Here is a 72,089-nt window from a genome sequence, read left to right as displayed (position 1 = left end):
GATCACCTGACCACCTTCCCCCAACCTTCTTGAAGAAGCTGGAGTTCCTCGTCACTGAAGCATTTCCATCAGAAGCCATTACCATGGACACTTTTACTTCCACCACGTCCATGGGCTGAGGTTAAAACATCAGTGATAGTTTCCCCCTGCGGATGCCTGTTCCTCACTAGGACTTCATCAGCAGGCACCAACTGAGGTTGCAGACCCCTCCGATGATTGTCACTGTCATTTCTGGCCTTCCTTTCTTCCGCCACCCTCTCATTATCAATTTCTGCCATTACTCTTTCTACCAAGTCTGGCAGCTGGCCCCAGGGAAACCTTTTGAACAGCGCCTCTGCTGGTGCAACTCAAGTAGTGTGGGGTCACTCGGTATTCCCTTAAGAACTGGTACAGGCCCTTCTCAGACACTTACCATGCCCATGGGCAATGTGGAACACTGAGTTTGCATAAAATGTCCAGCTTCCCCATTGGGCCTTGGCCACACCGCTGAGATCTTCCTTTGGTGAATGCTGCACTCCAGCATCAATTGCGCAAAACTCTCCCCTTGAAATGGCTGTCCAGGCCCAAGGATTTTATCCGTTCCAGTGTCTTGACCAGCCGCCACATGTGCTCCACCTCCGAGCTTGCAAACACAAGGATGCTGTCACTTACATTCAGAATGCCTTCCAGATCTGCAAGTGTGTCTCGAAATATGTTCTGAAAGACCTCTGCCGCAGATGACACCCTAAAGCTGAGACGTCTATAGCAATACAGCACCCTATGCATGGTGAAGGTAGTGATGTACCTTGATTCACGGTGGAGCAGGACCTAATGATATCGGCCCTTAAGTCAGAGAAGAACTTGGCCCCTTGAAGTTCTGCCACAATGTCATCAATGGTGGGTGTTAGGTGTCGTTCCCTCTTAATTGATTTGTTTGGCAAACTCATGTCTATACAAATTCAGACTGATTCAGGCTGTTTGAGTTTTCTCGCCACCACGATTGGAGACACCCATGCTGCCGGGCCTTCCACCTTCTCTATGATGTCCAATTGGACCAGTTGGTCCAGCTTCTTGTCCACCAACTCCCTCGAATGGAATGAGACGCTCCTAGGTTTTAAGGGTACTTGGTGGATCGAGTTGTCTATATGGAGCCTGAAAGGGTCACCACCCAGCTTCCCAATGCCGTCAAAGAACTCAGCAAATTTTTCAATATCGGCTGAATATCCTCCACATAAACTGCATAGGCAAAGCTCATGGTCTTCAACGCCTGCACTGTAGCACAGCTCAATAGGGTGTTCTCACTGACATCCATGACAATAAATCTGGCCGTTATCGAGTTAGCACCATCCACAACTTCTCCCTTCAGTGGAATGGGTCTGTCCCCTCCGAACGTGAAGATGAGTGCCTTGGGCGGATTAACATCAGGGGATTGGACAGGGCCTCATAGTGTTTCAGCACCATGACATTGACAGAGGCTCACGTGTGAACCAGCACAGGCACTCTGGAGCCATTGACACTGATCACACATCTGGGCTGCTGTCGCACCTTCGCCCAAATCTCACACACATTGGAGATGAAAAAAATGCTTTCTTCATCTTCCTCCTCCACCTCTTGTCTGCTCTAATCTTCCTGCTGATTCATCAAGCCCACATTCTGGGGGCCTCTTTGGCCTAACACGTGCATCTTGATCAGGTGCCCGGCACATGCATGCAAAATGGTTGGGATTTCCACATCATATCACACGGCGGGCCTCTGGCAGGACATTCTGCTGCATGTGGAAGTTCATAACCAAACTGTGGGCATGGTGTGGGCATCAATGACTCCATGCGTCTCTCTTTCTGCGGTGTCATGTTTCTTTGAGCACCTCTTGCACCTTGTGTGCGCCCCACAGCACATTCTTCATCAATCTTCAATGTTCAAATGGCCACATCGATTTTGGATGCATGTGTGTCCGCAGCTCATGTGAACAAACAAGCTCCACAATGCGTGCCAGGGTCAACCCATGCTCTTGGAGTCGCAGTTTCCCAGAGGCACAACCTAGAATAAGTTGTTGCAATATCATGATCTCTTGATTGTCCCATGCACAGGTGGATGCCATATGTATCAACCTGCCATGAAAAGTGTCCAATGCCTCATCATCCTTTTGCTTGGCATTGCACATGACAAACGTCTCATAGTCCAGGTTGATGAGCGGCATGAAATGTTCTCTCAGCAGTTCTTTCACTGCTACATAGGAGTTATTTACTAGTTGTAAGGTCTTGAAAATCTTGTGGACAGCTGGACCTGTTCCATAAATGAGGGTCAAAACTTTTGCCGCAACATTCACCTCCCCTGTGGCCTTAAAATACATCTCCAAAAATTCGATCTTCAGGTTCAATCTTGGGCCCAGGCTGGATGGCAAACTGGAGACATCAAACTCAGGCATTGCTGCAAGAGACCCCTGTTTGTGGCATATGTGTAACACCACAGGGGCCACTGCAGCATCCTCAGCAGCATTTCCTTGAGCCCCATCCATGACATCACGACAGATGACAGAAAGTTAACACTAGGCACACAGAGCCCTTCACCAAGGGCTGCAACCAAGTGTTATGTGCTACTGGGTCTAGGATAGCAGGTAGGCCAACCAGAATTGGGCCTGCCTTCTTTGGGCTGATCCCAGCTAAGTCACAGTCTGTAAAAATGATGTCCCGAAATTCCCCTCAGAAGCCAAGGCCTCTACCATCTGGCTGGCAGTTATGACAAAAGTGCACTCCTCTCCTTGATGCCACTCTGAAATTACCATATGGCATCCAACACGGGATGTGTGATGACAAACTTAGCACCTTTCAGTGCTATATGGAACCTTTTATCCCTCTTAACTTTTTTTTCTTTGAAAAAAAAGCAGGAAAAAAATGATTGCAACTTTAGATGCTCCAAAAATTTCAGCTGGGAGACATTTCTGTTGGCTCCACGGCCAGCAAATGTCTTGTGATGTTGCTCTGCCCCCGGCGAGCTTATTTGGGATTGCCTCCGCAGATCGTTACAGTGACCTCATTGCCATTGTTATCAAGCCCGGTAGTATAAAAAACAGTGGGGGGGGGGTTCTGGGAGTGTCTCTACTGGCCTCAGTTACGGGAGAGTCTCAACCAGACTGTTTGCTCATTATCCCTTTCACAGAAGACAAATATCCACAACATCTCAGTCTCAGTTCAGCACCGAAATGCTTGGCAATTCTGTTTTTTTGAATTTTTTATTCTTTATTTATTCAGGCAATTCTCTTCTGAACAAGAGTACCAACAGCAACCCCAGACACGTAGTTCAGCCTGGCTTGACCTCATCAGTGAGGTGGAGCTGTGTTTCTCTAAGGACCCCAAGTTATTTGTTAATAGGCAAAACAGCAGGGCACAGGGGTTGTGGGAGTCTCTCTACTGGCCAGAGCCGTGGGAGAGTCGCAACCAGATTTTATTAGCTCACTATCCCTTTCACAGAAGAGAAACATCCACAACATATCAGTTTTTGTCCTGCCCAAGGGCAGTCCAGCACTGAAATGCTAGGCAATTCTCTTCTGAATAAGAGTACCAACAGTAACCCCATACATGTGTTTCAGCCTGGCTGGGCCTCATCAGTGAGGTGGAGCTATGCCTCCCTAAGAACAGTGACCAAGGGGTCGATGTGTGGATTACCCTAGTAATTTAGGGTGAGGCCCAAAGTTACTGGTAGTTACTGGTAGTCTTGGTGTATCGGTATCCCCGAGACCCCACAGAGGTCTCAGGAGACACAGTTGCTCATCCAGGCTTCGCTCATGCACTCCCATGCCATAGAAGGAATTCCCTGTTTAATCACGCAACAGAGATGCATCACTCTGTCGCATGCTTCTTAAAGCAGCAGCACCACAGCGGGAGGATAATGTGGAAATATAAGCCATACCTATGTTTTGGTATGGTAGCTGATAGCTTTCAGAATTATAAAAAGCAAAATCTGACTTGTAGCATACCAGTGTCAATCCTGTGAGCTCTGACCATTTATGAGAGAGAATGTGCCTTCCAGCACTTGACTATCTGTATTCCAGTAAAATAGATAAAAGACAGTATGGCTGATTCTTGACACTCTGAGAGGATGAGTAATTCCTCTCCATAAATTAGAGTAGCTCACAACTGGAGATATTCTTGCATCCTGGTTTCAAAGAGGCAATTTCATATTAAAGGCCTACGTCATACTAGGGGTCTGCACATCACATAGCATTTGCAGCGGAAAGCTGAGAAAGAAGCAGAGTTAGGGCAGTCATGGAGCACTAGTGGGATTGAGGAAGGGTTCGTCCATCTTGATTTTCTGTGGGCTTTTCTCTCCTCGCTGTCCCCTGCACTTCCAAGAAAAACAAGGTAATCTGGGTATGACATCAGGAGACAATGGTCACATATCTCAGGGACAGAGATTGGACCAATCAAAGAGGGCTTGCTTTCATCCAATCCTCTGTGACACTGTACCTATAAACTAGGTGTCTCCAACTCCTTATTTGATTCACCTTTGGACCTTCAAGGACATCAGGAAGAATTCATCTGGATCCTGTTGGGAGAACAGTTATTTCCAAAGCCTTTTGCAAAATGTGAAGAGGGGTGTTGCAAAGCAGAGAACACTAAGCTCCCTACCCATCCCCAGGGCACAATGAGGGTGAATGTCCTGAGGTCCAAGACTTAACCACTCTGTTATCAAACCTCCGTAGGCTGGCACAGCAGAGACAGAAAAGAAGTTACCCTGCCCTAGAGCCCACTTCAGTGGACTCACAGTACACAGAGAGCACAAGCAGACAGATCTCCACTTTTCATCACTCCAACTACTTCAAACATCATTCAAATCGTGCTTGTCCCTATGGAACGACCAAGACCCATGGTGCTGCCTTTGGCACTCACCTCTCAACTTCAAACCACTGCTTGTATCCAATAAACCAGCGCAGCAGCCCATTACCCCAGTAGATCCTCGTCACCTGTTTGGCTTGAGCACCACTGCTACATTCAGCAGAAGACTTTGAACTGCTGCATTATCAAACCATTCATCGAGCTGTCAGGACATTGCAGCTCGATTCGTACAGCTGGAGCAACATGTCACTCATTGACCCCCTATCTTCAAAACTCTCCTGGTGATGTATCAATCTGCATCATCCAAAGCTGCCTTCCAACCGTGCAGCGCACCCCTCAAACCTGACTTGACACTGAATTGCTGCCGTTGGACCTTGTTCAACCAGCAAGCATTGCATCTCAAAACCTGGTTCAACCCCATCAAACTGCCTAAGAACTAGAATCAGGTATTTCTAAAAGCCCCTGTCCTCCTGGACCATTTTGGGGACAGAGGCAGAGGTTAAGGAACATGTGTGCAATGGAACATTTTCACTATTGCTGTTTGGGTTGCTACTGTCTCACAATTACACCCCATCTAAAAGAATAGCCTTCCCTTGGCCCAAACTAACACACAAGGCAAAGGAGGTATATCCCTTGGCTGTGCCTCTTGATTTGTAGAAGGGTGAGGATGAGTAGGCGGTCTAGCCACTACTCATCCTTGTACTACTGTTAAACAGAAGTAATTTCACCAAAATAACCGAGTTTGTAAATTCTTTGTTTAGTGCACACTCAGAAATGTCTTATGTCAAACATAAAGGGCTTCATTACATGCAACATGCCTGTTCACATATATATTCATAATATTAAATTACACCACGCTGTGCCCAGAAAATGTGTTAGGTCGAAACCATCTATGTGCTAAGTTTGTGCCAAATTGCAGTTTGTTACTTAATTTAATTTTAAAATGTATGACCTTTATGGTGGGTGAAAATATTACATATTGGGAAGGAGCAGGGGAGCTCATAGACAGTGTTGCACTACTGAGGAAAGCAGATATGTTCTAACAGTGAAGAACACTTGCATGCCCCTACCGCCCCAGGATTACTACAAAGCCAGCAGAGGTAACTGCATTTTTAATCTTGGAAAGTATTGTGCATTTACCTTCATTTATTGATTTCTCACGTAGCCTTTGGTTTCAATTTGTATATTGTGTTTAACCAATTAATTACCACAGTTTTCTTCTGGTCACATGCATTTGTATCTTGTATTTTTAATTGTTTTTACTGGGGCTCAGAACCCCTCCATTTTAACTTTTCCTTACCTTTTACCCTTTTCTACATCTGATCTGTGCTTGAGAAATGAGCAAAACCATTGTAGATGCACAAATGCACAGGCCATGTGATACAATTCCATTATTGGGTAATTGCAATTTCCACAAGCAGTAAAACAAATGTTCTTCTGGTGAAACTGACGTGTACTGAATTGTACCAGGGTATGCTGGCAGTGATGCACCCAGAGTTGTTTTATTATAGCATGGCTCGAAAATATATATGCTGCTTTAATGACATGAGGCCCCATTTCCTCATAGCATCTATCGACAAAACCTTTAGAAAATAATATAGTCATGAATGAAAAACTGTTAAGATTGATCAGTTGTTTAATCTGCCTGCTGATAAGACCTGTCAATGACATGTAGGTAGTAGAATATTGGAAAAGACAATACGTATTGGTGTGTGTGTGTACTCATGTTACATTGAAAATTAATTTTAGTTAGAGAAATGTACATCCCATCAAACAAAATTGCACACACTGTTTTGACAAAATGGAAACACAAGTAAAAACATGAAAAGAAGACTACTATCTTCATATGTTCTTCTCTGACCTCCCTAACTGTAGGTGTTGCTCTACTGCCAAACACTGACCCTCATCTATTAAGTTGACAGTTCATATCCTCCTCATGCCTAAATTCCTAAGTGACTCGATATCCTTCATTTGCCCTCTTCTGCCTCTGTTTGTGCATTGCTAATTCCTTGCTGCATTTTTCGTAGCTCCAGCTCTCCTCCACTCACTCTTTGTATCATTTTGAGTCACCTGTGACTCTTCCTTACATTCTAGCCTCCTTATTCCCTCTTTTATTCTTCTCTATCCCACTCTCTGTTGGATTTATCTGTACTGTGACAACCTTGCCACCTGCCTCCTGGATGTCTTCTCCAACCTCCTCCTCAATATTCCCGTCCACCTCCATAATATGCTCCTCCATCTTTTCGGTGCTGTTGCCTTCTTTCCTTAATATCCACTGTCTGCTCTCCATTGGTGTCACCTACAATATATCACACCTGTCCCCAAATATTACCTCCAAATTCATTATATTGTCCTCTCGCCTGATGTCACCTCAAAGGTCCATAAAATACTTACTCCCTTCTTCAGTGATTGTCCGTTATGCCTCCGTAATATCATTCTTCTGCTCTTCCCCTCTCTGTCCCTTCCTAGCAAGCACTCTCCAGTCTCCCACTCCAACCTGTCACCTTGTCCACCTCTAAGTCTCTCTACTCCCACCTCTTTCAATTCACAAACCACCAACTTAAATGTTATTATCCACTGTGTCCAAGAAACTTTGCCAACTCCAACCTTCCATACCTTGACAAAATCTGCCCTCACTGGGCCTGTTCGCCTTATTGCAGGTCCCAGTTGACAATTAATAGGTGTTTCATGTGGCTCATTGGTAGTAGTTGGGTCATAGTGTCACGGCAGCGCTTGGCATTATGGGCTGAGCCTTTATGTCACAATTTTGGATTTATAACACTCTGGCTTTCAAGCATGGAGCAGACTACCCATGAACAAATTCCCCTGACTCTCGTGATCTCCTACTGGGAAAGCTGCAGGGAACCTCAGTACATGCATAGGTTCATCTGTAAATCAAGTGTATGGATTATATAATTTGCATTATGGGTTCACTGCCAAACATGTCAAGGGTTTATTTATCAAAACTGCACCTTCTTAGAGAAGAAGTTATGGTGGGTCTCATGTGATGGTCCGTGCTAAATGTCTGCAACATTATACTGTCTCCCAGGAGATCACTGCCACCCTGCACCTTGGGCCCACAATCACATAATGAGTGGCAGCAATTGGCACCATGGACAAAATGCCCATATCTCAAGACAAAGGCAGGGAGTTTCCTCATACCACTTGAATGCTGCCCCCCAGTGTCATCTATACTCTGAGGTAATGCATGTGTCAGCATTCTCCACACCACGCTTCCTCTAAAGATAGACATGGTCACATCAGTAACCCAGATTCCTCCTTGCAAACCCTGCCCCTGGTTGCTTCCTGTGGTTGTAATGGTCTCTCCAACTTTGCCCTATGATTCAAAGGAAGAGCCCAGGGGCCATGCGGAATGACTACACATTGCAAGCCTTTACCCTGCAGGATGACCAGGTCATATGTAGCATCTGAAATAACTCACTGTGAGAGATGGTGTGTACTCTGTTCGAATATGTAGTCACCATTTGAACAGTATGGAAAATGGTTTATAAGAAATACACTTTGATGAATTAGACAACAAGGCATCTGTACCTCTAAATCTGAAGACAACAATGATGTCCTTTGACTATAGAAGATGCATATGGGATCACATCCAACACTGAACAACAAGATACACACATTGTTGAGGATGTTCCAACGACATGCATGGACTCCTTTATGCCTCTCCCTAGCTGCATGAGCACTACTCTCCAATCCACTTTGATCAAAAACACAACATTCCACTGACTTCCTTCAAGTAACCCAAACACATTAATAAACTATGTATTGACTCACACCGCTAATGAATGTGGACTTATTTATTTAAGTGTATTTAAGTATTAATTTTCTTGTTTATTTCTTTGGTTCTTTATGTATATATGTATTTATTATGAAACTCATTTAAAAACAATATCTGTAAATACAAAAAAAAATTGCTTTTCTCAGAATACCTGTGCGCATTAGGATGAGTGGGGTTCATATCTGCTTCAATTGACTTATGAGAACATCAGGGGTACAGTTGAAATCTGTGTACAACTCCCTTGTTCCCTTCGCATGAACTGTGTTTTGTAGGCCAGGTGAGGTTTTATTCCAAAACATTTGGCAAGCCACGGATTTACAAACAGCCACCACAACTCCAAACAATGACAGGCAGTACTGACAGTGGTAAGGAAAGCTGGGAGTCTGAGGCTAAATATGGAGTACAATAGCAGAATGGTTTGGCAAGGTCTACACATAGAATGTAACAGTATAGAGCAGTCAGAACTCGTCACCATTCCCCACTTGACACAAAAGCACAATACAGTAAAAGGAAATACCACTGCTGTCTGTTGATCTCTGTTGCCCCCCCGTCTTCCATCCATGCTATTTCCTGCATCCCCCTTGTGGTGTGTTACGTGCGTGTGCCTCTTGTGTGCCTCACTCTGTGAGTACCCTCCCACTCTGGTGCTTCTTTTGGTGTGTGCCTCTAGGCTGCACTTCATTTTTCTCCCTCACTCTCCCATCTTTCCTCCGTGCACCCTCTAGGGTGCTCTCAATTTCTCCCATCTTCTAAAACTGCTACTCTATCTCCTATCCTATCCCTCTCACTAAGTATGGAAGGAAAAATGTCAAGAGGAATACCCGGGTTTCCAAACCAGGCCTTCCTATCACTGATAATTACATCAGTGCTTCCTCCAGACAGACCCTCACCGACAACCTCTTTGTCATTCCTCCTCCAGACCTATGGACCCCTCATATGGTCTCTGTTCTCCTTCCTTAATCCTCCTCTCCCATTAATGGTGGCACCCAGTGGGAGGTCCTCGTAACCCCCTTCCATTGCTCAAAGACCATCCTCAATGTCTTTCTAAATGGTACTGTCATGGTCCAAGGATATCTGCCCAATCTACACCTTCTTGATATGTGTCTCCCGCATCTTATCAACTTCCTCCCTTCTCCTGCTACTCCGTCTAACACCTCTCTGGTTCCTCTGTCACCACCCTCCTCCTCCGCTGCCTCTCTGGCACCCACCTCATCCTCTGCTCTGGCCACTATGCCACTTCCATCTACCGCCTCTGCCCACACTCAGGCCTTTCTACCACCTCCGCTGGGTGTCCCTCACTCCTGTACCCCATCCCAGAAGTCTTGAAAATGCGCCAACCTGCTCCATGTCTCTACTCTCAACACTTGCACTGCTGTCAAACACTCCTCTTACATCTGCCACCTCCTCAAAGACGTTGATCTAGATGTCCTCAGTCTCCCCGAGACATGGTTCATGGCCAGCTCTGTTACGAGTTTGGCACTCTCCTCCCTGAGGATTATACAATCCTCTCTGAGCCCAGAACCTACTGGCCCAAAGGTGGAGTGACCCTGATCTTTCCAGAGTGGGTCCCTGCATCTGTCATTCCTATGCGGGCCTTCTCCTCCCTTGAATGCCTGGTCTGCAGGCTCTATATCTCTTCTGGCCTCACTCTGACTGTGGTCACCATCTTCAGATATAGGAATCTGGTGTGTAGAGGAATGAAAAAGATCTGCCTGAAGCACAAGACAAATGTCTGCCCCTGAAGAATGTACAGTTACCTGCAGCATATAGGACAGAAACTTATATAAATTGGGCTTGTTCAACACAGTGGGGAATAAGAGTAATTAAGTTGCCATTGTTGTTTTGTGATCAAGTATTTTGTGACTTTGATTTTGTGAGGTGGAATCATTTTATTATGTATATTAATACGTTATGTATATATGTTTTTTAATGTTTGTATTACGTGTGCTGGAAAGAGAAAGATGAATTAAAAATGATATTTTAGGTAACACTGCTTGTTATTGAGTACACAGTACGCAGCCCATATTTGTTTGAGGGTACACCACTTGTTTTACATAGAGAGTTGTTTATGTTTCCTTCCTTTGGTTAAATATATATATTATATCCTCACTTGGTAGGAGGGAGTATCATGGGGCAACCCTTGAATGATATAATCCACCATCTTCAGGCCAGATGGCCAGGTCACCCTCTTCCTTTCAGAATGGGCTGACCTCTCCTCTTCATTCCTTGCTTCAACTTCGCTACTTCTCCTCCTCTGAGACCTAAACATCCACCTGGATGCACAACTTTTGCAACTCTCTCTCCCTTTCCATTCTAGCCTCTTGTCCAATGCACTCTGCCAGACACACCTTGGATGTTCTCATCTCCTCTGACAACCCCCTCTCTGACCCTCTCACCACTCCTCTCTCCATTGCCCCTGTCATGAGAATCCATCGGAAGCCTACCTCCAATGTAACTGTTGGTATTACTCTGACCTCATCACCCTGAAATACAAGTGCAGGGTGGCTTAGAGGAAGTGGAGGGCTTTGGGCACATCCTCTGACAAACTGGCCTGTCGCCTGATCCAAAGGCAATCCAGACTCTCTGTCCTCTCCAAGAAGAGGGTCCATATCTAAGCCCACGTCTATGCAGCCTCTAACAACACGGCCAAACCCTTTAATGAGCTGGCCAATCCTACTTCAGTCTCCACCTCTCCTGTTCCCTCCCATTCCCTCTGTACGGCTCTGGATTCTCTTTTCACCACTAAAACTCAGATCATCCCGTCCTCAATTTCCTCGTCCTCTCCCTCTCCCTCTCTTTGGCCCCCTTTGCCCACCTCTATGTCACCTTTTCCTTTTTTCTCCTTCTCTCTGATAATACCTGACAATGCTTCTAGACAAGTCATATCTATTAAAGAGTCATCCTACCAGGTGCTCCCCTGCCCTTCCAGAACCATCAAGGTCACCATCGCTCCAGCCTTGGGCGATTTCTGCAATCATTCTTTCGCCACTGGATCTTCCCCTCTCTCCTCAAGCAATCCCTTGTGCACCCCCTCCTAAAATATCCTTCTAGCGATCCTACCTGTCTAGAAAACGATCACCAGATTTCTATCACTCCTTTCCTCAGAAAACTCCTGGAAAAACTGGCCATTTCCTAGGTTACACACCACACTGAATCTTTTGGTTGTCTCAATGACCATCAGTCTGGCTTCAGAGCAGCCAGAGGCATGGAAACTACTCTCCTGAACACCCTTGGAGATGTGCTCTCTAATCTTGACTCTAGCTCTCCCTCTTTCTTCATCCTCCTTGACGTTTCCCCTGCTTTCTACATGGTCGATCACGCCACCCAGATCAACCGACTCTGTGTGAACCTAGGCATGAAGGATCAGGCCCTGGCGTGGCTGACCTCCTTCCTCCTTGGCCATCTCTCTTAGGTCCAACTTGGGTCCTGTCTCTCCACCACCTCTCTCTCCACGTATGGTGTCCCCCAGGGCTCTATCCTCTCACCCTGGCTCTTCAATGTCTATCTTGCCCCTTTGGCCCACTTGATCTCCACCTTTTCTTCTAACTTTCAGTGTTATGTGGATGATACTCAGCTTTCTTTCAGGCTTCCCTCAGCCTCCTCTCATCCCTTGCTCATTCCTGACTGTCTATCCATGATTCAGGATTGGTGTGCCTCCAATGCTCTTTGCCTTAATGCCAGTAAAACAGAGATCCTTATCATTGGAATACCCACTCCCACCTTTCCTCTCTCTCTCTGGCCACCCACTCTGGGCCCTCTTCCTGCTCTTTCGACTCCACACTCTGCTTCTCTCCTCACATCTCTGATGTCTATAAGAAGTGAAACTATCGGCTGTACCTCCTCAGAGGTATTCTTCCTTTTCTCACATTCCCCCAGAGGCTCATTGTCTCCAGAGCTCTGGTCCTCTCTAGGCTGGACTTTTGCAACAGTCTCTTTCTAAATCTTCCTGCCTCTACTCTTCAACCTTTACAACTTATCCAGAACAGGACTGCAGGACGTGTCCTTGGCCTCAAACCCAGGAAACATATACCTTCAGCTCTGAAATCTCTTCACTGGCTCCCCTTGGCTGCAAGGATCAAGTTCAATACCCTCTGTATCATCCACAAGGCATTCTGGGGGCTGGGACCGCTCTACCTCTAACTTTCTCTTCCAAAACATCGTCCTTCTAGAGCTCATTCACCTCTAACTCTCTGAGGGCCAGATGCTTCTCCAAGCATACAGTTGGGGCAGATCTATATCCTCGGCTGGGGCCTCCTCTGGAACAGCCTCCATCCCTCTCTCAAACTTGAGCAGAACCACCTCCGGCTCCAGAAGCAACTCAAGACCTTCCTATTCGCTTCCGCTTTCTCTCTTCCTCTCCCCTGCTGATGCACCTGACTGCTCTGCGCACTAGTTACCTGGCCACCCTCTGAACTCGGGCCCAGGCTCCTGCATGTCCAGTTGCCCTTGCACTGCCTTCGGGCTACCCAGCACTTATGGATCTGAATCTGCAACCCTACAGTCCCTTCTCTCTGTACTTATGAGCCACCCACTTGCTGCACTTGTGAGTTAACTGCACTTCTCCCTTCCCCTCCCCCTGGCACTTCTCCCTTTCCCTCTTCCCTGCATTTGCGTGATCTGAATGACACATGGCATAATTCCCTGATGCTAGACTCAAGTGACAACAGATGATTGACCAGAAATGTTAGAGGAACTCTCACCCAATGTGCAAGGAAGGCTGTAGCTTCCACCAACCTGTGAATGTGCAGCCAGTGCCCTATCAAGTACTGTAAGAGATTTGACCCATTGTTCCCCTCTTTGATCTATATACAATCCTGCAATATGTCTTCTTTTCTGTCTATCCCCATGCCTTTCCCCATGTCAATCTATTAACCCAGCTCTTGCTTCTGCAAACACTTTCTGCTGTATAGGCGCCATACAAATGTTCAATACATTCAAATCCAAATTCTCTGCAATTCCTCCCCTTTGAGTCAAGGATGTTGTTTAATTTCCTTTGCTTAGTATTTATAAGCTTGTACAGTATGGCCTCTTCTTATCTTTCAATTGTTATTTCTATTTATGTCCCACCTCGTTCTCTCCACTCTCAGTCCCCTTTTCCTCTTACGGTTCCTCACCCCCTTGTGCTATATCCCATTTCCCTTGATCCCCTTTGGCCCCGAAGAACTGGAACTTGCCTGCTCTCACCCTCTTCATACTCTGTCTTCTTTTTTTTTCATTTTCCTTTCTCGTTTTAACTGTCTTCTTCTTTCTGCTTAAATTGTGCCTTCTAATTTTGTTTTACATTATTTGTACCACTCTTATTTTTTCTGTACAGTGCTTTGTCACATGGTGCTATATAAATAAAAAATCAAATCTAAATTAAGCAAAATAATGGGAATCATTTGAAAGGTTTCCATTTTGAAGTGATTTCCTTTACTAATATAGTCAATTCCTTTAGATATAACATCAGTCTGCATGATCCTGAACTATATTATATGAGTAATAAGGTTCAGTAAAAACCCTGACAGGCATACTAATCTGGGACCTCCTGGATTGAGCTGTACTGAAGAAACACATGAATCATTACTTTCAGATCTGTGTGTTTCACAAGGTACAAAGACATCTATCATGCTAGCATGAACTGTATAGTCAGGATGCTTTTGATTTGGCTGCAGTAGTGGTATTATATGGCCTACTCCCTCTAAAACCCAGTCTATTCTAGGCTCAAAACTAACCCCATGGATTTCAGAAATTGCTTGCTAGATCTGTTAAATTATTTCTTTTTCTGTGATTTACCATTCATGGATTGTGAGAAATGTGTGATCCTTGTGTGTCTTTGTGTGATGACATTCATGTTGGCTCTTGTCAATTTTCCAGTCTGCGATATAGCCGATTCCTGTGGACCATGCATTCAGCACATCCTCACAGGGCTGCTGCAGAAATATAAGCCATATAAGTCTCAGATAACACCTGGGTCTCCTGCTCAATATATCAGGATGTCACTTCAGTCCTATTCATTTTTCATCAATGTGTACATCTTCTGCATGTCCTTAAGAATGGCATGAGCTGTGCACATCTGGTGGATTCCAGCCCTAAAATCAAGACTTAAAACTTTATATACTTCCTTCAATGCCGAGTCCATCCACAGCAGCCACAGAGGAATTGCCTGTTAGATTATGGACCCGATGTCTAGAGGGTGCATGCTTACTCAATTCTATTGGATACCTTTTGAACATAAACCTAATCACCAAAGGTTTCTCTGGATCCTTCCATTGTCACGTCTTTATTATTACCAGGACTTGAGATGATTCCATAGCATTTGACAGCAGATAAGTCCCTGACTCTTTAGGGTTAATCTAGTTTGAGAGAACTCAAGGTTCTCCCAAATATGGTAAAGGAAAGCTGGCTTGGATTCATTTGCTAGCTAGAACTCATTTGCATTAGGGTCATTATCCTCCTCACCTTCTTTTGCAGAGAATCTTATTTAATGTGCTTTTTCTCGAGAGCTTCTGCAATTTACACATCCATTAAGACCTTTGTTCCAGCTCTACGTAAAGATAGGTTTCCCTCCTCTATCTTTCATGGATGGACCTGCCCAGTGGCTCCAAGGAACTCTACATGGTGTAATATAAGCTCTGAGCGCTCTGTGACCTTGTGGATTCCCTTCTCACAGGGGAAGGAGAAGAAGAGGGAGACCTGAACATGAATACTTCCCCAAAGCAGTTGCTAAAGTTGCATCTGCAATATCCTGCACGTTGAGACATTCAGAACAAGAACAACACCTACCATCTGTGGTTGTTATTCTCCCATTAAAGGTCATAAACATCTCGTTGATGATGGAAATGGACTGCTTGTTCCATCATCCTGTCGTGTGTGCAACGTATATACCCCTTTCATCATCATCCCGGGCCCCAACAGGGATTGCAAAAGAAATCAGCACAGGGAAACCCCACATCCCTGGGGATTCAGCATGCTAGATGCTTCCCTTCATCTGCACCCTCCACTGGAGATGTGCATGTTATGAAATAAGAAAAAAAACAGGAAGTAGTGAGGGTGGTGGGGATGCACCATAGGAAATGGACCTGAAAGGTTGAGGAGTTGGAGGTTGTGCACTGAGAGGAGATTGGAGTATGGAATAGGTCTGCTTAAATAAGACATATTTTCTGTGCCAGGAAGGACACATATATAATGGGGGAGGCACCAAAAGTGGGAGCTGTTGATAATGGGGTGAAAGCATAGTGCTCCTAGACCAGCTCTATTAAAGCTACTCAAATAACGGTTTATAAAATGCACTAAATCATGCAACAATAAAGGTAATGCAGTGTTGGGGATACTTGGTAAATTTGGCATTTGAGCCATTAAATGCAAGACGGATTTTTATTTTAAAGAAGAGGATTTTATATGTAATATTTCCCAACTAGAGCCTATACCTCCCAAATGAGAACATGTAAGGGGCCCTCATACATGTAATGGGCACTGCCTCAGCGATTTCCCACTAAAACAACTCACATTTCACAGCATAGTGAAAGCCATCTAGATTACATTTTGATGATATTATAAGAATAGCATTGGATATATGTTTTCACAGTTGAACACTGCACGTGTGACCATAGCTTGCTAATTTTGCAATTTAATCTATGTGTACTAATTTCTTGATGGAGTTGTCTCCCCAGTTGAAGATATGATATCAAAATTAGCAACAGACAGAGGAGAACCATCACTTTGGATAACATTGATTACCTAACCCATATGCCCATCATTTATACAGCCCTAATTCCTGTGTTTTGAGTAGTTCTAGCAGAAACCACGTTAGCAAACATAAACGTTGTGTCAACATATGAGTTGCTGATTAATATAATCCAAACATGTGTAACATAAACTTGTTCTATGATTAGAAACCCTATGGGGGGTCATTACGAGTTTGGCAATAAGGGGTTAACGGCGGCGGTAAAGGTGCCGGAGCCGTCAACCTCTTACCAACCTATTACGAGTCTCCGCGCGGGACCCGGTAAGAACGCCTGATTAAACCAGACGTCCTTAGCGGGTCCCGCGAGGAGACCAGCATGCTAACAATGGGCCCGTTATTAACAGGCCCGTTGTTAGCATGCACCCCATTCCCATTGAGCCATATGGGGGCTCGAATGGGAATGGGGATGCACCGGTCCGGGTTCTTTGAATGAGGAATTACCGGGCCCTTCAAGGTTGGAATGGCCCGTAATTCCTCATTCAAGGAACCCGGACCCGGTAAGGGGGTAGCCATGCCGCTATTAGCGGCATGGTTGCCTCCTAACCTATGACGCCCTATGATAAAAAGAGGGATTCATTGTTTCACAAAATTGTATATCGATTGAAAGCTTCATATTGGAACAACACAAATTGTGCAATGGGTCTACAGATAAAATATAAGAGAATTGAGGAAAAAATTAAAATATTTTGATTGATAGCAACACATTCTGTAGTTGAGGAAATAACTATTCAGATTCTCTCCTCAGCTCATAATAAAGCCCATGAAGCTTTCACAGGTATTTCCACAAATAAATTATCACTGAAGCTCAAGCGCCCTATTTAGCCAAATATATGGCGATGCCATTTTTCTTCTGTTTTCAAAAACAATATTGTAGGGCTCTCTAGGGGGGCAGGGCAGTGGCTTACAGTCCAAATATCGAGGATACACAGTGCAATACTGTCCTGCTGTGGATCTAGATATCTGTCCATATTTCCTAACAAATGTATTTAATGCTGTTAGCAAACAACATACATTTACAACTTACTAACAGGTGCTACATTATTTTTTAAAGTGTGATAGATCAGCCAGCAAATTATTGCCAAAAGTTTGTTTAAAACATGTGTTGGGAAAAGAATACGGACAATCCTACTATATAATAAAAGGCCAGATGTATGTTTGTCTGAAGCAGTCCTGCCCTCTTTGACTGTTATCACCACTAGTGGGAGCTGTTGCCTTACACAGACAAAAATAAGACTTCAAGTTCATCTTTCAGGAGAGCAAAATGTGTATTTCAACAAATATAGCATACAATTAGCTGAAGAAAAGGCCCAAGACAGTAATACAACTCTAACAGCATACTTCAATTTGCATACACTAAGAACATATATACTTTTTTTTTAAACATACAAACAGAAATGTATTTGATCAAGCACTAGTTCTCTAACTAAATATATATTTGTTAATGTACTTATGTATTATATACTTATTAATTATAATATTTTTTGGTATGTATTATTATCTCAATACTATTCTTAATGTACATTTGAATCTTTATTCGACTCTAATTTACTTTAATGTATAATCTCATGTCTACTTTGAATCATGCTGCACATGAATTCTATTACTCTGACATCCCTTAACATTATCTATTTGAGTCCAAAACCTGTAAGTGGAATCCAAGACAATGAATAGCAGATACAACAATTGGATGAATGTACTATGTTGAACTTTCAATGGATTCTGTAAGATTGTGTTTGAGGTTACTACTCCTCCACGTAAAAGGAGCAAGATACTTTACACTTTTCTATTCTTTTAGCATAAATTACATCAAAATACAACACATTATATATTTACACTGAGAAAATGTCTTCCTTTATGAACATTATCCTGTGTACACAGGCTTTTCCACTAGTTATTAAATAAAAGTCTGATATCAGGGACAGAAATGAACAATGTATTAACCCATCTCCAAGTGGCATTAAAAAATAGAATGGGCACAACAGGTTTTCAGGATGCATTTCTTTAAAAGAAAAATGTGTATTATTGATGAATGGAACACTCTTCTTAATCTTTGTTGAATTCTATAATGTCTATGATAGTGTTAACCAATCATTTGTATTGCAAATTATAGAATCTGCAAGAAGCTCACTTTTTTATTTAATGAAGTTTGGAGGTTTTATATATAGATACGATGGTTAAGCTTAGATATGGCAAGAGAGGAAAAGATACCACCAGAGATAAATTGTTGGCCACATTATTGTTTTTATTTTATATTAATGGAATGGCCAGGGACATTTCCAAGTTGGAGGCAGAATTCCCAAAGGTAAGTGGCAATCTGATAAGAATTGTATAATTTGTTGTGCCATATTCATATGATAAATCCTCAGATTACTCTACAAACAGTTGCACCTCCTCACTCAACATGCTGGGAAATAATCAGGGCGTAACAATAAATACAATACAATACATTCTATGGCCTCTTATGCAGTGAAAACATAACAATTAATTTAAAGATGGAGTGAACCAATGTTATTTCCACAGAAATGTTAACTTTGGGTAGCAGTTTTAAGTAAGAATGGTTTGAAGAAGAAACATATTTCAAATTTTAGGAAGTGCTATCCTGATGAGCAAATGCTACTCGTTCCTTCAGTAGAAGACTTGGGGGCAGGGAGATTAGCCATGCCTTAGAAGTATTTAAATTGCAGGGTAAATATTGCACACCCTCAGGGCAGTCTGTGGGGTTACCATAGAATTGAAAACATTGAATCAGTGGAAAATGCATTTTTGTGCCAGTTTTTTGTCTTACTCACAGGTGTCTATATCAATAGATTTGAACCTGGAGACAGGACTAGCAGGAGTTGAACAAGTAGTGTGTTTAAAACCTATTCTATTTTGGGCTACACTGTGGTGAACCTGAAAGTGTGAACATGATAGAAGTACTGTGTTATACTTGATAAATACCTGAGGAAATCTTTCTAGGCCTTGTCTGAAACATGTAAGAAAAATGTATTTTATTTGATATGGTTTTAATTGAACCTTTCACAGCATAATATAAAAGATAAACCAAGACAAACAATAATATATGCAAAGAAGACTGTATCCCAGACTGAAGCGTAGTTGTATGGAAAAACTTCATCAGTCCTTATCAATCTGCATATGAGGCATTTCCTATGTGCAAATAGATAGTCCTTTATTCATTTTAAGGTATTGGACATGGAAGGCAGCAGCACAAAGGAAAGACGCATTTCACCCTACACAGGCTTCATCTGGTGTATATATATGGAAATTTGGTGTGGTTTTGTCGAGGAGGGCAAAGTTGTAGGGTCAGGTCCCAACATTATTTAAATGCACATAGACACAATGGAAAATCATTTTTGATCGTTGTGATGCTGGAAATGCATTGGAGGGACAGCGCCTCCGTATCCTTTACTGCTTTTATCGTGTGTTCTGTTGTGTTTTCCGCGCAGGAGTTCATGTGGGACTCGTGGTGGTGCAGCTCTCTCTCTTTTGGTTTGGTGAACAGACCCATGGGATACCCTTATGTCACCCATGGGTAGGGGTGCAACCCTGTGCCCCTAGGTTATGTTTTTGAGCACCTGTGTGTGACCCACAGAGCAGGGTACGGGCTGGTGGCAGCTCCGTGCTGAAATGACTGGTGCCCTGAGCGTCCTCCATTTTGGGATGCCCAGGCCCTGTCATTGGGATCGGTAGATTCCGGATGGAAACAAAATGGCCCCCATGGCCTCTTGCCTTCCATCACCTGTTACCTTGATCTTCCCGAACTCCCGGGAAGTCCTGCCTCTGTCCCTTCCCCCTGACTGGCTGTTGGGTGGAATTTCCATATATGGTAGTGTGGGGAAGTGCCGACCAGACTGACTGGAGCCTTCTCAATGACCGTATGTTGTGGGTATGCCAGTGGGTGGGACCTGGGTGAATGGAGTTTGTGACGAATATACATTCTATGTTGTGGTTGTCTAGTATCTGGTGGTTGACACAATGGTTGAGAAAGCCCTGCCCGAAACCGGTATGAATGCAGCTTGGAGTGCTGAATGGCTCGGTACCTGTCCCAATACACCAAACTTGTTGTGAGTGTCTGGAGAGAAGTGAATGGCCTGAATGCCCCATGTGCCTGATTGGCTGCCTGCATGATTGGCCGTAGTTGTGATTGGATGCTTGAGTGTGACCCAGCGGAATGAATGGGAGATCAACAGTATATCTGGGGACCTCTCACTGCTAGGAATCATGTTCAGAAGCTGAAGTCCACTACGATGAGTAACTGGAGTAACTGAAGCTTGATCCTGAAGCCCTGCTGGACGAGAAGAATTGCTGTTTCTCTCCTTCGCAATCTGAAAGTGGCTGTGCTTCAAGAACTGACACAGAGAGGACCAGGTAAGATGCCCTCTTCCCGAGCTACGAGGGACCACTGTGCACAGCTGATCTTTGCCTAAGCTCCCTGGTAGACAGAGCTTTGACAGGCTGCCCACCCGATACAGGGATTGCTGTGGAACTCCAAGGAGAAGCGCCCAGACTGTTGTCCGCCACTGTCGACGACAGCTGTCGCCGACTGGAGCCGCCATGCTCCCGTTGCATAAGAACTTCATTGATCCAAGGATGCTCTCGTCTGCATCGTCGCTGCTGTATCCTGCTGGAGAAGGTCTGACCGTCGACGCGCGGAGGAGCATCCACTGGTGGGTTTCCCGCCACCCAAAGACGACAGAGACGACGACAACTCGACGCCCTTGCTAGGCCACAGTTCTTCCACTGTTTGTGGTCCAGAACTATCGACACCGAGGTGCCCAGCACGCCTCTTCCTGGCAGGACGTTTACACTTCCCCGTCAACGAGCACCGCTAGAAACGACACAGCCACTTCACCGTTGTATCTCGACATGTTCTCTGTCGGACGTTCAACGACCCGTGACTCCTGCCTGAAAGGGAGGACACTCAAATAGAGCCGTCTATTCCCTGATGTGGAACGCTACAACGCCGAGGTACTTTGGGGTTGCAGAACTATTGGAAAGTCCAGTGTGAACAATAAATGGACTAGGCTTGTCTTTCTTCTACAGGTTGCCCAGTTGGGGTGATCTCCATACAGAATTGTGTCTAGTGGTACGGGGTCAGTATTCTGCCAATTGCTCAATCCAGCTTGCTTTCCTTCTGCTCTCTACTGCTGGTTTCCTCTTTATTCTGATCTGTGTTTCATTCTGACCGTATGCACTTTAATGAGATCTAATAACGTTAGTGGTACCACTTTAGAAACTGTGTATATTTACCATTGCTGATTTTCGGAGTACAAAGTGATTTATCGTGATATTGTATATACCTTTGAACATTAATTATATAAAGACTGTGTTGTAACCGATACAGTGAGTGGACATTCTTTTGTGGGGGCTTGGGGACTACACTGTACTTAAGAACCAGCTCGCATCACCTCCCAAGAAGCTAGGCCTTGATTGCTCGACCTCAACTACCAATAATAGAGAATCTTGCCAGGGGTCTCTGTGCCTCCCCTCCACCATATAGAGAGCAGAAGTGCAGACCCCCCCTCTGGTCTTTACAGCTGGTCGCAGCGGTGGGATGCTTATGGTTTTCAGACTCAGTGTATAACCGTGCCACTTACGAAGGATATCTGCAATTTGTTAAATTAAGGTTTAGTTGTGTACAAGATAACAGCATTATAGGCAATGGAATCTATTGTGAATGGTAAATTGACAGAGTGCTTCTGAAGCCAGGGAATTAGACTTTGTGGATAAGTCTTGGGCTGAGCTGATAGCTGCCCTGGTGGACTACCGGAGCGATTGTGAAACTCTTGAAGGGGGGGATGCAACCAATGAGGACTCTACCTCGGGGGTTGTCGCCGAATCTTGAACTCAAAGACAAGGACACTGAATGTCAGCGAATCCAGTTAGAGAAAGCTCAAGTGGAGACTTCAGCTAAACCAGTTGAGAGTGTCAGGTCCCCAGCAACCAAGTTTATGAAAGATTTGGTTGGTGTGTTTGCGGGGGGTTCTGATATCCTCCAATGGATTGAAGCGTTTGAAATGACTTGTGCAATTCATGATGTTGATAAGAGAGATTGGGCTAAGTGTTTGTTAAGCAGAGTGTCTCAAACTGGATATGACTGTATTCTGAAACTGAGTGTGGAAGAAAGGGGTCAGTATGAGTGCATGAAGTCTGCCTTAATCGTCAAGTTTGGCAAAACGCCTACCCAATATCTTAAACGGTTCAGGGATTTTAAGAAATGAGAGAATGTGTCTTGGGTTGACTGGGTGAGTGCTGCGCACATGAACATGATGGGGTAGATTGATGGTTACAAAGTGAAAACGTTTGCTGAATTGTCTCACCTCTTGTTTTTTTAGCATTTATCGGAAGCCTGTTCACCAGAGCTGCGTCAGTATGTGCTAACCAGAACATTTTGGACCCCTTTAAGCTGGCTAGGTTGGCTGACAAGTGGGTCTCCCACTGGGTGTCCCCTAAGGATTCAAGTGGGAAGGACAAGGACAAAGAAAAGGCGGCCTCTCAGAAAGCTGAGGAGTCCCAAAAGCAGTCACAGTTGGGTAAACCAAAACCTCCCTCTCCGAAGACCCAAAAACCTAGTGGGGATAAGTCTGTTGTGGGTGGGAGTAAGAGTAGTGGTCCGCCTGCTGAAAAGCAAGGTCCCAGTAGCTCCAGTACCATCGCCACACTCCTGGCACTTGCTGGGATTGTGGGGCGCTGGAACACCGAAGGGGTGGCCCCAAGTGTAAGGGTAAGGCACTTGGAGTCCAGGATGCCAGCCTGACCTACCCCTACTCGGTACCTGAGGTGGAGGCCACTGTCCTCCCCTCCTCTACTGGGATCACATTCGGTGCTCCCATAGAGATTTCCTTATTGTCTCTTGGGGTCTGGGACCAGCATGCAGAAGTACTGGCGACTATCCTACAAAACACTTGTATGTTTTTAAGAAGTGTCATCTTGAATGACCAGCCTTCTACTGGTTTGAGAGACACTGGGGCAAGCATGACAGTGGTGGACAACATTACGATTGGAGACAAGACAGCAAAGCTTCCGGTCCTGGTTCAGGACAACGTGCCTGCGAACATTTTGTTGGGAAATGATTTGGTCGAGTTGGGGATGATCACGGATGGTCTACCCATGGCTGCTGTGGTGGTCAACCAATCGCAGGTCACACAGGGTCCAGCTGCGAGCCCGGTATCCTTGCCGATGGGTAAAGCCAAGGCACGAAAGAAACAGAGGAGTAAGAAGGCCGCCCCTGTGGAGGGAGCCCCTGTTCTTCCCGCTGTTCCAACAGTACCCATTGGGATGCATGCTCCAGACGGGCTGGGTCCAGTGGTAATTCCCGTCTCAACTCCTGTGGGAGATGAGCCAGAAGACTTTCCTGTGGGAGAGGCTCTTAACCCGGAGGATCATCCAAACCTTCAATGCTTGTTGGCTGAAGGGGGACCCTCCCGGGCGGACTTCTGTAAGGGACAGAGAGAGTGCAACTCTCTGCAGGGTCTGAGGACACAGGCCCTGTCCCAGGCACAAGGAGAAGTGCCTAGGACCTTTCGGATTAATTGGGAGGGTGAGCTCCGTGTTAGTGAGCCCACTAAGCCTGAACCTTGTGCCCTCAAGAGGTTGGTGGTACCCCAGGTTTACAGGACCTTCCTGCTGCAGTTGGCGCATGAGGTGCCCTTAGCTGGTCATCTTGGGACCAAGAAGACGAAGCAGAGGCTCTCGGCCCATTTCTTCTGGCCACAGATGGGAGTAGAAGTGGAGTCCCACTGCAGGACCTGCCCAACTTGTCAGTTGTCTGGCAAGACTGGAGGCAGAGTAATCATCCCACTGCAACCATTGCCAGTGGTTGGCACACTGTTTGAGAGGGTGGGCATCGACATCATCGGTTCCCTTGACCCTCCCACATCGGGTGGACATTGGTTCATCCAAGTCTTGGTAGATCATGCCACCAGGTACCCTGAGGCTATACCTCTTTGGATGGTTACGGCCAAGGTGGTTGCCAGGGCTCTCCTGGGCATTTTCACCTGTGTTGGATTCCCTAAGGAGGTTGTCTCTGATAGAGGATCCAACTTCATGTCGAGTTACATGAAAACCATGTGGAAAGAATGCAGAGTAACTTACAAATTCTCCACCTCTTACCACCCTAGACCAACGGTTTGGTGAGAGATTTAAGAAAACTCTCAAGGGCATGTTAGGCGCTTTGGAAGAGCCCCTCAAGAAGAAGTGGGATCTTCTCCTGCCTTGCCTGCTGTTTGCCTACAGAGAGGTACCTCAAGAGGGTGTTGGTTTCAGCCCCTTTGAGTTACTCTTTGGACATCCCGTGAGGGGGCCCTTGGCCTTGATCCGAGATGGTTGGGAGGCCACCCCTCCAGGTCCTGCCAAGCAAGTGGGGGACTATGTGTTAGGCCTCATACGAAGGATGACACAGATGATGGGTCAAGCAACAGCGAATCTTAAGGCCAGCCAGGAATTGAATAAGTACTGGCAGGACCTTAAAGCATCGCACGTGGATTGGACTCCGGGACAGGAGGTCCTCGTGATGGAGCCTACCAAGCCTCGGGCTTTTGCAGATAAATGGACTGGACCCTTCAGGATCGTCTCCAAGATGGGCAAAGTCAATTATCTGGTTGACATTGGAGCCTCGGGGATAGCCCCTCAGGTGTTCCATGTTAACAGGCTCAAGCCTTTCCGCATGCGGGCCAAAGTCTCATGTCTCTTGCTAGCTTCAGGGCAAGAAGAGGATGAGAGTGAGTCCCTTCCTGATTTGCTACAAACAACCCTCAGGATGGCTCCGTGGAGGGAGTATATCTCTCTCCCATTCTGACAACAGAGCAGCAGAGGACCTGCAGGGCTTTGCTCCGGCAGTACGCCTCTCTGTTTTCACTGACACCAGGCCTTACACTGTGGTGTAGGCACAAGATTGACACTGGTGACAGTGTGCCTGTCAAAAGCAGGTGCTACCGTATGTCAGATACCGTCAAGAACCACATCCAGGGTGAGGTCGCCAACATGTTGGATCTGGGTGTTATTGAACCCTCAACCAGTCCCTGGTCCAGTCCCATGGTCCTTGTTCCCAAGGCAAGTTCCTAGGCCGGTACCAAGGATTGGAGGATCTGTGTGGACTACCGAGGAGTCAATGCCGTCACCAAAACTGACACGCATCCCTTGCCCCGGGATGATGAGGTTGTGGACACGATAGGTGCTGCCAAATTTGTGAGCACCTTCGACCTTACCTCAGGCTATTGGCAAATAGCTCTCATGGACCATGCCAAGGGAAGGACGGCGTTCTCAACACCAGAGGGACTCTACCAGTTTAGAGTCATGCCTTTCGGGTCGAAGAACGCCCTTGCCACTTTCCAGAGATTAGTCAACCATGTGCTCAGTGGGCTGGAAGCCTTTTGTGTGGGCTACTTAAACGACATTGCCATCTACAGTTCCACCTGGGAAGAGCATTTGACTCATCTGGATAAAGTGTTGCAGGCGTTAAAAAGGGCTAACCTCACTATCAAGGCCACCAAGTGCCAGATATCTCAGGGGAAAGTCACGTATCTTGGTCATGAGGTAGGAGGGGGTCAAATCCAACCTTTCCCCAGTAAAGTACAGGATGTACATGACTGGGAGACTCCCACTACTCAAACCCAGGTGAGAGCCTTTTTGGTCCTCACGGGGTATTATCGCAATTTTATGGCAGACTATGGAACCATAGCTGCACCCCTGACAACTCTGACTTCACCAAAGCAACTGAGGAAGGTTAATTGGATGGAAGACTGTCAGGAGGCCTTCAATGGCTTGAAAGGAAATCTGTGTAGGGCACCCGTGTTCTGTGCGCCTGATTACAGAAAGCCCTTTATCGTTCAAACTGACGCCTGCAACACCGGAATTGGCGCTGTCTTGTCCCAGTTAGATGAAAAAGGAAAAGAACATCCGATCATATTCATCAGTAGACAACTCAAGGGTAGGGAATTTAGGTGGGCTACTGTTGAAAAGGAATGTTTTAGTATAGTATGGAGCCTTAGACATTTTAGACCCTACCTTACCGGGTCTACCTTCAAGGTCCAAACACAGATCCTATGCCCTTTAAGTGTCTTAGGCAGATGAAGGGTGAAAACCCGAAACTGCTCATGTGGTCCATTAGTCTGCAAGGACTAGACTTTACCATTGAGCACAGACCAGGGAAGAGTCACGATAATGCAGGTGGCCTTTCCCAGAAGGTATGTTGACCGTATGGATGAGGGTGCCTATCCCGTGGGAGATTAGGCACCCTAACCTCAGTCTGGGGGGGAAACTGTGATGCTGGAAATGCATCGGAGGGACAGCGCCTCCGTATCCTTGTCCTTTACTGCTTTTAATCGTGTGTTCTGTTGTATTTTCCTTTCCGCGCAGGAGTTCATGTGGGACTCCTGGCGGTGCAGCTCTCTCTCTTTTGCTTTGGTGAATAGACCCATGGGATAGCCTTGTGGCAGCCATGGGTTGGTGTGCAACCCTGTGCCTCTAGTGTATGTTTTTGGGCACCTGTATGTGACCCACAGAGCAGGGTACAGGCTGGTGGCAGCTCCGTGCTGAAATGACTGGTGCCCTGAGCGTCCTCCATTTTGGGATGGCCAGGCCCTGTCATTAGAATCGGTAGATTCCGGATGGAGACAAAATTGCCCCCATGGCCTCTTGCTTTCCATCACCTGTGACCTTGATCTTCCCGAAGTCCCGGGAAGCTCTGCCCCTGTCCCTTCCCCCTGACTGCCTGTTGGGTGGAAGTTCCGTATATGGTAGTGTGGGGAAGTGCCGACCAGACTGGCTGGAGCCTTCTCAACGACCGTATGTTGTGTTACGCCTGTGGGGGGGACCTGGGTGAATGGAGTGTGTGACGAATATACATTCTATGTTGTGGCTGTCTAGTATCTGGTGGTTGACACAATGGTTGAGACAGCCCTGCCCGAAACCGGTATGAATGCAGCTTAGAGTGTTGAATGGCTTGGTACTTGTCCCAATACACATAACTTGTGAGTGTCTGGAGAGAAGTGAATGGCCTGAATGCCCCGTGTGCCTGATTGGCTGCCTGCCTGCATGAATGACCGTAGTCGTGATTGGATGCTTGAGTGTGACCCAGCAGAATGAATGGGAAATGAACAGTATATCTGGGGACCTCTCACTGCTAGGAATCGTGTTCAGAAGCTGAAGTCCACTACGACGAGTAACTGGAGTAACTGAAGCTTGATCCTGAAGCCCTGCTGGATGAGAAGAATTGCTGTTGCTCTCCTTCGCAATCTGAAAGCGGCTGTGCTTCAAAAACTGACACAGAGAGGACCTGGTAAGGCGCCCTCTTCCCGAGCTACGAGGGACCATCATGCACAGCTGATCTTTGCCTAAGCTCCCAGGTAGACAGACCTTCGACAGGCTGCCGACCTGATACGGGGATTGCGGCGGAACTCCAAAAAGAAGCGCCCGGACTGTTGTCCACCACTGTCGATGACCGCCATCGCCGACTGGAGCCGCCGTGCTCCCATTGCCTAAGAACTTCATTGATCCACGGACGCTCTCGTCCGCATCGTCGCTGCTGTATCCTGCTGGAGAAGGCCTGACCGATGATGTGCCAAGGAGCATCCATCGGTGGGTTTCCCGCCACCCAAAGACCACAGAGAAGCCGATGACTCGATACCCTTGCAGGGCCATGGTTTTTCAACTCTTTGCAGTCCAGAACTATCGACACCGAGATGCCCCGCACGCCTCTTCCTGGCAGGACGTTTACGCTTCCCCATCAACGAGCACCGCTAGGAACGACGCGGCCACTTCACCGTCGTAGCTCGACCTGTTCTCCGTCGGACGTTCAACGACCCATGACTCCTGCCTGAAAGGGAGGACACTCAAGAAGTGTTGTCGATTCCCCGACGCGGAACGCTACAACGCCAAGGTACTTTGGGGTTGCAGAACTATTGGAAAGTCCAGTTTGAACAATATATGGACTGGGCTTGTATCTTTCTTCTACAGGTTGCCCAGGTGGGGGGATCTCCACACAGAACTGTGTCTAGTGGTACGGGGCCAGTATTCTGCCAATTGTTCAACCAGCTTGCTTTCCTTCCTCTCTCTACTGCTGGTTTCCTCTTTATTCTGATCTGTGTGTCATTCTGAGCGTATGCACTTTAATGAGATCTAATAACGTTAGTGGTATCACTCTAGAAACTGTGTATATTTACCAATGCTGATTTTCGGAGTACAAAGTGAGTTATTGTGATATTGTATATACTTTTGAACATTAATTATATAAAGACTGTGCTGTAACCGATACAGTGTGTGGACATTCCTTTGTGGGTGCTTGGGGACTACACTGTACTTAAGAACCAGCTCGCATCACCTCCCGAGATGCTAGGCCCTGATTGCTCGACCACTACCAATAATAGAAAATCTTGGCAGGGGTCTCTGTTCCTCCCCTCTACCATATAGAGAGCGAAAGTGCATACCCCCCCTCCGGTCTTTACAATCGTGCCTACAGCCCACATCCCAATCCGCAGGAAGGATTTTCACCAAATTTGCGTCAGGAGCAGCGGCTTGGTTTTGAAAATGTGCTTTTGATCAATTTTGGGTCAAATCGTCCAATAGTTTATATTTTTAAACAGCCAATAATGATATCTGGGTCCGGTCTGCAAACTCACTTGATGATTCGGAGTCTTTGGACATTTCTGGACCAATCAGAGGGGGTGTTTGGATGGTGAAAAATCTGAGGTTCGTAAGAATTATTGAAATGATCACCATGTTGGATTCTCAGACAGCCGTCACTGACCGTGGACACTAATGTGAGCAAAACATATGGAAAAGACATTTGGGGTTATTTGGTGTCCACAAGAAGGCCTGGAAAGAGTGAGCGAGTAGAATAAAGTTGATATGGAGCTGTTTTTATTGGTAAAAAAAAGTTTTGCAGGTGCGGCCGAGTCCCTGGACATTGCCGTTGACCGCGCGCAGCGCGGTGAGAAAAATGTCTAGAAAACACAATTGAGGTTATTTGGTGGCCAAACGAGAGCCTGGAAAGGGTGTGGAGTGGTATAAAGTTGACATGGAGCTGCTTTCATAGCTGAAAAAAGGGTGTGCAGGTGCCACTGAGTCCGCAGTCATTTTTTTTGTCCACGGACATCATCTGGATTGCAGGTGTTTCTGGGGGGGTCTTGTTATGTTGTATTGTATGTACTTGTTATATGGTTTGATTATATTATGGTGGTTGTGGCCAGTTGCCAGAATATTGGGCAAAACAGACTAAAGTAATATGTCTATTGTAATTATAGGTACTGTATGGGGAGTATATAGTATTTGTAATAGGGTGGAATGATATCATTGAAGTGTGTATGGTATTTATGATTGTAGTACAATTGAGGATAGTACTTATGGAATATATATTTGTTTCTTTGTGAAGATAATAAATAGCATGATACGTTGTATGGTTACTTAGTTGCATATGGTAATAACGCTGGAATCTCTGCTTCTTTTTCTTTGGAAAAAACAATATAATTTGTTAAGCAAGATAGTTTACAACCGTTAATTGCTTCCAATTTTACATATAATGGATTAAAAAACAACTGTAATTAATATCGTTTTCGGCACTTACAAAGTTTTAAATAATCTACATGTTACAGAATAGTAGTGTGTGGTAGCATGGAATTTACACAATGTTTTACAGTAAGAATAACTGGGATGGCATATTTGAAGTGTATTACAATGAACGGTGTTTTTAATGTAGTTAGATACCCTTTGGTGTATTCTAACTGTGTTGGATTTTAAAAGTACTATTATAGTATTTTAGAAGTAGTTAGATATCTGTTGGTGTATTCTAACTGTTTATTTTTTTTTACTTTAGTGACCAAATTTGAGGTGAAGGAATATTAAGTAGGCATTTGTTAGATTTGGTGGTAATGTTGTTGTATTGTCATTATTTTGTATTTTACAAGGGGTATTACAGTAACAAGAACTGTGATAATATAGTTGATGTGTAATGCAATGAAGGGTATTTTTGAAGTAGTTAAATACCCATTGGAGTATTCCAAGTGTCTTCAGTATTAAAAGTACTATTGTAATATCATGGTTGTAGTTAGATACCCGATGTCATATTCTAACTGTTTATTGTGCTACACTTTAATGACTAAATTTAGGTTGAGGAAATATCAAGTAGGCATTTTTAGGATTTGCTGGTAACTTGTGTTTTGGAGTAACAAAAGTGTTGTTACATTCAAACCAACTAGTTCTTTTTTATATACATATGCAGTATAGTGGCATGAAGTGGTTCTGGCACCAGTGTGGTAGATTATGCCGACTGTGGTGAAGGTGTTCATGCCAAGAGATTATTGGCTGTGTGTGAAGCGAATAAGCTTACAGTAGATTTTGGTACCATCTGCATTTTACGTTAGAAGCATTAGTATCACACATTGGCCATGGGAGTTTATTTGAATGCTGGAACGATTGTCTGAACTACAAAAAGGGCATAACATGGTATGAATTGCATTTTGCAGAAGCTGGTGAAATGGAATAGATTCACAATTTTGTATGTAAACATACACAAATCGTTCATTAGGGATGTGCTATTGTGCAGCGTATTTTTTTAACTTCTGTAATTTTGTCAAAGTGGATACTGACAAATTGAATGTTGTTGTCATGTAGATTTGTTTGGAAGCCAACAAGTGTGCCAATTGCTCCATTGAGTAAACCCTCTTCTACGTCATGGTTACATTTTATAACAACTCTGCATTTTAGACACAGAGCTAATAGTTTTTCTCATCCAGATGTGTTAAGGATACATTTTTCTAAGCTATTTAGTCATGCTGTTGCTTGTTGACACATAGGGAGTGTTGTGCCATACATGTCTAGTTTGTCTGTGGAGCTGGTATGCGGTATGGGTTTCATTTCTTTTTTCAAAATGGTATCATTGTATTAACTACAGCTTGCAAGGGTTGGCATTAAGGACATGCATTTTATATTTTGTTAAGTTAATTGTTCCATAACATCAGGAGGAGATGTTTTTGGCCCACATAGCTCATGTATTAGTCTAGTGTTTAAGATGGAGTTTGTATCTTTGGTAAGCAGACCAGTTCTTATGCTTTTAAAAAAGTTAGCATAGATGAGATTTACAGACTGACACGTGTTTTGAGTTAGTTCTATTTAGCGAAAATGTTGCCAGAGATTTACATTTCCAATGCTGCTGAGTGTGTTACAGCATTGTTTGTGTCCTAATGTTTTGACAATAGGTTGACCTTTTACTGGTGTTAACTGTAGGAGGCCCCCGAAAAACAATAACGTGTTTTTCTCCAAATTGTTCTTTGTAATCAGTTTTTAGGACTTCTTGCATTCTGAGATGAATTAAAGCAAACATGAGGTTGGAAACCATCCTTTCTTTATCTATTAGGAGTACTTTCATTTGTTTCAGAATTGTGCACACTTCAGTAGCAGTGTCTGCTGATAATTTGTTTTATCATAATTTGTATTTGTCTTCTAATAGGAGGAGCAGTAGTCAGTATAAAGTTACACCTCCTATGTAGTAGGCAGCTAAACCTGTGGGGGCTGTTACAACAGATGAAAGGTTGTTGTTTGTTAAATCTTGTAGAAAAGTGCTGATTATTTTAATTAAGAACATTTTAACAGAACCAGCTTCACCACTTACACACAGGTGCAGAGGTATATATTGTGTATAGCTACAAGTTTTAATTTAATATTCGGGAAATGAAATCCTACTGACTCTAGCCTTGGTGAAATTAGTTTTAGAAATGTTTAGAAGAATTGATGAACTTAGTAATGACGTTGATATGAAAGAACATATATCCCATGTAAAGTGGCAAAAATATTTGCTATATTTTAGAACCAAATAAAGCCAATATAAAAAGAGTTTCATGTTTAAAGCAATGTTCAATTTCTTCAGTGACTACTTGATAAATGGTGAGTGTTTCATCATTTAGCTGTGATTTGAGCACTGACAAGTCTTCTTCCGATTGTTTAGATTGATACATGGTATTTTCTACCTCAGTCCTACCTATTTCTGCTTCATTTAGAATGAGTGGCATTCCAAGTGGCTCCTGGCTTCCTGTAAGTGAAGAGTGACTCCCCTAAGGAGTGTCTTTACATAGTAGAGCTTCAGTTTCTTCCTGTTTTTGGTTTTCATTGTCCAACATTTGTTTGTATTGCTTGAAATCGACATTTGTTATACTGCTTTCATTTGTTCTGAATGCAGCTTCAAACTAGTCATGGTCAAGGTTTAAAAAGTAGCAGTATGATCATCTAATAAAGTTCTCTAGGTTGCAGAGATTTAAATGATAACTTTATATGACTAATTAGGCTGTGTTTCGTAGGTTTTAGTAGGCTTTCTCCAAAGGTTGAGACTTAATATTTGCTATTTGTCTCATCTGCTGTGACACCGTTTTTGTTGCAGTAGTTTTGGACTATGCCATACAGGCACATATTTTCCAAAGCAGTACTTCTGTTTGGGTAGTATGTGTAAATTAAATTGTTTTTTAAATTTGTCCTGGCTGTTGGGATCATTAGTGGCTATTGTTTCTATCCCTTTGTAGGATTTTTGTACTCTTTTTCGGGATGAAGCTGGACCAAGGTTCAGACAGACAAGGGGCCCCATTACAAGTATGGTGGTCGGGAAATATGGGTGCCGGTAGCAACGTACCAGCACCCTTTTCCGGACCGACATACTACGAGAATGCCGGCAGGGGCCACAGATCCCCCTAGCATTGTCTCTCATTGAAGCACCAGCACCATTAGCAACGGTGCTGGTGCTTCAGTCTTCCAATTCCCATGGAGTCCTATGGAACTCTATTTACCATTATGCTGCCACTTGTGATATCCTGGTGGCGCTGGGATATCACATGGTGGAATCAGTGTTACGGTGATGGCGGCAACCGTCAACCTCATAATGAGGCCAAAGTGTTCAGATTTGCCATATAAGTTGCAGCTTCGTAGCACTGCATTATTTATGGGAGAGCATTTTTATACCGAAGATGTACAATTTTTGTGACAGTGTTTGGTCAGATAATATGTTGTTCCAGAGGTCTTTTAGCTTGGTTTTCTCAGCATTGGGGAGGCTGTGACATATATTGCCACTGCAGTGGAATTGTCTGATATGTATTGTATGTCTATATTTCACAAGAGGGCAATGCTTGCATTGTAATTTTTACTGTACTTGGCTACTTTGCCCTTTTATTGTTTATGTGTTTTAGCGTATTTGCCTTTTACATTGTGTCTAACAAAAGACATCATGCTATGTACTTGTCCTTTTGCACAAACTGGTCAAGGGAGAGAAAGCAACATTTGGTATAGTATTTACCTTTGTTTTCCTATCTATGTCGGCAGTATTTGCCACACTTGTGCTTTCTGAAGGGATGTTGCAGGTAATGTTTTTTTTCAATAAACTGTAAAACAGTGGCATCACTGTCATGGCCAAATTTGAGAGCATCTTTTATGCACAAAAGCATGTGTATGTGTGGTGCTCCTCTGGATTGATATTCTATTCTCCAAAAGAAGTGTTCCACTTCTCTGATTGGAAGGGCTGTTTTATAGCAGATTAAGTGCAGCATGGCAATGAAGCATTGGTAAAAGTACCTTGATACATTGACAGGGTCAAGAGAACAGTGTTCTCCTTGTGTTTTTATATCTATTCCCTCTGCATTTTGATTTGCAGTGCATAAGAAGTCGTGCAAGCATTCCCATGTGTATTCTACGCAACCTAATGTAACAAACCATGTGGGTGGGCCTAGGGTCCATAGCATAGAATGAACATCAGCATGATGTTGGAACCAGTATTCTTTTGTACCATGCATGTTTGCCAAGAGATTTGTGATTCTTGAATGTAAAACTTCATCTTTGTCTTTTATCTTTTGAAGCAGTTGAGTAGCGGACATGTTTAAAAAATAAGAGCCTGTTTTTAATGTGTGTGCAACTCCATAACAAAGAGCTGATAGTTATCTTTCAAACAGGATTTGGAAAATGTATTGTACATTTTTTCTGAATCTGCGGTCTTCAGAATACATTGTTTAAAACAATATTCTGATGTAGTAAATTTGTGTGGATCTTTCATCATATCGTCCTCCTTTTCCTGTAGAAAGAGTAGAGGATAATAATGTGTGTCTACACTTTTCTCCCATATGCTCCTTTGGGTTCCTTTGTGGATCCTTTCACTTGAAGCATTTGATATGTTCGTAAGACATCGTCTATGGTATCTTTGGAGTGGAGTGCAGTTGGTGAATTGTATACTGTTCTAAAGTGTTGGCTGCACTAACAGGATTTACACGTTCAAATTGGCTAGTTGTTGGTGTTGAATCTGCAATTATTTGGGTGGTTTCTGTTAGGTTTTACTCTATGTTAATATCTTTGTTGTATTCATTGTTTTCTATCAGATATTTTAGAGCTTGTCTAACTTTGTTTAAGTCGACTAGTCATTACCAAATGTATTTGTCTTTTGTTGGTACACCATTAACTAGTACAAAGATTTATATATTGGCCATTGCACTCCTAGGGTTTCTACATTTTAAGATCTAATGGCAAATATATTACTTTAACTCAGATGGAGGCAATTTGGCTGTTTTCAGTTAAAGGAATATTTTAGCTTGAAATAGGTGTTCTTATTAGATTATAATGCTCTCATACAAGTTAAGTTGTTGGAGAGCCTTTGTGGGATATTAGTGATAACACGTGTTGGCATTTGATTATTGTCAAGCTTTGTATTGCAGTATGTGCAAACTATTGAGGGGTCAGTTATTATGTATTGATTTTCTGTTATTAGATATAAAGTTAATAGGAACCATTCTAATTCGTCACTGTCCTCTATTTTGTAGGCCATATCTGTTATTTGTGTGTTCTTTTTATAAAACCTGTTGTGTCAACAGACACATACTTGGTATGGTATTTCAGCAGATGTGTTTTGGAACTTGACTATTTCTTTTTTATATGTGTTTGTTAGGAGGTTGATTTTTGTGAGGTTTTTGCTAATGTTTTCTGAAGTTACTGAAATTTGTAAGTCAACTTAATTTCCAAAATATTTACTTTGGATGTGCTCTATTTCTCGAAGGAGTTCTTTGACTATTCCATGTAGGAGAATGTTATTTAATTTTTGGAGTTCTATAGCAGGATGTTTTGCATAGTACACTCTATGCACAAGATGTCATATAGGGGATGGTGTATTGCTAACTTTCTGATGTGATTGAATGGGGGTTTTGCAAACAGTTCCTGAAATGCAGGCTAATGAATGTCCTTGCAGTCCAGTGTGGCTGTGCACTGGGCAGGGGTCTATGTTTTTTAAAGTTTTCATTCTATTTTTGTCTTTTAGTTTGACATAGTAATTGGGAAATTGTCACAAAGATTTAAGCATTGCTGGCATACGTTACATATTGAGCTGCATGTCCATTAGTACACTGGACCGTTTGTTTGAGCGAAAGGAACATTTGGTTGAAAGTTTATTAGGGACGTTTATTCTATAATAAGGTTTCCGTTTGCCATTATGGTGTCTCCTACCATTTCATACCCTCTGCAATTACTGTCTATGACAATTGTATTTTTTTGTTCCTGTTTATAAATCTCTTCATTGAAATATGGTTCTGTGCTGCTTGTGTGAATCGATTCACCTTCACAAAAGTTTGAAAAGACATCTATATTGACATTGCACATGTTTAGAAGTACTTTTTGTGATTTTTTGATTAATTTATTTACTGCTTTAATTCTGTTTAAAATTAATATTAACAACTTTCTCTTTAGTAGAAATGTGCTGTTAATTAGAGCTTCAAGGGTTAGTCGCCTGTGGTTGTTTTTTAAGGATAGATTGTGACTTTTAGCTGACTTAATAAGATTGTGAAGAACTCTATGGTGGAACTTTTTTTGTAAAATAATTTCTTTGGAATGCTTTACTGTGGCTATGCTAACATTAGTAGATACAGTGTTAGGTTCATTAGTAGGGCTGCTTTTGTTTGTACATCTTTTTTTTTTGCAAGAGGGGCCTTACTTTTTTAGTGGTGGCTGGGTGAGTTTGGTTGAGGGAGGTTACTAGCTGTTTTGTTTGAAGGGTTTCTATAGGTTTGTTTTAGAGGTGGGTGAATATGTGGACTGTTTTTATTCTTATCTGCTCTATTTTTTCTTTGTTTTCTACAGAGTTGGTTTTTAGTAGGAATTCTGTTTTGTCTGTTGGGAAAAATAAAGATTTGGTTTGAAAGTTGTGGCATTTATATGCATGTTTTGTGAATGGTGTGTATGTGTGAATGTAGCTATGAATAGAGTGTTGTGTTATTTTGCAGTGGGATGATAGGTGTATTTGGGAAGGTTGTGAGACTAAGATTCTGTACTGTTGTGATGGGCTTGGGCTAGTGATTGGTGTGATTAAATAAGTAGGGACATTATGATGTTTTGAAGAAAACAGTGGTTGTTATAAAGAGGTGATTAAGTGCAGTAAGGGTTCTGTGGGTCTAATTGAAAATGGGTGAGGAAGTGTGTGTTTGTGTTGTAATGGGTGATAATGATTTGGAATGCTGTGAATGTGAAACTTGTTGGGCTGGAATTAGGACCTCATGTGGATAGGGGTATGGAATAGTAAGGAAGTAACATTGTGGTATAGAAGTTGATGAGAGATGGGTGGGTTGTTAGCCAGTAAAGAATTGGTGATGTATTGAATAAAGAGCAATGTTTGGGTGGGAATGGAAAGGGAGTGAATGTTGAAATATAATGAGTATGAGTGAAATACATGTTTTTGACTCGAAAATAATCCTCTAGGATAATATATAGTGAAAGTACCTTATTTCAGGTGTAGAGATATACATGCTATATTAAAGTACTTTGTAGGATGTTCTTTTTTCGGTAGCTTTCTTTGTCAATCTTCTTTTTTACTGTAATTGTAAAATAAAGTTAGTGGGTATATGTGGCAATGGTGAAGTACTTTTATTAAGAGAGGCTGTGTTATGAAGGTAGGAGGAGTTGTTGGGAGTTAATAAAGTTGTGTTATGGGTGGTGTAGTAACGTATGTTAACTATGTTGTTAGAACAATTGGATTATGAGTAATGTTGTTTGGGACATTACAAAGAACAGGGCAGAAATGGGTGCGGAACACAGAGACATATCTAGGTTATGTTTGTGCTGCTGTTTTTCATTTTAAAAAAGTGCTGTGTTTGTGTTGCAATGCATTTGTAATGTGTTGTAGTGTTTTTTAAAAAATAGAGAAACTTTGGCCTAGTAGTAATGCAATGGTGGATTGTTGTTGCAGCAGTGTTTAGTGTCTTATAGTAGTGGTTGGGCAAGAACAGTACTTTATATGTAAGCTGAAGTGTTGTATATTTATTTATTTATTTTATTTATTGCATTTGAAGGATGCACAAAAACCTGAAGGCGTGAATCTGCTGTCAGCACAGATGCATGGTTACAGATATGTACAAGTCAGGTATGTACATGAAGTTCCATGTTCGATCAGTTCTGTTCAACAGAAATGTTTTGTGTTTTGTTCTGAAGATAGTCAGAGAGTTCTCCATTCTGAGGAGGGGTGGGAGGGTGATCCACAACGTGGTAACTTGGGTAGGGCAGCTGGATCCTCCTTCTCTGGTTCTTCTGAATTTAGGTGTGTGCAGGAGGCTGGCATAGGCAGTTCTGGTGGGTCTGGAAGAAGTTGGCTTTGTGATGTGCTCTGAGAGGTATTGGGGAGCAGTGTTATTGATGCAGCAGTGGGTCAGGGAACATTTTTGAATGAGATACGATCATTCACTGGCAGCCAGAGGGCATCTCTCCTAGCTTGAGAGATGTGGTCTGATTGTTTTAGGCCAAGGGTATTGTGGAAGGCATTGTTTTGAGCAGTTGTAGTTTATGCAGGTTACCTTTGGAGGTGCCATTGAGGAGAGAGTTGTGGAAGTCTAACTTGGAGCTGAGGGTGGCTCGGGCGATGTTGATGCAATTGTTGTTGGAGAGGTACGGTCGGCAGGTTTCGATAGGTTTGGTGGTATATGCTGATTAGGAGGCGGTGGAGTTCCACATTCTTGGTGAGTGAGAGAGTAGAGTCCAAGTGGACCCCCAAGGTTTTGACTTCTGGGGAGACTGGAACAGTATTGGTCAATGGTGAAGTCGGAGCATTCCAGTTCTAGGTTGGCTAGGAGGACTGGGTTGCTGACAAGAAGGAGCTCAGTTTTGTCGTCATTCGGACAAAGCCCATGGGTCGCCTCCAGGATTGGAAAGATTCATAGATGCAATTCATTTCGGCGGTGTCTTGGTGATGGATGCCAGAGAGTGGGATGAGGATCTGGATGTCTCCGGTGTAATTGATATATTTGATTTAGCGGGAGTCGAGGAGATCAAAGAGGGACTTGGTAAAGACAGTCTAGAGGGTGGGGGAGATGAATGAGCCTTGATAGACCCCACAGGTGATGGCCGTGGGGGTGGCGGAGTGGTTGCCGGCGAAGACACATGAGGTGCAGTCAGACAAAAAAGATGAGATTCATTGGCATGCTTCGAGGGAGACTAGGGTGGCTGTTGAGAGGTGGTTGCAGAGTATGGCATGTCAACCAGGTCAAAGGCCGAAGATTGGTCTGGAAACATGAGGAGAGAGAGCTTGCCAGAGTCACAGGCATCATTTTGTTGATTTTGTAGGTCCAGGAGGTTGGATTCAGTGCCATGACCAGGACAGAAGCCGTATTAAAGGGGGCTGAGGAGGTGGTGTTTTCTTAAATGATCTTGGACCTGGATATAGACGGCACAGTCTATAATTTTCAAGAGGAAAGGGACAGAGGTGATAGACTGATGGTTGGTGGGAATGGCAGGGTCTAGGGAGGGATTTTTCAGGAGGGGGGTGATCCAGTCTTCTTTGATGGAGGATGTGATGCAGCAGGAGTCGAATGATGCATTGATGATGGAAGTGATGAGAGAGATCAGGGGCTCGGAGCATTCTTTGATGAGTGGAGCTGGGTAGATGTCTGCTTTGCATATGGAAGGCTTGAGGAGGATGGCATAGACAGTTCTGGTGGGTCTGGAAGAAGTTGGTTTCGTGATACGCTCTGAGAGGTTTTGGGGAGCAGCATTATTGATGCAGCAGTGGGTCAAGGGAACATTTTTGAATGAGATACGATCATTCGCTGGCAGCCAGTGGGAATCTCTTCTAGCTTGAGAGATGTGGTCTGATTGTTTTAGGCCAAGGGTATTGCGGAAGGCATTGTTTTGAGCAGTTGTAGTTTATGCAGGTTACCTTTGGAGGTGTCAGTGAGGAGAGAGTTGTGGAAGTCTAACTTGGAGCTGTGGGTGGCTCCAGCAATGTTGATGCAATTGTTGTTGGAGAGGTACGGTCGGCAGGTGTCGATGAGTTTAGCGGTATATGCTGATGAGGAGGTGGTGGAGTTCCACATGCTCAGTGGGTGTGAGAGTAGAGTCCAAGTGGACCCCCAAGGTTTTGACTACTGGGGAGACTGGAACAGTATTTGTCAATGGTGAAGTCAGAGCATTCTGGTTTTAGGTTGGCTAGGTGGGCTGGGTTGTCGACAAGAAGGAGCTCAGTTTTGTCGTCATTCGGACAAAGCACATGGGTCGCAATCCAGAATTGGACAGATTCATAGATGCAATTCATTTTGGCGGTGTCTTGGTGATGGATGCCAGAGAGTGGGATGAGGATCTGCTGAATGTCGTTGATGTAATTGATATATATGATTTTGCAGGAGTCGAGGAGATCAAAGAGGGGCTTGGTAAAGACATTTTAGAGGGTGGGGGAGATGCATGAGCCTTGATAGACCCCACAGGTGATGGCAGTGGGGGTGTCGGAGTGGTTGCCGGCGAAGACACATGAGGTGCAGTCAGACAAAAATGATGAGATTCATTGGGATGCTTCGGGGGAGAATAGGGCGGCTGTTGAGAGGTGGTTGCAGAGTATGGCATGGTCAACCAGGTCAAAGGCCGCTGATCGGTCTAGTAACATGAGGAGAGAGAGCTTGCCAGAGTCACAGGCATCATTTTGTTGATTTTGTAGGTCCGGGAGGTTGGATTAAAGGGGGCTGAGGAGGTGGTGTTTTGCTAAATGATCTTGGACCTGGATATAGACTGCACAGTCTATTATTTTCAAGAGGAAAGGGACAGAGGTGATAGACTGATGGTTGGGGGGAATGGCAGGGTCTAGGGAGGGTTTTTTCAGGAGGGGGGTGATCCAGTCTCTTTGATGGAGGATGTGATGCAGCAGGATTCGAATGATGCATTGATGATGGAAGTGATGAGAGGGATCAGGGGCTCGGAGCATTCTTTGATGAGTGGAGCTGGGTAGATGTCTGCTTTGAATATGGAGGGCTTGAGGCTGTTGAGCAGCAATATTACCTTGTGGTTGGTGACATGGCTGAATTTGAAAAGGGGTTGTTGTGCAGGTGTATAGGTGGGGCGAGGAGGGGCTGAGGTAGTGGAATTGAGGGAGGTGTGTTTGTGTTGGATTTTGGTTTGAAGGAGGGAGATTTGTCTGAGAGGGCCTTCTGAACGCTATTGCACCAGGCATTGTCTTTGGAGACAGTTGGTGGGGGCGGGGCAGGGAACTCCAGCTGTCGGAGGATACAGAAAAGTTCACAAGTACTATTTTGCCTTAGCAATTCTGGAGGAGTAGGCAGATGCTTTGGCAAGGTGGATGGCATTCTTATAGGCTTTAGCATTGGAGGTAAATCTGGTCTTGTTCTTAATTGAGGGGCAGGTGAGCCAGGCATGTTTGAAGACCCGCTTTGTGGTGCTGTCACAATTTATTAGGCGATCACACTCAACTCAAGGAGTTCCTTTCCCCCAAGCAAGGTGGTGCGCACCCAAAGCGCTAATACAACTTCACTTTGATGAGGCCTCCAACCCGTCTCTTATACACCCCAACAAATACCCTGTGTCACCAATTGACTAGGAACCAGGCCGGTGTATAGTAAGAATATTTATTTATTTATGTATTTAAGGTTTAACAAAGAGGACTAGCAGCCAACATCAACCACCAATGCTTTGGTACTACAGAATATCACAACTCCAAATGACTTTCCGTTATTAAAATATGCAGTCACAACCTACATTAGATTTACTAGCAAATTAACCAACAAAAAACTCTGACAATACAATGGAAAAATTGTTTTGCAACACATGTTCAAAGGGCAGGCAGTGCTTTGGGATTCTGGTATTGGAAGCAAAGGAATCAATGGAAAATTTCATTTTGGTGTGATTTTTCAGAAAAGCAATGTTTGAGAAAGAAATTGGATGAGGAAAATCATTTTTAGGCTTTAATTTGAAAGGCAAGACTGGGAAAAAGAGACTAAAATGAGAAATTTTGTTTTGCACCCTCTACATTCACTTGAATAGCAGTGTATTAGGGTTTCATAATTAGGGGCAACCCCCTTCGTGACAGAAGTCAGGGGTTTCAGAAGGCCAGTCACCCAAGTCTTTATTGTCTATACCGGCCCCTGCACACTGGGCATGAACTTTGTTAATTTGGTATTCTAACAACACTCATCCCATGATTTTCTATATGGGAATTAATTGATTTAACTTCGATTCAATGCTCTAATGATCTACACACCTTCCACCATCCCCACAATTTAATGGAAAGGATATAGGCGAGCTGTTCCCAACACAATGCAATTTTAATGGATTGGGTGATTTTATATAGTGTAAGTCATTTGAATTGTATTGAATACATTGTGACAAGGGCCTACCCAGTTTCACCCCCACCACCCACTAATGCAAAGGGATAAGTCTGGTAGCTCCCCACACAATTGATGGCTTTTGGATTAACCTACTTACATGATAGGCTTTGGTCAGGGAAAACAGCAGGGCTCCTCTGAGGACACTACAGATCTCATAAAGGGCTTTCAGTAAAGGTTTTTCTCCTACACCCAAACTCCCTCTGGATCCTCTAATTGGGTCCCAGCTAGCTTCTAGATTTCCTTGTCGCTGTCTCCAATTCAAGGATTGAGGCCTCTCTGCTAGTTTTTCCTCACAAGAGTCTGGCAGCAGGCTCTCCAGGAATAACGTAAAAAGGCCCTGTTCTGATGCAAAATGTACCTCTTATAGGACTGATGTCACTCCAACATTATCATAATTCCATGGTAAGGATTGGCTAGCACTCTCCCTTCACCTTCCACCTAGATGCCCACTGGCTGCTGATAGGACCAGAAGTTGGGATATATGTATGATGTAGGCTGACAGAGGAGAACCATTTGTCACCCCAAAATGACAAGTGGGTTTAACCTTTTTGTGTTCTGGAAATCTCACATGACAGCTATGCTGATTTTTCAGATAAATACATAAATGTATATATTTTTGGATTCTACATTTTTTTCGGCACTCACTTCCTGGGCTGAGCCACCATGTTTTGCGGTTTGCTACTGCACCAAAATAGTTACAACTCTGACACTACATACTTCCAACATTAATTTCACTATTTATTTATCAATATTTCCAGTTCCTCAGATTAATGAAAATGTCAGAATCATAATTTTGATCATAACATATGTTATGTACATCACAAAAATTTCGTTTTTACACGGCCCCAAATGGCCTTTTGACCCCTTTAAAATTATGGGACACACAATGCTCTTCTTTTTCGAGAAAATATATTCAATGCTTCATGAACTGCATACTAGGTGCTCCCAGTTTCAGCTGGCCCCATCCAATTCTTAAGTCTCTTTTTCTCCTTAAGCATGTGATCATCCACCTGCTTGAGCCAATGTTTATCCTACCCTCTCCTCCTGAACTTCAAACAGTCTTTGTTCAGAGTTAATGAACCATTAATGGGGAACCTGACCTTCAAAGTCATTTCTTTAGGTTGTGTTACTTGTAAATCCCATAATTTCAATCTACTTCTTTGTATATTTTAGAATTTCAGTTGACAACCAGATCTTCTTCACCTAGTGTCCTCAGCTAAAGGTCTTGCGTTCAAATTTACAAAGGCACAGACCTTTCCGTTTAGTGGGAAATACACCAGCTGTGCCCAGCCTTCGGAAAATACAGCTTTAAATAGACAAAATATGCTTACATGTGTCATATTAACATTATATCTAGGCCTGCTGTTCATAAATACAATCTTTCTTTTCTACTACTTTAGAATAGAGGTAGATTCACTAGTACTCTGGTACACACAGATAGGCCACATATACAGAAGAACCAGTGTTAATTTATGCAAAAATTAAAATTATATGTTGTCATTTTATGTGCTGAAATTAAGTCTCTTTATTCCTCATGAAGGCAATTTGTCATTCAACTTTATTTTTCCAATGTAAGGCATAATTCTTCCTTTTTAGCTTCCAAATGCTCAGTAATTCAAATGTATTTATTTCCTTCCATGTGCACTTTACACCAAGTGAGCATCTGAAATGCCACATGTTCTTGGAATCCATTGGACGCAGTTAACAATATTCCAACGTCACACTTAGCCAGCTTCACTCTCACAATGAGGCCTATCATGGCCTCTCCATTCATGTCACTCTGGGGCTGTCTTTTTACCCCACAGAGTGGAGGGTGTGGAGCTCAGGGGTCTATCAGGTGTTGATTTGAGAGGAGGGCTTGGGGGAGTGTTTCTATGTTGTTTATTTAGGGGTGCAATGGTGTCCACAGTTATGGTGAGTGTGTTATAAGTAAGTGTGTCAATGTCATTGCCAGCAGTGGTGGTGGGGTGAGGGTTGAGGAGGGGTAGGATGTGGTAGCTGGGTGCAGGGGGAGTCGGTGTGGAGGTGCTGCAGGGGGGTGTGCAGGGAAGCAGGATGGCTGGTGGGGATTGAGAAGAGGATGAGGTGGTGGTCCAACCTGGCACTTAGGGTGTTGTAGATGATGGGGGGTGGCAGTTATAGTCAAGCTGCCAGTCTAGGGTGCAGCCGAGGTTGTCTGTGGGGTTGAGGATCATTTGAGAGAAGTTGAGGGAGTCCATAGTGGAGGAGAGGGATGTGGCCTCTTTTTCAAATGAGTCCCCATAACCCAGGTTGAAGTCACCTAGGGCGAGACACTTGGTATGGGGTTTAAGGTTGTGCAGGAGGAGGTGGGAGAGGGCATCCTCAAAGGAGAAGGTCGGGCCTGGTGGCCGGTACATCAGATGTATGTTGATGGTGCTGGTGGCTGACAAAGGGAGCTTGGTGGATAGGGATTGGCAGTTTGTGAGGGGTGGTGTGGTGGATGTGGAGAGTGTCTTTGAAGATAAGTGTGACTCCATCACCTTTTTTGGAGACACAGTCATTGAGAAGGATGGCAAAGCTGAGGGGGATGTCGATGGAAAGAGAGAGGCCTGTAGTGGGTGTCAGGGAGCCAGGTCTCAGTGATGGCCAGGAGGTTGAGGTTGTGGGAGATAATGAGGTTGTGGATGTCAATGGCATTTGTGATGGCAGAGTGTGCATTGATGAGAGCATAGGATATTGGTTGTTCATTGGGGGGAGGAGGAGTGGAGGGTTTGGGTCATGATGAGGAGTGGTGTTGGGGGCCATTGGGGGTTGTGCACATAGGCGTGTGTTGCGGGATGCTAGCATAGGTGGCTAGGGGCCAGAGGGAAGTTGTGCACATAGACAGGCCTGCCGCAATGCTGGCTTAGGTGGCTGGGGGCGAGTGGGGAGTCATGTGCATATGCAGGAGTTATGCAATGTTGGCATAGGTAGCTCTCTGCCAATAGGGGATCATGTGCATAGGCAGAGGTTGCACAATGTTGGCATAGGTGGCTGGGGGCAAATAGGGGGTTGTGCACATAGTTGGGTGTTGCGGGATGCTAGCATAGGTGGCTAGGGGCCAGAGGGAAGTTGTGCACATAGACAGGCCTGCCGCAATGCTGGCTTAGGTGGTTGGGGGCGAGTGGGGAGTCATGTGTATATGTGGGCATTATGCAATTTTGTCATAGGTAGCTCTTTGCCAATAGGGGGTCATGTGCATAGGCTGAGGTTGCACAATGTTGGCATAGGTGGCTGGGGGCAAATAGGGGGTCATGTGCATAGGCGGGCATTGCGCGATGCATCTGTAGGTAGCTGGGTGGGCAGCCATGAACACAGGTGGGCATTACGGGAGGGCTAGCGTAAGTGGGTGCAGAGTGCAGTTTGTTATTGGTGAGGGTGTGAGAGGGGTAGAGGGGTGGCGGGGGCTAGGAAAGGGTTAGGGGTGGATGAGAGAAGTGCAATATAGGCAGATGAAGAGTAGAGATCCAATGCATATGCACTTACCTTGGGCTTTGGGCTGGTAGTAGGAAGGTGGGAGTGCCAGTGTTAGCCAAGGGCCTGCAGTGTTTAGCGTGGATAAGGCAAGAATTGTGGCAGGCTGGAGGGATACTGTTGTAATCGTGAGGGTTAAGGAATGCGCTGTGCATCTTTGGCACCAAACACCTGCAAAACACTGCACGCTTGACCTGTGCAGGCTTTGCCGCAGAGGGTTTGTTAGTCTAGTTTTAAAGGCATGAAGGCATCAAGCATCAAGGCATAGTGTGCGTGGTGTAGTAGTGAGCATCAGTCGGGCAGCATAATCTCTGCACCTGTGGCACACAACACCGCACCTTTGGCCTGCGCAGGCTTCAGTAGGTCAGTTTAAAGGCAGGAAGGTGTCAAGTGTCGAGGTGTAGGGTGCATGGTGTAGTCATAGCGAGCGTCTATTGAGCAGCGTAACCTGTGGCCCCACGGTGCACAACACCACGGCCTTTGCCTGCAAGGATTTTGCCACAGATGGTATGGTAGGCCGGTTTAAAAGGCAGGAAGGCATCAAGCCTTGGGACGTAGGGCACATGGCATAGCCATAGCGAGCAACAACGGGGCAATGTAACCTGCAGACCTGCGATGTGCAACACTGCACCATTGGCCTGTGCAGGCTTTGCAGCAGAGGGTTCCGTAGGGCAGTTTTAAAGGTAGGAAGGCATCAAGCATCGAGGCAGTGGGTGTGTGGCATAGTCTTAGCAAGCGTTCATCGGGCACCATAACCTGCAGACAAGCGGCGTACAACACAGCGCCCTTGATCTGTGCAGGCTTTGCTACAGAGGGTTCAGTAGACCAGTTTTAAAGTCAGTAAGGCATCAAGCATCAAGGTGTAGGGTCCGTGGCATAGTAGTGATTGTCGTTTGGGCAGCATAACCTCCGGACCTGAGGCTCACAACACTGTGCCCTTAGCCTATGCTGGCTTTGCTGCAGAGGGTTTGGTAGGCCGGTTTTAAAGGCAGGACGGCATCAAGTGTCGAGACATAGGGTGCGTGACGTACTCGTAGCTAGAATTGATTGGGCAGCGTGACCTGCAGACCTGCGCAGCACAGAACTGCACCCTTTGCCTGCGTGGATTTGCCACAGAGGGTTCGGTAGGATTCGGTAGGATGGTTTTAAAGGCAGGAAGGCGTCAAGGTGTAGGGTGCGTGGTGTAGTCATAGTGAGCGTCGATTGGGCAGCATACAGACCTGCAGCACACAACACGGCACCCTTGGCCTGCACAGGCTTTGATGCAGAGGTTTCTGCAGGCTGGTTTTAAAGGCAGGAAGGCGTCAAGCATCGATGTATAGGGTGCGTGGCATAGTTTTAGCGAGTGTCGATCGGGTAATGCTGCCTGCAGATCTGCAGTGCTAAACACTGTGCCCTTGGCCTGTGCAGGCTTTGCAGCAGAGGGTTCGGTATGCCGGTTTTAAAGGCATGAAGGCATCAAGCATCAAGGCATTAGGTGCATGATATAGTCATAGCGAGCGTTGATCAGGAAATGTATCCTGCGGACCTGCAGCGCACAACACAGTGCCCTCCGCCTGTGTGGGCTTTACCACAGAGGGTTCAGTAGGCCGGTTTTAAAGGCAGGAAGGCATCAAGCATCAAGGTGAAGGGTCCGTGGCATAGTAGTGATTGTCGTTTGGGCAGCATAACCTCCGCACCTGAGGCTCACAACACTGTGCCCTTAGCCTGTGCAGGCTTTGCTGCAGAGGGTTTGGTAGGCCGGTTTTAAAGGCAGGACGGCATCAAGTGTCGAGACATAGGGTGCGTGACGTACTCGTAGCTAGAATTGATTGGGCAGCGTGACCTGCAGACCTGCGCAGCACAGAACTGCACCCTTTGCCTGCGTGGATTTGCCACAGAGGGTTCGGTAGGATTCGGTAGGATGGTTTTAAAGGCAGGAAGGCATCAAGGTGTAGGGTGCGTGGTGTAGTCATAGTGAGCGTCGATTGGGCAGCATACAGACCTGCAGCACACAACACGGCACCCTTGGCCTGCACAGGCTTTGATGCAGAGGTTTCTGCAGGCTGGTTTTAAAGGCAGGAAGGCGTCAAGCATTGATGTATAGGGTGCGTGGCATAGTTTTAGCGAGTGTCGATCGGGTAATGCTGCCTGCAGATCTGCAGTGCTAAACACTGTGCCCTTGGCCTGTGCAGGCTTTGCAGCAGAGGGTTCGGTATGCCGGTTTTAAAGGCATGAAGGCATCAAGCATCAAGGCATTAGGTGCATGATATAGTCATAGCGAGCGTTGATCAGGAAATGTATCCTGCGGACCTGCAGCGCACAACACAGTGCCCTCCGCCTGTGTGGGCTTTACCACAGAGGGTTCAGTAGGCCGGTTTTAAAGGCAGGAAGGCAGGAAGGCATGAAGTGTTGAGGGGTAGTGTGCGTGGAGTAGTTGTAGTGAGCATCCATCAGGCAGCGTACCTGCAGACCTTCAACACACAAAACCACACCCTTGGCCTGCACAGGCTTTTCCACAGAGGATTTGGTAGGCTAGTTTTAAAGGTAGGCGAGGCATAGGGAGTGTGGCATAGTTGGAACGAGCATCGATCGGGCAGCATAACCTGTGGGGCACAAAACTGCACCCCTGGCCTGCATGGGCTTTGTAGGAAGATGGGGAAGAGGTCATCAACCTGCTTTTACCTGAGAAAGGAACAGTTTTTCTCAGAGCACCCGGGTGGTTGGATCTGGTGTGGTGGGGCATGGAGGAGGTGCTGCAGGAATACAGCCCAGGTTTTCCATGACTGAGTACGGCGTGGAACTATCAGTGCATCTCACCTTGGCTGCCCATGACTTTTGGAAACCCCCAACGGTGGTAAAAAACCACCAGACCCATGACTCACTCCAGGTGCTGGAGGTAGGCACTTCCTTTATAGATACTTTGGTAGTATACACACATGTATGAGCAGATGGAGAATGGTGACACTAATAAGGGATGTAATGAGAGAGGTTGGAAAGTGTGACATTCATGCTCGATATTTATATGGAAAATACTGAGTGGTTAAAAATGTTTCTTTTTAGGAGCATTTTCATGAAAGTTAAAAAATGCATATGTGCATTTATAACAGCACTGTGTGTAAATTTTTCCTAAAATAAATGAAAAGCAGATGGAAAAGATTTGTAGAACATTGTTAAGTGCCACTTGCTGTGTTAATAGGTTGGCAGGACACGCATACTTGCCAACAATATCCATTCCAATCTGTAGGTGCTTATTAAGTCTTGTTTTTTTTTTTCTTTGCATTCTGGGACTTTTAGTTTCACACTCTAATTTATTTTGTCCACAAATCGAGAAAGCAATGTGCAATGTGAACAAAGCTGCATGTGCGTTTTAGCAGGGTTTTGGAATTACATCTTTTCATAATGAAAATATCAAGTTTGATATTATTGAATATTTTTCGAGGAGATGAAGTGCATGTGACTGATGTTGGAAACATGATTTTTCTTTTGAAGATCCAAAATGCCCTGAAACTATTTTTGTGAACTTGTGAAATATATTGTGAAGTATATTTTTAGCAGCTGTAGTAAATAAAAAAGTAGAGTTTGTGAAAGTTAGAACAAATATTTACTTTCAATAGAAAATTTGTACATTCAGTATATAAAACCCCCAAATTTATTTTTTTTTTAAAAAAAGGTTATTTTAAGAGTAACTATTTTTTTATGAAAAAACAAGTTGATTGATTTTAATTCCCTGAACCCATGCCTGGAATTTGCTGTGTGTCTACGGTCATTTGTACTATCCGCTGACTATGAAGACTACAAAGGTCCTGTGATTTTTATTCTTAGTTCTCTTTTTTATTGTGAAAGTTGGCTCCTGAAGGAACCTTTTTTGTGTTTTTATTTTGATTGTTACATTCGAGCAAGGTAAGGTGGAGGAGAGAGGGGAGGGAAGGGGCACCAACCACAGAGACGAGGGGCAGGTGGACAGGGCAAGATGTTTTTCAGGCCTTAACTTTAAGGTAGGTTGCAGAGTTTCTCTTGTGTTATTTGACCGTGGCCTTGAAAGCACTTTCGAAATTCCTCCTCCTGCAGATCGGTGTGTACAGAGTACTTGGACCCATGTAAGGTAAGAGTCAACAGCGTCCTGTATGGCCTGTGAGGCACCCATAGGAACGTTGGCCCCACAAGAGTATTCTGTGTGGTGGCAGGACCAATGGAATATGGGGAAGAGGTCATCAACCTTCTTCTCCCTGAGAAAGGAACAGCCTTTCTCAGAGCACCCGGGTGGTTTGATCTGGTGTAGCGGCGCATGGAGGTGGTCCCATAGGAGTACAGACTAGGTTTTCCGTGACTGAGTATGGCACTCAGTGCATGTCACCTTGCCTGGCTGAGCCTTTGGTACACCCCCAACGGTGGTAAAAAACCACCACACCCATGACTCACTCCGGGCTCTTCCTATACCTCATCTTGCTCTTCCTCATTGTCTGTGAAAATTGCAATCTCTTCCTGCATAAAGATGTGTCGCTGCCCTCCTCACCTCAGGCAGTGTAAGCAAGACATTCATCCTCTGGCTTATCTCAGGTAAAGCAGTAGTCGAAACGGTTAGAAGCGGTGCTCCCCTACTTTTTTAAAAATACGTTTTACAGTTCCTATACTTTTATGTTTAAAAGAAACCGTTCCAGAATGGTTTCGTTTTCAAATAAAAGTGCAGGAAGCAGTTGAAACCTGCACTGCATTAAACATTCCCTTAAACAGCAGGCGCATTTGTTTGGGGGTTTGTATTATGCGTGGAATGGATGTGTGGATGGGGTTTGTGGGGAAAGGGGCAGGGAACATAGTTCCACTGCTTCTTTTCATACACTTCGACCACTGATGTAAGGCAACACACGTATGACACCTGATCTAACTCAGCAGTATAGATATGGCCACGTTCCTCTTCAAATAGCTTAGTAAAAAAGCATCTGTATCGCGATCTAAGTTGTGAACCGGAAGATGTTTCCTCACCTTTTCAGTTGTTTCACTTTATATACTGCTCGTTGCTATTAATAGTAATTACTAATCCCTTGACATTGATCACTGCAGTAGAGAGAATTCCAGTGCATCAAGCAGTGAAATAAACTCCAACGTGGATCCATCTTCCACAGCCGTAGCTTGTCCCTCTCTCTGCCCGGTGCGACACAGTCAGGCAGACATGTTCAATGTAGAATCCAGACCAAGCCCAGACTGCACCTAAGGAGAACTACTAATCGTTATCGCGAGGGTCTTCTCAAAAAAAAGAAAAAAAAAATCAGGAATTCTGCATTGAGCCCCACCTCCATACCCGCACTCCAGGCATTCTGCATTAAACCCCTCCTCCACCCCCGCACGCCAGAATGCCTGTTTTTTGTTTTTGTTTTTGGAAGACCCTCGCGATAACGATTAGTACTTCTCCTCAGGTGCAGCGAAGGGAATTGTTTGCTTCAATCGGTATTTGATATGTGCCAAGGGATGTCTTAATACACAGTGCACATCTATCATACGTTCCAGCCTCCTCACGTGTGGGTTGAAAAATGTAAACCGCGTTTTGGAAATTAAAACACATGCTACCTTCGTTCTTCATTCGACAGAGGGCTTATGCGTTGAAACATTACAGCCCATACTGCACTGCCAGAATCCAGGCAACCTTACACGAAACACTTGTCCGCATCAGTTACGTTTCACTGACATGAACGACGAAAGAGGCTGCTTTGGTAGCTGCACCTTGCTTTGCCCGGCTACATAATGATAACATTGGGCAGCATTTGTACAGTTGTCATAACACTTAGTTATCTGCCGCTTTGCAGTGGAAGTGATCTATTAAAATGTCCACGGTGCTAACAGCTGCCTTCATGTGTTAGAGTTCCCGCATGCACTTGTACCGACCACTTCAATTACTGCCAGCTTGCTGCGGTGGGTTATTTTTTGCCACAGTCACACCGTGGCAGTGACCCCTGGCAAGCATGGGCGCTACCACTGGGGCCAGCAAGATATCCTTCTCTCTCAAGTGGAGCCGCCCCTCCCTTTTCCTTTCGCAGCCTGTCATCAATCTTAGTACAATGGCAGCAGACAGATGTTAGCCTTTGCAAAGATCAAATGAAATATATGGCTTGAGGGCTGCTCACTGAGGAGCAGAGCAGCCAGCAGCAGACAGGGCACCAGCAGTCACCTCCTCTGCCTCAACCCGGCCACAATCAATTTGGCAGGCATCACAATTATCTCTCCTCGGGCAAGAGCAGCTCAAAAATGCATGTTGACAAACTTTTATCTTCGAGCTCGTTCTGGGATTTTTTTTGTGTCAAAATGCATTTTCTTTTTAAAGATTTCAGAGTGTTTTAATCCTTCAGCAAAGAGAGTGGAGGTGGTAGTGTGGGTCCGCGTTCACATTGTAATTGCTGGTATGAAGGGGGAGTGTTTTTGGGGGAGCTTATATTCGGAATCCTATTAGCCTTTCAAAGAAACGGCGACACTAAGGAAGACTATTGTGCCGAGTCCTTCTGTCTCATTTTATGGCGGCTTTACATCGGTTAGCAGCAATATATATATAAATATGTGAAAAAACTTTGTTAAAGGGACGTTATGGTTAAGTTGCGCTACTAAAAACCTATGAAATTCAGTGAAAAAACTTTGTTAAAGGGACGTTATGGGGCTAATCAATGACATTTGTGATGTCATCTTTGATGTCATGGGTGTTAGGCTTAGCAGTGCACGGTGGTGGCGCGAGTTATGGTTGCTTAGCTTACCATAACTGGCGAATTTCAGGGGTTTTTTGGTTTGACTTGGAACCATAACGTCCCTTTAACAAAGTTTTTTCACTGAATTTCATAGGTTTTCAGTAGCGCAACTTAACCATAACGTCCCTTTAACAATGTTTTTTCACTGAATTTCATAGGTTTTTAATAGTGCAACTGCCATAACGTCCCTTTAACAAAGTTTTTTCACTGAATTTCATTGGTTTCTATTGGTGCAACTTTACCATAACGTCCCTTTAACAACGTTTTTTCATTGATTTTCATAGGTTTTTATTAGTGCAACTTAACCATAATGTCCCTTTAACAACCTTTTTTAATTGAATTTCATAGTTTTCTATTAGTGAAACTTAACCATAACGTCCCTTTAACACATTTTTTAATTGAATTTCATAGTTTTTTATTAGTGCAACATAACCATAACATCCTTTTCAATGAAGACCTCTAGCATCCTAGGTTCTCAAAGTGGGAACCCGGGGTGGTAAAAACAAGATTTTTCTTCCCAAACCGGAACGCCTGCGGCGTCGCGGTGTAGGAAGGAAAATCTTTTACCAAGATGGACACCATGGAAAGGGAAGGCGGGTGTATAGAGAGAACACAACAGGGCATGGGTAGGGTGGACCAGGAGGGAGACACGGGGCATGAGAGGGGGTTGGGGGTAACAGGAGAGAGACACAGGGCATGAGCGGGGGGTGGGGGGTAACAGGAGGGAGACACGGGGCATGAGTGGGGTGTGGGGGGCAACAACAGGGAGACACGGGGCATGAGCGGGTGTAACAGGATAGAGACACGGGGCATGTGCGGGGGGTGGGGGGAAACAGCAGGGAGACACGGGCCATGAGCGGGGGTGGGGGGCAACAGCAAGGAGACACGGGGCATGAGCAGGGGGTGGGGGGAACACAAGGGAGACACGGCGCATGAGAGGGGGGGTAGGGGGCAACAGGAGAGAGATACGTGGCATGAGCGGGGGGTGGGGGTGGCAACAGCAGGGAGACATGGACATTACCGGGGGTGTGGGGCAACAGAAGGGAGACATGGGTCATGACCAGGGGTGGGGGGCAACAGGAGAGAGACACGGGGCATGAGAGGGTGGTGGGGGGTAACAGGAGAGAGACACGGGCATGAGAGGGGGGTGGGGGTAATAGGAGAGAGACACGGGGCATGAGCGGGCGTGGGGGGTAACAGGAGACAGACATGGGGCCTGAGCGGGGGGGGTGGGTGGCAACATCAGGGAGACACGGGGCATGAGCGGGGGTGGGGGGAAAACGAGGGAGACACGGGGCATGAGAGGGGGTTGGGGGTAACAGAAGAGAGACATGGGGCATGAGCGGGGGAAGGGGGACAGGAGGGAGACACGGGGCATGAGCGGGGGGTGGGGGGCAACAGCAGGGAGACATGGGGCATGAGCGGGGGGCAGGGGGAAAACAAGGGAGACACAGGGCATGAGAGAGGTGTTGGGGGTAACAGAAGAGAGACATGGGGCATGAGTGGGGGTGGGGGGGAAAGGAGGGAGACATGGGGCATGACCTGACCGGAGGGTGGGGGGCAACAGGAGAGAGACACGGGGCATGACCGGGGGTGGGGGGCAACAGGAGAGAGACACGGGGCATGAGCGGGGGTAACAGGAGGGAGACACAGGGCATGAGCGGGGTGAGGGGCAACAGCTGGGAGACATGGGGCATGAGCGGGGGGTGGGGGGAACAGGAGGGAGACATGGGGCATGAGAGGGGGTGGGGGGTAACAGGAGAGAGACATGGGGCATGAGCGGGGGGTGGGGAGAACAGGTGGGAGACATGGGGCATGAGCGGGGGGTGGGGGAAACAGCAGAGAGACACGGGGCATGACTGTGGGTGGGGGGCAACAGAAGGGAGACATGGGGCATGACCGGGGGGCAACAGGAGAGAGACATGGGGCATGAGAGGGGGTGTGGGGGGTAACAGAAGAGAGACACGGGGCATGAGAGGGGGGTGGGGGTAACAGGAGAGAGACACGGGGCATGAGCGGGGGTGGGGGGTAACAGGAGAGAGACACGGGGCATGAGAGGGGGGTGGGGGTAACAGGAGAGAGACACGGAGCATGAGCAGGGGGTGGGGGGCAACAGCAGGGAGACACGGGGCATGAGCAGGGAGTGGGGGCAACAGCAGGGAGACATGGGGCATGAGCGGGGGTGGGAGGAACATAAGGGAGACACGGGGCATGAGAGGGGGGTGGGGGTAACAGCAGGGAGACACGGGGCATGAGCGGGGGGACAACAGGAGAAAGACACGGGGCATGAGCGGGGGACGGGGGGTAACAGGAGAGAGACAAGGCATAAGCGGGGATGGGGGTAACAGGAGAGAGACACGGTGCATGAGTGGGGGTGGGGGGCAACAGAAGGGAGACACGGGGCATGACCGGGGGTGGGGGGAAACAGGACAGAGACAAAGAGCATGAGCGGGGGGCAACAGCAGGGAGACGCGGGGCATGAGCGGGGGTTGGGCGGCAACAGCAGGGAGACACGGGGCATGACCGGGGGTTGGGGGGGTTACAGGAGAGAGACATGGGGCATGAAAGGGGGGTGAGGGGTAACAGGAGAGAGACAAGGGGCATGAGTGGGGGGCAACAGCAGGGAGACACGGGCATGAGCAGGGGGTGGGGGGAACATGAGGGAGACACGGGGCATGAGAGGGGGTGTGGGGGCAACAGCAGGGAGACACGGGGCATTAGCGGGGGTGGGGGGAACACGAGGGAGACACGGGGCATGAGAGGGGGGTGGGGGGTAACAGAAGAGAGACACGGGGTATGAGCGGGGAGTGGGGGGCAACAGCAGGGAGACACAGGGCATGAGTGGGGGGTGGGGGGCAACAGCAGGGAGACACGGGGCATGAGCGGGGGGTGGGGGGTAACAGGGGAGAGACACGGGTCATGACCCGGGGGGTGGGGGGCAACAGCAGGGCAACACGGGGCATGACCGGGGGTGGGAGGCAACAGGAGAGAAACACGGGGTATGAGAGGGGGGTGGGGGTAACAGGAGAGAGACATGGGGCATGAGTGGGGTCAACAGCAGGGAGACACGGGGCATGAGCGGGGGGTGGGGGGCAACAGCAGGGAGACACAGGGCGGGGGTGGGGGTAACAGGGGAGAGACACGGGGCATGACCGGGGTGGGGGGCAACAGCAGGGCAACATGGGGCATGACCGGGGGTGGGGGGTAACAGGAGAGAGACACGGGACATGAGAGGGGGGTGGGGTGGTAACAGGAGAGAGACACGGGGCATGACCGGGGGGTGGGGGCAACAGCAGGGAGACACGGGGCATGAGCGGGGGGCGGGGGGGTAACAGGGGAGAGACACGGGGCATGACCGGGGGTGGGGGGCAACAGCAGGGCAACACGGGGCATGACCGGGGCTGGGGGGTAACAGGAAAGAGACACGGGACATGAGTGGGGGGCAACAGCAGGGAGACACGGGGCATGAGCGGGGGTGGGGGGCAACAGCAGGGAGACACGGGGCATGACTGGGGGTGGGGGGCAACAGCAGGGAGACACGGGGCATGACCAGGGGATGGGGGGCAACAGGAGAGAGATACGGGGCATGAGAGGGGGTGGGGGGTAACAGGAGAGAGACACAGAGCATGAGAGGGGGGTGGGGGGTAACAGGAGAGAGACCCGGGGCATGAGGCGGGTGGGGGGTAAAAGGAGAGAGACACAGGGCATGAGCGGGGGGTGGGGGGCAACAGCAGGGAGACACAGGGCATGAGCAGAGGGTGGGGGGCAACAGCAGGGAGACACGGGACATGAGAGGGGGGTGAGGGTAACAGGAGAGAGACACAGGGCATGAGCGGGGGTGGGGGCAACAGGAGACAGAAACGGGGCATGAGGGGGCGGGGGCATCGGGAGAGAGACACGGGGCATGAGCGTGGGGTGGGGGGTAACAGGAGAGACACAGGGCATGTGTGGGGGATGGGGGCAACAGCAGGGAGACACGGGGCATGAGGGGGGGTGAGGGGCAACAGCAGGGAGTCACGGGGCATGACCAGGGGGGGGGAACAGGAGAGAGACACAGGGCATAAGCAGGGGGTGGGGGGCAACAGCAGGGAGACACGGGGCATGACCGGGGGGTGGGGTCAACATGAGAGAGACACGGGGCATGAGCAGGGGGTGGGGGGCAACAGCAGGGAGACATGGGGCATGCCAGGTGGGTAGGGGGCAACAGGAGAGAGATACGGGGAATGAGAGGGGGGTGGGGGTAACAGGAGAGACAGGGGGCATGAACGGGGGTTGGAGGGCAACATCAGGGAGACACGGGGCATGACCGGGGGGTGGGGGGTAACAGGAGAGAGACACAGGGCATGGGCAGGGGTTGGGGGCAACAGCAGGGAGACATGGGGCATGACCAGGGGGTGTGGGGCAACAGCAGGGAGACACGGGGCATGACCGGGGGTGAGGGGTAACAGGAGAGAGACACAGGGCCTGAGAGGGGGGTGGGGGTAACAGGAGAGAGACACGGGGCATGAGAGGTAGGTGGGGGTAACAGGAGAGAGACACGGGGCATGAGCAGGGGGTGGGGGGGCAACAGCAGGGAGACACGGGGCATGAGCGGGGGGCAACAGCAGGGAGACACGGGGCATGAGCGGAGGGTGGGGGGAAATGCAGGTAGACACAGGGCATGAGCGGGGGAGTGGGGGGCAACAGCTAGGACGACACGGGGCATGAGCGGGGGGTGGGGGGTAACAGGAGAGGGACAAGGGGCATGAGCGGGGCTGGGCGGCAACAGGAGGGAGGCACGGTGCATGAGCGGGTGGTAGGGGGCAACAGCAGGGAGACACGGGTCATGAGCGGGGATGGGGGCAACAGGAGGGAGACACGGGGCATGAGCGGGGGGTGGGGGGTAACAGGAGAGAAACACGGGGCATGAGAGGGGGTGGGGGGCAACAGCAGGGAGACACGGGACATGAGAGGGGGGTGGGGTAACAGGAGAGAGACACAGGGCATGAGCGGGGGTGGGGGCAACAGGAGAGAGAAACAGGGCATGAGGGGGCGGGGGCATTGGGAGAGAGACACGGGGCATGAGCGTGGGGTGGGGGGTAACAGGAGAGACACAGGGCATGAGTGGGGGATGGGGGCAACAGCAGGGAGACACGGGGCATGAGGGGGGGTGAGGGGCAACAGCAGGGAGTCACGGGGCATGACCAGGGGGGGGGAACAGGAGAGAGACACAGGGCATGAGCAGGGGGTGGGGGGCAACAGCAGGGAGACACGGGGCATGACCGGGGGGTGGGGTCAACATGAGAGAGACACGGGGCATGAGCAGGGGGTGGGGGGCAACAGCAGGTAGACATGGGGCATGACAGGTGGGTAGGGGGCAACAGGAGAGAGATACGGGGAATGAGAGGGGGGTGGGGGTAACAGGAGAGACAGGGGGCATGAACGGGGGTTGGAGGGCAACATCAGGGAGACACGGGGCATGACCGGGGGGTGGGGGGTAACAGGAGAGAGACACAGGGCATGAGCAGGGGTTGGGGCAACAGCAGGGAGACATGGGGCATGACCAGGGGGTGTGGGGCAACAGGAGAGAGACACAGGACATGAGAGGGGGGTGGGGGTAACAGGATAGAGACATGAGTCATGTGCAGGGGGTGGGGGGCAACAGCAGGGAGACACGGGGCATGACCGGGGGTTGAGGGGTAACAGGAGAGACAGGGGGCATGAACGGGGGTTGGAGGGCAACATCAGGGAGACACGGGGCATGACCGGGGGTGGGGTCAACATGAGAGAGACACGGGGCATGAGCAGGGGGTGGGGGGCAACAGCAGGGAGACATGGGGCATGACAGGTGGGTAGGGGGCAACAGGAGAGAGATACGGGGAATGAGAGGGGGGTGGGGGTAACAGGAGAGACAGGGGGCATGAACGGGGGTTGGAGGGCAACATCAGGGAGACACGGGGCATGACCGGGGGGTGGGGGGTAACAGGAGAGAGACACAGGGCATGGGCAGGGGTTAGGGGCAACAGCAGGGAGACATGGGGCATGACCAGGGGGTGTGGGGCAACAGCAGGGAGACACGGGGCATGACCTGGGGTGAGGGGTAACAGGAGAGAGACACAGGGCCTGAGAGGGGGGTGGGGGTAGCAGGAGAGAGACACGGGGCATGAGAGGTAGGTGGGGGTAACAGGAGAGAGACACGGGGCATGAGCAGGGGGTGGGGGGGCAACAGCAGGGAGACACGGGGCATGAGCAGGGGGCAACAGCAGGGAGACACGGGGCATGAGCGGAGGGTGGGGGGCAATGCAGGTAGACACAGGGCATGAGCGGGGGAGTGGGGGGCAACAGCTAGGACGACACGGGGCATGAGCGGGGGGTGGGGGGTAACAGGAGAGGGACACGGGGCATGAGCGGGGCTGGGCGGCAACAGGAGGGAGACACGGTGCATGAGCGGGTGGTAGGGGGCAACAGCAGGGAGACACGGGTCATGAGCGGGGGTGGGGGCAACAGGAGGGAGACACGGGGCATGAGCGGGGGGTGGGGGGTAACAGGAGAGAAACACGGGGCATGAGAGGGGGTGGGGGGCAACAGCAGGGAGACACGGGACATGAGAGGGGGGTGGGGGTAACAGGAGAGAGACACAGGGCATGAGCGGGGGTGGGGGCAACAGGAGAGAGAAACGGGGCATGAGGGGGCGGGGGCATCGGGAGAGAGACACGGGGCATGAGCGTGGGGTGGGGGTAACAGGAGAGACACAGGGCATGAGTGGGGGATGGGGGCAACAGCAGGGAGACACGGGGCATGAGGGGGGGTGAGGGGCAACAGCAGGGAGTCACGGGGCATGACCAGGGTGGGGAACAGGAGAGAGACACAGGGCATGAGCAGGGGGTGGGGGGCAACAGCAGGGAGACACGGGGCATGACCGGGGGGTGGGGTCAACATGAGAGAGACACGGGGCATGAGCAGGGGGTGGGGGGCAACAGCAGGGAGACATGGGGCATGACAGGTGGGTAGGGGGCAACAGGAGAGAGATACGGGGAATGAGAGGGGGGTGGGGGTAACAGGAGAGACAGGGGGCATGAACGGGGGTTGGAGGGCAACATCAGGGAGACACGGGGCATGACCGGGGGGTGGGGGGTAACAGGAGAGAGACACAGGGCATGAGCAGGGGTTGGGGGCAACAGCAGGGAGACATGGGGCATGACCAGGGGGTGTGGGGCAACAGGAGAGAGACACAGGGCATGAGAGGGGGGTGGGGGTAACAGGATAGAGACATGAGTCATGTGCAGGGGGTGGGGGGCAACAGCAGGGAGACACGGGGCATGACCGGGGGGTGAGGGGTAACAGGAGAGAGACACGGGGCATGAGAGGTAGGTGGGGGTAACAGGAGAGAGACACGGGGCATGAGCAGGGGGTGTGGGGGCAACAGCAGGGAGACACGGGGCATGAGCAGGGGGCAACAGCAGGGAGACACGGGGCATGAGCGGAGGGTGGGGGGCAATGCAGGTAGACACAGGGCATGAGCGGGGAGTGGGGGGCAACAGCTACGACGACACGGGGCATGAGCGGGGGGTGGGGGGTAACAGGAGAGGGACACGGGGCATGAGCGGGGCTGGGCGGCAACAGGAGGGAGACACGGTGCATGAGCAGGTGGTAGGGGGCAACAGCAGGGAGACACGGGTCATGAGCGGGGGTGGGGGCAACAGGAGGGAGACACGGGGCATGAGCGGGGGTTGGGGGGTAACAGGAGAGAAACACGGGGCATGAGAGGCGGTGGGGGCAACAGCAAGGAGACACGGGGCATGAGCGGAGGGTGGGGGTAACAGCAGGGAGACACAGGGTATGAGCGGGTGGTGGGGGGAACACGAGGGAGACATGGGGCATGAGAGGGGGGTGGGGGGTAACAGGAGAGAGACATGGGGCATGAGCGGGGGTGGGGGGCAACAGCAGGGAGACACAGTGCATGACCAGGGGTGGGGGCAACGGAAGGGAGACACGGGGCATGATCGGGGGTGGGGGGCAACAGGACAGAGACACAGGGCATGAGAGGGGGGTGGGGTAACAGCAGGGAGACACAGGGCATGAGCGGGGGTGGGGGGAACGCAAGGGAGACATGGGGCATGAGAGGGGTGTGGGGGGTAACAGGAGAGAGACACAGGGCATGAGCGGGTGGTGGGGCAACAAGAGGGAGACACAGGGCATGAGCAGGGGGTGGGAGGCAACAGGAGGGAGACACGGGGCATGAGCGGGGGTGGGGGGAACACGAGGGAGACACGGGGCATGAGCGGGGGTGGGGTGAACACGAGGGAGACACGGGGCATGAGCAGGGGGTGGGGGGCAACAGCAGGTTGACACGGGGCATGAGTGGGGGGTGGGGGGAATACGAGGGAGACACGGGGCATGTGCGGGGGGTGGGGGTAACAGGAGAGAGGCACGGGGCACGAGCGGGTTGTGGGGGGCAACAGGAGGGAGACAGGGCATGAGCGGGAGTTGGGGGGCAATAGCAGGGAGACACGGGGAATGAGCGGGGGGAACACGAGGGAGACACGGGCCATGAGAGGGGGGTGGGGGTAACAGGAGAGAGACACGGGGCATGAGCAGGGGGCATGAGCGGGGGGTGGGGGGCAACAGCAGGGAGACACGGGGCATGAGAGGGGGGTGGGGGGTAACAGGAGAGAGACACGGGCCATGAACAGGGGTGGGGGGCAACAGCAGGGAGACAGAGTGCATGACCGGGGATGGGGGCAACAGAAGGGAGACACGGGGCATGACCGGGGGGTAGGGGGCAACAGGAGAGAGACACAGGGCATGAAAGGGGGTGGGGGTAACAGGAGAGAGACACAGGGCATGAGAGGGGGGTGGGGTAACAGGAGAGAGACACGGGGCATGAGCGGGGGTGGGGGCAACAGCAGGGAGACACGGGCATGACTGGGGGTGGGGGGCAACAGGAGAGAGACACGGGGCATGACCAGGGGTGGGGGGCAACAGGAGAGAGACATGGGGCATGAGAGGGGGTGGGGGGTAACAGGAGAGAGACACGGGGCATGAGCGGGGGGTGGGGGTAACAGGAGAGAGACTGTCATGATGCCTACCTCCAAGGAGCCAGGTCCTACCCAGCAACCCCAGAGGCAGGCATCATTTCCCCCAGGGGAGTGCCAGCGGGCCCAAGCTGGGGCCCTTTGGACACAGTCCTTGGGCCTTAGGTGCCAGGCTCATGTTGGACACCTGTCCTGGCACCTTAGGCGCCAGGCTCATAAAGCTAGACATGTGTTCAAGTGTTTTAATGTGCACTTACCTGATGCAGACCATGCTGCTACATCCAGGCCCTCTTGAGGCCTGAATGGAACTACTTTACCTGTGGGACTACTTTCCACCCGGGTGTGGTCGGGGAAGGATACATACCTGATCGGTGGAAGGATACACACTGGGAACTTCTTCCAAAGCTATTTAAACCACACCCGATCAGCAACTCACGCTTCGTGTTGTTCTGCTCCTCGCAGCTGGACGCTCACCGTGTCAGCTCCTGCATCTGGACTTCAGCCACGCCTGTCAGCATCCTGGGTCGCCTGCAAAAGGAGATAAGAAGGAATTGGAGAGAAAGAAGACCTTACCTGCTAAATCAGCACCACAGAGACATCACACTGACGATCCTGAAAAGGAAGACATCATTTTTAAAAGCATTTCGCTACGATCGCTGCAGCGCTGCATTTCACTCACCTATCCTGGACGCCTCCATCTTCGGAAGCGATCATCCGGATCCACAGCCACTTCCCAGAGCCTAGAGAGAAAAAGACAAGAACAAGGTGAGAGAAGGAAAGGAATAGGAAAAGCTCAGTTTCCTTCTAAGACTTACCTGTTGGGTCATTCCCATTTCATTTCGGGTCTTGCCGCTTCCAGGCATTCTCCGGACCCCGGCCCCTATGGGGAAAAAAGACAAAGACATTGAATGAGCGAATGCAAAGACATTACCCGAGCGCTCATCCAGAGCTTACCTGTCATTTACTGGAACTGCACGTTTCACTTCGGGTCGGCGCCATATCTCCGGCATTCCGAACCCCGGCCCCTAAGGGGAAAAAGACATAAGCATTAGCGCTTGCTGCAACAAGACAATGAACATTATTATTAAGCTTGGACTTTAGAACTTGCAGCAGAACTTTTACAGCGCCTTACCTGAATATTCAAGCTTACCTGAACTCCCATCAATCCTCAACCCAGTGAAGTAACTGGGTTTCAACGCGCCCCTGCATCAGAAGCAGGATGGAGAGCTCATCCTTCTTGACCCTAAGGTGAGACTTCACGGGGAATCGTGGAAGGGTATCGTGGAGGGCTGGAGGAGAGTGGGAGGCTTGAGCATAACTCAGTCAGTAGGTAATACTCCCTTTTCACGCACAGGGGAATATTCCTGCGAGCCAGAGAAGCCAGAGTAGAGGGGCCCTTCCTGTCCATCTTCAGGGTCCTGCGCTTCACCATTGAAGAAGCACCAGCACTCGAAGCCAGACCTGCGCCTCCCTGGGAATCAGGTGAGCGTTACAGAACGCAAAGCCTACCCACAATTTCCCACCCGGGCGCTATGGAGACTTCCGAGACTGACCAGCTGGCCCAGCTTTTGGGGGAATTGCGGGCAGAGGTGCACTCAGCCCGCCAGGAGACTAACGCTCTCAAAAGAGAACTGATCCTATCCAAGGAAAGAACAGATGACCTAGCCAAAAGGTTATTACAGGCCCAGGCAGGGCACACTCCTTTACCTAATTCCGGAGACATTTCCACATCAGTGGGTTTGAATAACCCGGTACAAATCAATCTACCTGGACACATGCCTTTGGCCCCGCCTGAACGTTTTGCGGGGGATCCCAAGAAATATCCCGTCTTTATGAACCAATGTCGTTTACACTTTCTATGCAGACCCGGAGCCTTCCCTAACGACCAGACCAAGGTAGCCTTTATACTATCTTACCTCAGTGGCAGTGCTGCCGATTGGTCTATTCCATTGGTAAATCAGGATGATCCCATTCTCCAGAATTTTCAGGGCTTCCAGGCCAGCGTGGAACGATTGTTCGCTCGACATTCTCAAGGACAGGCCCTTGATAACGAACTGCTATCCTTACGACAAGGTAATCAGGATCTTCTGCCCTACATTGCCGCCTTTAACAGACTGGTTGTGGAAACTGGATGGCCAGAAAACAAAAGGATCACATTGTTTCATCGAGGCCTGCGCGGAGAGCTTAAGGATGTTCTAGCTCAGATTGTAAATCTACCCCAGGTCTGCGCAGACTACATAGACTTGGTGGTTCAACTTGATCACAGACTTCAAAACAGAAAATCAGATCGGTTCAAGCACGAAACCCGAATACCGATCAAAACCCACGCTAACTCCAAGAGTACCGACGTATCCGAACCTATGCAAATCGGTGGTGTTAAAGGACCATTAATGCAGAAAGAACAAGAGAGAAGGCGGCAAATGCAACTTTGTCTGTATTGCGGGACTTCCGGTCACTTTCTTCGAAATTGTCCAGTTAAACCACCTAAGAAGGTGGTTGGAGCTACTGATAACGAACTATTGACACCTGATTCGGGAAACGACCTAGCCCGACAAGCGTAGGGGTCCGCTTGCCGAGCTTGAAAACTAACTCTTTGACCTCGCATTTTGTTATGCCAATGGTGCTCGTGGACCCAAAACAGCCTCAGCAGTTGCATGCTATAAAAGCATACATCGACAGTGGAGCTATTGGAAATTACATAGACCGTGAATTGGCTTCCAGGATTAAGCTTCCTCTCCGCCCGAAAGTAACCCAAGATGTCATTACTACAGTAGATGGAACCGAAATAGCCTCAGGGCCTGTAACGCATTCCACTGTTGAAGTGACACTGCTGGGTCAGGACGGACATCGGGAAGCAATCGTGTTTGATGTGATCAAGGCCCCACAATTTCAAGTAATTCTTGGAATTCCTTGGTTAGAAACACATAATCCCAGAATTGACTGGCGAGCAAAGAAGATAAGTTTTCCTGATTGTGAACCAACTTGTTATCCAAGAAATCCCGCTATGGGTCTAGCCTCAGCAACTTCCACCCCTGTACAGTTACCGTCAGAATACCAAGAATTCCAAGACGTTTTTCAGAAAGAACAGGCTAACACGTTACCTCCCCATCGGTCTTATGATTGCCAAATCGATCTGGTACCCAATGCTCAACTACCTTGTAGTAGGATTTATGCTCTTACGGAACCTGAGAACCTGCATTTGCGTCAGTATTTAGATCAGTACCTAGCCAATGGTTTTATTCGCCCGTCCAAGTCTCCTGTCTCTTCAGCTCTGTTCTTAGTGCCGAAAAAAGAGGGCGACCTTAGAACGTGTATAGACTATCGCGCCCTAAATCAAATAACGATTAAGAATCGTTATCCTCTGCCCTTGATCCCTGAGCTTATCGACCAGGTGAAAGACGCTTGTGTGTACACCAAGTTAGATCTACGAGGAGCTTATCACCTGGTGCGTATAAAAGAAGGCGACGAATGGAAGACCGCATTCCGCACCAAGTTTGGGCTCTTCGAATATCAGGTGATGCCCTTCGGTTTGTGCAATGCACCTGCCGCCTTTCAGTACTTTATGAATGATGTTCTTCGGGAACTTATCGATGTCTGTGTCATTGTTTACTTTGACGACATCCTGGTGTACTCTTCTTCAGAATCGGATCACAGAAAACATGTTAGGGCAGTTCTTGAGAAATTGCGCCAGCACAGACTATTTGCAAAACTCGAAAAATGTGTTTTTCATACCATAGAAGTTGAGTTTCTCTGATTCATCCTGACACCTCAAGGAGTCCGAATGGACTCGCGAAAGGTGGACGCCATCCTCAAATGGCCATCTCCTAGTTCGGTGAAGGGAGTTCAGAGCATGCTCGGCTTTGCCAATTTCTATCGAAGATTCATCCCGGAATTTTCCCGAACAGTCCAACCAATCACAGCTCTCCTAAAGAAAAACAAACGCTTCGAATGGACTCTTGAGGCCGAACAAGTCTTTCAGGACCTGAAAACCAAATTCACCTCTGCACCTGTATTGAAGCACCCGCACCCAGACCTCCCGTACATTGTGGAAACCGACGCATCCAGTTCGGCCATGGGAGCTGTTCTGTCGCAAAGAGACCCAAAAACTAACCAACTACACCCAGTGGCCTTTTGGTCCAGAACATTTTCTCCTCCTGAAATCAACTACGCAATTACCGATAAAGAGTTACTGGCCATCAAATCTGCTTTCAAGGCTTGGCGTCACTACCTTCTCGGGGCAAGACACACCATCACCGTAATTACGGACCACAGAAACTTACAGTATTTAAAGACGGCCAAAGCTCAATCTTCACGACAACTCCGATGGGCTCTATTCTTCGCGGAATTTGATTTTGTAATTACCTATCGCCCTGGCTGCAAGAATGGAAAAGCGGACGCCTTATCCCGGATTGGCATGGAAGAACCTAATTTGTGCTTAGAACCTGTGCCCATCATACCTGAGCAAAGAATCTTAGGCTTAACTTCATTGCAAACTATTGAGGACATCCAAACGCAAGTAAAACAACTTCTAGACTCTTCAACCTTACTGGAATGGATTCAAAAGGGTCCTCATTACACCGATAAGGATGACTTACCCTACTTCCAGGAGCGGTTGTTTCTGCCAAGTAAAGAATTGCAAGAACTTGTTATTGCCCATCATCATGAAACTTTAATGGAAGGACACCCTGGTATCGCTAAAACGGAGGAAAAAATCAAACGCCACTTCTGGTGGCCTTCTTGGAGAAAAGACATAAAGTCTTTTGTTTTGTCTTGCGGAATTTGCGCCCAAAACAAAGCTCAAAAGAAAAGGCCAGCCGGCCTACTTCAACCGTTGGATATTCCACCGGCACCATGGCACACCCTGTCAATGGACTTTATAACCGACCTGCCTCCTTGTGCTGGCTACAACACAATCCTTGTAATTGTGGACGTGTTCTCCAAAATGGCCCACTTTATCCCTTTAAAAGGTTTGCCTTCAGCTTCCACCTTGGCCAAGGAATTCCTGGAGAATATAGTTCGCATACATGGTTTCCCTTCCGTATTAGTCTCGGATCGTGGAAGTCAATTTATCTCCCATTTTTGGAAGAAGTGTTGCCGATTAGCACAAATAGATGTTCGGTTATCCACCAGCCACCACCCCCAGACCGACGGACAAACCAAGAGAACCAATCAGACTCTAAACAATATCTTCGGTGCATGTTACACCAATCTGAGTTGAATTGGAAAGACATTCTTTGGATCGCAGAATATGCATACAACAACTCAGTGCATACTGGAACCGGACAAACCCCTTTTTATACTTTGTACGGTCACCATCCTCGGACCTCTCACCTAGATCCACCTCTGACCCTGGAAATGCCTGCAGTAAATCATCTGCATTCCACAATAACCCGAGCCTTAAAAGAAGCTGCAAGTCATTTACAGCAAGCCAAGAAAAAGTATAAAGAAAACGCTGATTTGCACCGAAGTAAAACTCCTCCTTACCAAGTAGGAGACCAGGTATGGCTAGCAACTAAACATTTACCCCTCAAGGGCCCGCAAACCTTCAATCCCTGATTCATAGGACCTTACCCCATCAAGGCTATAATCAACCCAGTGGCCTTTAAACTGGATCTACCGTCCAACATGCGTATTCATCCAGTTTTTCATGCGTCACTTTTGAAGCCAGTACTACCAGGAACCCGATTGTCCAAGCCTCCAGATCCAGTTCAAATTGAAGGGGAATTAGAATTCGAAGTTAAAGACATTTTAGACTCCAAGGTGGTAAAGTCGAAACTCTTCTATCTTGTTGACTGGAAGGGATATGGACCTCAGGAGAGATCGTGGGAGCCTAGTAACCATGTCCACGCTACTTTGGAGACAGAGCATCATCCAGACAAAATTGTAATTCATTATGGAGTCAACAGTTTAGGACATGTGACTAGAATTTTATTGCAATTTGACATGAAAGAAGGACTTGGGAAGGTTATGGACATGTTTCCTAATTCTCAAGTGATATTTTCACGGATTGCGCAGAGACAAATGTGGCTTTGTTCTTCTTCATTTGGTCCACAAACGGAAAAAGCAAGGCGCAATGTTAATAAAGCTGTTTGTGCCTTTCTAAAAGATTTTGGCATGTCTTCTTTTCACAATGAAAATATTCTGTTTCGTAGTACAAACATTTTTTCGCAAAGATGGAGTCCATCTTACTTATGGTGGCAATCAGATTTTTCTGAGAAATGTACAAAATGCATTGCAACCTTTTTTGGAATTACAACATCCATTTTGAAGTAGGTGTTAAGCATTTATAATTTTTGACACCCCCAAAGGCTCTTTTCAGAGCCACCACTTCCTCCCATAGAAAATTGTAATGTTTGTGATAGGGTAGCAACCCAATTTTTTAAATGTTTGCGAACTGTCCGCAGACTTCTAAAAAATACAAAGGGCCCTGCTGCATTTATTTTCACTTCTATTTTTTAACTGTGAAAGTCGGCTTATTTTTTGATATTTTGTATTTTTTTGGGTTTTTTATACACGACACTAGGAGAGGAGGGGAAAGGAAGGTAAAGGGGGGGACACCAACCACAGGGATAAGAAAGGGCGAGCTGAGAGAGGAAGATGTAGAGTGGGTTTTATTTGGGTAGTGAGCAGATCTTCTTGTGCTCTGAGACGATAGTCTCAAAAGCACTACGAAGTCGCTCCCCCATGCAGAGCACTGTGTCACAGTACATACATACAACTGTGACCCTCGAAAGGTAAGGGTCATCAGCATTCTGTACGGCCTGTGAGGCAGCTTGAGGAAGACGCTGTCCCACAGAGGTGGTTCTTGTGGTGACAGGATCAGAAACAGAGGATGAAGTAGAGGAAATCAACCTGCTACGTTCTTCGCAAGGTACAACCCTGCGAATAGCCCCAGAGTGAAATGACCTCAGGTGTCGCTTCATAGTAGTGGTCCCAAAGCTGTACTTACCGTGCTTCCCGTGACTGAGTATCATTTTGCACTCATTGCAGGTAACACGGTTCGCACAAGCCTTAGGAACATTCCCATGAACGATAAATACCCGCCACACCCAAGACTCACGCCTAGTGTGGGTAGTAGGGTTTTCCTCTACCTCATTCTCATCATCCTCTTCTTCCTCCTCTGAATCCTCACTCCTGTTCCCCTCTTCAGGCCGTTGGGGAGGTGGTGGTGGTGGAGGGGGTAGGGGTGGTGCTGAAGCAGGTACAGCACCAGGTGGCAGTTCAGCAGCCAGGGATGCCATCTCGATGATGGTGTAATCTGCAGGTGGCAGCAAAAATCGCTGTGTTCTGAAGAATAGCCAGAGACACAATGAGAATAAGCTCTAGGGTGTGGTCTTTTATAGGGGTGCTTGTGCGCGGTCCGCAGACATGCACGCTGTCCGCGGACTGATCGAACACAAAAAAAAGTTCAAAAAGTTTCAAAAGGTATGTAGAAACTCAGAATTAATATGTGGGACTTGTGCCATGGTGAGATTTTATTGAAAAATTTTATGGATTAATTAAAAATGTACTTTTAATTTGTTCAGGGACACGAACAGTGTCCGCATTCAGAACACGCGATCAGCGTGGGCGCGGTCATATGATCCGTTCGCGAACAAGTCCGCAAAGGAAGCGCATGTCCGCAGGACACCACATGCACGGAGATTGGCTAGCGCATGCGCGTTGATGCTCTACGGACACTGTTCGGGTCCTTAACTAATTAAAATTGCGTCACACGTGAAACGAACATTTCAGGACACTGTGTGTGTTCTTAGAACAGTTTAAACTTGCTAGCGAACAGTAAGGACAGATATAGTGTTCTTCAGGACACGTCCAATTTCGTTTATGTACGGACATTTCAGGACTCCAATTGTGTTCTTATAACATTTTCAACTTGCTAGCGAATAGTACGGACAGGTATAGTGTTCTTTAAAACACCTCCATTTTCATTTAATTACGAACAATTCAGGACACCGCGTGCGTTCTTAGAACAGTTTGCACTTGCTAGCGAACACTACGAACAGGTATAGTGTTTTTCAGGACACCTCCATTTTCGTTTACGTACGAACATTTCAGGGCACTAATTGTGTTCTTAGAACAGTTTGAACTTGATAGCGAACACTACGGACAGATATAGTGTTCTTTCGGACACTTTAATTTTTTTTTTTTACGAACATTTCAGGGCACCGCGTGTGTTCTTAGAATAGTTTCATCTTGCTAGCGAACAGTACGAACAGGTATAGTGTTCTTCAGGACACCTCCATTTTCGTTTATTTACGAACATTTCAGAACACCTGCACTGTCCGCGGACACCTACATTGTTTTTTTTTTAAAAACGAAACTATTTACAACACAATATAAAAATGAAACTTTATTTAACATATATTAATAATTTATGACAGAGAAGGTGAGGCAGAAACAGAAACAAAAACAGGAGAATTAGGGGTTTCAACATGATTGTTATTAGGTGAAGAAGGGATGGAAGTCTCATCAAAACATTTTGGGTTATGGAGAGGGTTTGGGGATAATTGACTGGGATATGGTGAGGAGGGACAAGTACATGTGGGGCAATGGTACGAGGTTTTTGGTTTAAAATGATCTTCCACAAAAGTTTTCAAATTATTAAAATTAGTCAACAATAAATCCAGTTTTTCTTCTATACTGTGAAAAGTGTTATCCATAACAGGATTTTCTGAAGTATTTTCTATTTTGGTATGCTCTGTACAAAAAAAAATATATATATGTTAAATGTATACAAAATAATAATAATTAAATGGTTTATATTATAAAGTGTTTACCATTAGTTTCACAATCTTGTGACATTTCTTCATGTGGGAAATGCTCCTCTAGCCATTCCAGAGTACTAGACATTTCTGTGAGAGAAAAAAAAAAGATAATATATTTTTTTATCTAATACAGAAAATGTATAAATATATGAATAAAATTAAGTACACTTACTATTTCAGGTAAGATATGTCCTATGTACTCAGTCGGTCTGCTCTTGTTCTCAGTTCTGTCGTGTTTGTGAGGTAATTATATTGGAAGCCAATTTATTTTCTTGTGGTATATTCCATTTTAGAACATAGTGCATTTAAATGAATGGTTAGTGTTTTGTATATATGGGTTACATTTCTTATGTATTAGTACATATAATGTGTTTGTGTGCTTCTTTTTGAATTTGTTAAATGTTCCTATGTTATGATATAACAATCAAACATACCCCCCAGAGTTTTTAGGTAGTGGTACTGTTCTTCGAACATGTCCGCGAACATTAAATGAGTTCGCGGATATCAAGTACAGTAGAAGAGATTCAGTCAGTTCCGTATGATATGTATATAAAGTCAAAGTCATTATTGTTAAGTTGCACTACTAAAAACCTATGAAATTCAGTGAAAAAACGTTGTTAAATGGACTTTATGGTTAAGTTGCACTACTAAAAACCTAAGAAATTCAGTGAAAAAACTTTGTTAAAGGCACGTTATGGTTAAGTTGCGCTGTTAAAAACCTATGAAATTTAGTGAAAAAACTTTGTTAAAGGGACGTTATGGTTAAGTTGCGCTGCTAAAAACCAATGAAATTCAGTGAAAAAACTTTGTTAAAGGGACGTTATGGTTAAGTTGCGCTGCTAAAAACCTTTCAAATTCAGTGAAAAAACTTTGTTAAAGGGACGTTATGGTTAAGTTGCGCTGATAAAAACCTATGAAATTCAGTGAAAAAACATTGTCAAAGGGACGTTATGGTTCCATGTAAAACCGTAAAAACCCTTGAAATTCACCAGTTATGGTAAACTAAGCAACCATAACTCGTGCCACCACCGTGCACTGCTAAGACTAACACCCAGGACATCAAAGATGACATCACAAATGTCATTGGTGACATCACTGATGACATCACATGTCTGGCTCACTCTTTTTTCTTTTGCTGACATATCTAGGCCACATGGTTTTCTTCAGTAACAGTCAGAAACTAAAAATTTTATTTTATTTGTAGACGTATCCTTCAAGAAGGTTCTTACAGTAATTCCCTTAGAGTCCAGTCACATCATATGAAACATATACATACGGGAAGACACAAGTTTGAAAGACAGCAATCCTTTTTGTGCATAAAGATAATCAATAGACTTATGAGCATTTTCTGATAGTTCTGTTTTTTTTTTATGGCTGTACTTTCCCTGTATATGGTCATATGTGTATATATTGTACTCACACTACTTTCCTTAGGGTCCAATCACATCAAGTGATACATATACCTAGGGTAAATAGCAGCTTTGAAACAGAGCAATCATGTATTTGCATGAAAATAATCAGTTAAATTATGAATTGCTTCTGCTACTGCTTGTGCTTTTTTGCTAACTTCACTTTCCCTGTATATACCCATATTGGTATGTGTTCTTGTGTCTTTGTGTTTTGTCTATAGTAATGCAATTATGTAATACATGTGTTTTATTAGCTACTTTTATTTCACAGTACACATAAATCTATTAAGAAAACAATTATCATATAATTATTCAACATGTTAACATTACGAATATTATACCTTCATCATGTACACTGCACACAATGTCATGTTTCTGTATGAGTTGCTTAGTATACTAGATAGAACCCCATAATAGAATGCTATTTATATCGATGCATCATTCAATGTACTAATTAGGGTATGATATTTATTGCAATGATCCTTGACACTTGTTTCGCAACATTATAATAACAATCGCTTGTACACATATTTCATGAAAAGTACATACACATGTGATGTCATCAGTGATGTCATCAATGACATTTGTGATGTCATCTTTGATGTCCTGGGTGTTAGTCTTAGCAGTGCACGGTGGTGGCGCGAGTTATGGTTGCTTAGCATACCATAACTGGCGAATTTCAAGGGTTTTTTGGTTTTACTTGGAGCCGTCGGCGCCGTTAACCCTTAACGCCTGATTCACACTTTAATGCCTGATTTTTGCAGGCGTTAAAGTCCAAGGCTCTAAGCG

The sequence above is a fragment of the Ambystoma mexicanum genome, chromosome 4q (assembly GCF_040938575.1).
Source record: "Ambystoma mexicanum isolate Mex_15411 chromosome 4q, UKY_AmexF1_1, whole genome shotgun sequence".
Classification (NCBI taxonomy): domain Eukaryota; kingdom Metazoa; phylum Chordata; class Amphibia; order Caudata; family Ambystomatidae; genus Ambystoma; species Ambystoma mexicanum.
Note: the sequence above shows the minus strand (reverse complement) of the source record.